The 72,089-nt window shown below is 33.9% G+C and overlaps 3 protein-coding genes across 5 annotated transcripts; all 3 read right to left on the bottom strand.

Moving 5' to 3' along the window:
* Positions 1-24,985: 24,985 nt before the first annotated feature.
* On the bottom strand, positions 24,986-27,037 carry LOC145157758 (PRLI-interacting factor). Its single transcript, XM_079076756.1, has one exon. The coding sequence runs from the start codon at positions 26,595-26,597 to the stop codon at positions 25,248-25,250; it is 1,350 nt and encodes a 449-aa protein (XP_078932882.1). The 5' UTR covers positions 26,598-27,037; the 3' UTR covers positions 24,986-25,247.
* A 13,161-nt stretch (positions 27,038-40,198) lies between these two features.
* Positions 40,199-45,346, bottom strand: LOC145157741 (uncharacterized). Of its 3 annotated transcripts, none has more exons than XM_079076745.1 (7): positions 45,106-45,346; positions 44,773-44,948; positions 44,394-44,680; positions 43,917-44,056; positions 43,417-43,824; positions 40,844-41,556; positions 40,199-40,767 (listed from the first exon to the last, which is right to left on the bottom strand). In XM_079076745.1, exons 6-7 carry the CDS (start codon positions 41,547-41,549, stop codon positions 40,304-40,306), a joined length of 1,170 nt encoding a protein of 389 aa, XP_078932871.1. In that variant the 5' UTR covers positions 41,550-41,556; positions 43,417-43,824; positions 43,917-44,056; positions 44,394-44,680; positions 44,773-44,948; positions 45,106-45,346; the 3' UTR covers positions 40,199-40,303. The 3 variants fall into 3 exon arrangements, with proteins under 3 accessions (XP_078932871.1, XP_078932864.1, XP_078932876.1); XM_079076738.1 differs by having other exon boundaries at positions 43,917-44,193; positions 45,106-45,345; XM_079076750.1 differs by lacking the exons at positions 40,199-40,767; positions 40,844-41,556 and adding exons at positions 41,615-42,438; positions 42,546-42,853 and having other exon boundaries at positions 43,917-44,193; positions 45,106-45,343.
* A 1,775-nt stretch (positions 45,347-47,121) lies between these two features.
* Positions 47,122-57,896, bottom strand: GSL10 (glucan synthase-like 10). The gene is made up of 49 exons (XM_079076733.1): positions 57,741-57,896; positions 57,112-57,321; positions 56,929-57,026; positions 56,676-56,839; positions 56,355-56,589; positions 56,123-56,248; positions 55,940-56,029; positions 55,746-55,843; positions 55,551-55,665; positions 55,335-55,460; positions 55,177-55,253; positions 54,997-55,075; positions 54,777-54,899; positions 54,598-54,700; positions 54,391-54,514; positions 54,105-54,294; positions 53,966-54,018; positions 53,825-53,885; positions 53,522-53,603; positions 53,396-53,445; positions 53,226-53,312; positions 53,028-53,113; positions 52,826-52,945; positions 52,648-52,729; positions 52,413-52,570; positions 52,227-52,347; positions 52,035-52,132; positions 51,865-51,955; positions 51,599-51,759; positions 51,400-51,509; positions 51,176-51,310; positions 51,011-51,079; positions 50,762-50,939; positions 50,570-50,684; positions 50,240-50,475; positions 50,050-50,133; positions 49,850-49,962; positions 49,687-49,739; positions 49,418-49,594; positions 49,298-49,345; positions 49,063-49,221; positions 48,827-48,940; positions 48,660-48,748; positions 48,431-48,589; positions 48,247-48,349; positions 48,026-48,145; positions 47,890-47,940; positions 47,619-47,801; positions 47,122-47,540 (listed from the first exon to the last, which is right to left on the bottom strand). Exons 2-49 carry the CDS (start codon positions 57,311-57,313, stop codon positions 47,304-47,306), a joined length of 5,733 nt encoding a protein of 1,910 aa, XP_078932859.1. The 5' UTR covers positions 57,314-57,321; positions 57,741-57,896; the 3' UTR covers positions 47,122-47,303.
* Between the last annotated feature and the right edge of the window lie 14,193 nt (positions 57,897-72,089).

Raw genomic sequence — 72,089 nt, 5'->3', positions numbered from 1 at the left:
CTTTCAAAGTGATCCCCTTCTATATAAGGTGTTGTCTTTTTCGCAAGTTTCTCATTAGTTTAAAATTTCAACTTCGAAAATCATTATATTTTGTTTTCTTGAAAATTTGGTCGAAAAACAGAAAACATATATTCGAAAACATGTGAAGCGGTTACATTTTTGTAATTGTTTTTCACAAACAAATGTACATTTTATCTTCGAAATAAGTGAACATTTTTGAAACACATGAAGTTAATATTTTCGAGAAAAACACGAACTAGTTCGAAAATCTAGACAACTACTTTTGAAATACTATTTCTAACTTATGGACTGTCTTTTGGCAGAAAAAAGAAAAAAGAGTTCCAGATTATATATACTCAGCACATTATCAAAACAAGATAAATAAAGCAAACTAATCAAATATTCATGTATATGACATGAAACATTTAGGCTCATGGACCAACACTTACAATGAGAGTTAGAGGTACTGGTAGGTCTTATTATCGAAATTCTTTATCAATCTAGGAGTTGGAACTGTTTTTTTGGCAATATATCATCCTATCAGAAGGCTCTAGTATAAGTAGGATCTCGAGAGCTCTAGATAGGATCCATGCTAGAAAATTATTAATATTTTACTATCTATTTTAACAATCTTTCAAGTGAAAGTGTATAAGAGACAAATCTTTCACATGAAGGAATATCAAAAAATATCACAGAAGACCCTATATTGAGTCTTTTTTTCAGATTAAACTCAAACTTTTTTCCTCAAAAAAAACATTGCATTTTCCTTTTTTTTTCAACTTGGCTCCTTTTAGCAAAAGTTACAAGTAATCTTCCAGTTTTAGACATTTTTTTTCGAAAAAAAACCCTTAGACTTTTTTTTAGAAAGAACTCACATATAAAAAAATGAAATCTAGATGTGATTTGATCAATACTGATGTCATTATATTATTATGAGACTTAATTATTATTTCCATTTGAACCAATTTTTTTATTTATAATTCTCATGTTTTTTGTTGTTGTTTATAGTAAATTTTTAATGGTTTTTAGCATTAGGATCGGGAAGAAAACGTTTAATTTGCTCGAAACAATGAGAAAGACTAATGTGTCCAATTCTTGTTGGAAAAATGCATATCATAATCTATTTTATATACAAGATGCTCAGAGAATATAACATGTGACAATGAAGAAGAGTCATCTAAGTTGGCTTGATATATTACATTGTTTTAAGGACCAAATTGAAAGACAACTTCCGAACACCCCAAATATGTTTAGAATATAATCTAAGCTTTCATATTTTCCCGTTAGAAACATTGTCAAGCTAAACTAGACAACAGCCACGCTATCTCCTCAACCATCAGTCAGATTCAGCCATGTTAAGCAGTTAGTTTTTTTTTTTTTTTTTTTTTTTTTTGGCCTTTATGCCATATTCCAACTTGTGGCAAATTTATAATTCTGGATGACCATTTCATTCCACTCAAAGTGTATATTATATACAAAGTAATTGCAATTAAGCTAAGAAACTAAGGTGGAACCGGACCGGAACCGGAACCGGTATTGCGAAATCATAAGAATCGGGAACCGAACCTCTTGTTTCGGTGCCGGTTCCGATTCCGGTTCTGGTTTTTCGGTTATTTTTTCAAACAAGAATCGGTTGTAACGCCCCAAATTTCAAATATAAATGTAACTTAACATAGTCCCAAAATTTCCAAAAATCAAGATTCAAATACAAATGTAATTATTAATAATAATAGCGGAAGCAAATAGAAATTTAATTAAACACTTGATGCGCTACGTCTTCCTCAAAACTTGTCGCCTTCTTCAAGTCCGAACTTTATCATTTCCATTCCCGCTGCCACTTGCTACGTTATTTCCTGGGTTGCGTGCATTTAAAGATTCTAATTGGTAAGCCTAGGGCCTAGTGAGTTCGTGGTTTTCATGCATACTGACATCAATAAAATAAAAATAATGCAACAATTTATCAATATAATTCTTTTCATTTCTTTCCACCCTTGATGACACATTAGGGAACTACTGTCATTTTCAGGGAACAAGTCCATCCGCCGGGCACAACAAATATGCTTACGGCTATATAAACAGGGCGTAAGCTCTCCGTCGCGTACTAACACCCTGTACGACGACTAATAATAAGACCGTGTAAATACACCTGTTCCCTACATGTCACCCACCATTTCCACCCTTTTATATGAAATAAATCACAAAATTTCACACAAATATTCATAGCAATAACAACAGTAACATATAATTGCAAATAATTTAGAATCAACTTTTCATGCAAGCAACCACAAAATTCACACGAAACTCACCTTGTTGGCGTTTAGGTCTTAACCAAAGCTTGACACGCTACAAGCACCCTACATTCCACCAACAAATTTTCCTAAGGCAACAATCCTAGAAAAACATCCTATGCGATCATTTTGGTTCCGATATCCACGTGTTTCGTTCGACCAAAATAGTGATTGTTATTTAAATATGTTGAATACGATGTTTATAATAACCTTCTCGAAATATATATATAATTAAATAACAAGGTTTCACCTTTAATCGTTAATATTGGAAAATACTTAATATAACAATAAATAATGTATTTCTTCGAAAAAATTGTATTTCCATAATCTTAACGCATTTGAACAAAAGAAAAGAAAACATATGGTAAACATCTTTTGTACGTTCCAAATTAACCATTTGTAAGTTGGAAATAAAGAAATGACAAGTCTTATGAAAACAAAGGACCACATATGTAATATGTAGTTTCGAAGAATGAGTCAGGTGAGAGACTTTGACCAACTAACGTTTGACACTCTTTATGCATTTTTTATTATTATTTCTTTTTTTTTCTTAATGTTATACCAACAAGCAGCCCGATGTCTTCTTCTTCTTAACCCGTTCACTGTTTCTTTTCCACCATTTTTACAGAAAAACTGAAGCTTTTGATTTAACCCAATATAATGGCAAATAAATATATAAAATCACTTCTAATTATCTCCATATCGTATAAACATATACCCATAAACAATTTTCAGTAATTCACCCAGGTAAGGCATTATTCATTTTTTTTCAAGAACTTAACATTCTATTTTTTTTTATCAATTGAATCACTATTGGCCCCAACAGAAACGTGATATGGAACCAAAACACATAATAGAATCAGACAAACCTAATCAAACAACTTAATCAAGCTTAAATCGAGTGGTCATACCTTAATTTCAAGAAGAACTCCGAAAATCTTTAACAACTTCCACACCCGATTTCTCCTTCGAATCTCAGTCGTTTCTTGCAATTCCAGTGGGGTTTCCACTCTACTTTTCGAGCTATATATAATGCCTAAGTCTAAAACCGACGAAACCCTTTCATTTGCTCGTATTTAACTGGCCCAATCAAGGTGACGGTTTTGATCATTAAGCCTCATAATTTGTATATAATTAACCCATTAATTGTGAACTAATCCTCTTTCTTTTAAATTGATATAATCAGATTATATATATTACATATATTTTTTGACACAAGTTATTACAAACTTCCCCCCTTAGAAAAATTCCGTCCTCGGAATTTTGAATTAAGCAAATAACTGAGGGTATTTAGTCTTCATATCTCGCTCGGTTTCCCATGTCGCATCCGAACCTTTATGATACTTCCACTGAACTTTCACCAATGGTATCTCAACATTTCTTAACTTTCTGACCTTTCGATCTATAATTGTGACATGTTCTTCTGTATATTGCAGCTTCTCATCAACCTTAATTTCTTGAAGTGGCACTTCCATGGCGGCATCCGCCAGACACTTCTTTAGATTAGAGACATGGAACGTGCTATGAATGCCCTGCATTTCCCTTGGTAGCTCCAATCGATAGGCTACTTCTCCAACTCATTCCTTTATTATAAAGGGTCCAACGTAGCGAGGACTTAACTTCCCCCGCTTACCAAAACGAACAACGCCCTTCCATGGGGACACCTTTAACATAACTTTATCACCAACCTAAAACACTATTGGCTTTCTCCGCTTATCTGCATAACTTTTCTGCCGATCCTGAGCAACCTTAATGTTATACCTAATCACCTGGATTTTGTCGGTAGTTTGCTGAACAAGTTCAGGTCCAGCCAACTGTTTCTCCCCCACCTCATTCCAACATAATGGAGTTCTACACTTCCTGCCATATAGAGCCTCATATGGTGCGACTTTTATACTTGTATGATAGCTATTGTTGTAGGCAAACTCAATTAACGGCAAATGAGTTTCCCACGACCCTCCAAAATCAATAACACAAGACCTTAACATGTCTTCCAAGGTCTGTATTGTCCGTTCACTTTGCCCATCTGTTTGCGGGTGGTATGCCGTGCTCAATTTTACTCGAGTACCCATTTCTCGTTGGAAGCTACCCCAAAATGTCGACGTAAAACGACTATCCCGATCCGAAATAATAGACAGTGGAACTCCATGCAGTTTCACTATCTCGTCAACGTACAATTTAGCTAACCTTTCCAACGGGTATGTCTCCTTAATCGGAAGGAAGTGCGCCGATTTAGTTAATCTATCCACAACTACCCAAATCGCGTCATAACCTTTCGGTGTCCTTGGTAACTTAGTTACAAAGTCCATCGTGATGTGATCCTATTTCCACACTGGAATCTCCATCGACTGTAACTGTCCATAAGGCCTTTGGTGCTCAGCCTTCACCTTCAAGCACGTCAAACACCTTTCAACAAAATGGGCTATATCCTTTTTCATCCCTGGCCACCAGTAAGATTTTCGTAGGTCTTGATACATCTTGTTTGTTCCCGGATGGATTGAGTACTTCGACAGGTGCGCTTCCTTGAGAAGTAGGTTACGCACTTCACCCACTCGTGGTACCCAAACCCTTCCTTGGAAACACTTCAAGCCACGACTATCCTTTTCCAATGACTGTATTACTCCCACCACTCCTTCACTTTTCCACTTCTCTTCCCTTGATGCCTCCTCCTGACTCTTCCTCAAATCATCTAGTAAGCTGGTAGTTACGTTCATCTTCATCATTCGAATCTTAGGTGGTTCTCTTCTTTCCTTATGACTTAATGCATTAGCTACCACATTTGCCTTCCCTGGATGGTACAATATCTCACAATCATAATCTTTTAATAGCTCCATCCACCGTTGTTGTCTCATGTTCAAATCTTTCTGATCAAACAAGTATTTCAGACTCTTATGATCAGTGAAGATCTGACACCTTGTCCCATACAAATAGTGTCTCCAAATCTTTAAAGCGAACACTACTGCAGCCAACTCCATATCATGCGTTGGGTATTTACGCTCGTGAGCCTTTAACTGTCGTGAGGCATAAGCAATCACCTTACCGTTTTGCATCAAAACACACCCCAAGCCTAACTTTGATGCATCACTATAAACAACAAAGCCATCATTGCCTTCTGGTAAAGATAATACTGGTGCACTGCTAAGCTTTTCCTTTAAGACGTTAAAGGCATTATCTTGCTCTGGCTTCCATTCGAACTTCACATTTTTCCTTGTCAGAGTAGTTAGCGGTGCAGCTATGCGCGAGAAGTCTTGTATAAACCTTCGATAGTATCCTGCCAACCCAAGAAAACTTCGAACTTCTGATGGGGTTCTTGGTGGTTCCCACTTCTCAATCGCCTCAATCTTTACTGGGTCCACCTTGATACCATGTTCGTTTACAACATGTCCCAAAAACTGGACTTCCCGAAGCCAAAAATCACACTTCGAAAATTTGGCAAATAATTTTTCTTTCCTCAATAAACTAAGTGTTAGCCGCAGATGTTGCTCATGGTCTGCCTTACTTTTAGAGTATATCAATACGTCATCGATAAATACATTTACAAACTTGTCTAGGTATGGCTTGCACCCCTGGTTCATCAGATCCATGAATGCAGCTGGTGCATTGGTCAAACCAAATAGCATTACTAAAAACTCGTAATGACCATACCTAGTTCGAAAGGCTGTCTGCGACACATCTTCTTCTCTGACTTTCAGCTGGTGATACCTCGACCGCAAATCGATCTTTGAGAAGTAACTTGCCCCCTGGAGTTGATCGAATAGGTCATCAATTCTCGGTAATGGATACCGGTTCTTTATAGTCACCTTGTTTAACTCCCTGTAGTCAATGCACATTCACATTGTCCCATCCTTCTTCTTGACGAATAGTACTGGTGCACCCCACGGTGAGGTACTGGGCCGAATAAAACCCTTGTCGAGCAAATCTTGCAACTGAGCCATCAACTTCTTCATTTCGGTTGGTGCTAACTGATAGGGCGTACGAGCTATCGGTGCTACTCCTGGGGTAAGATCGATTCGAAACTCCACTTGCCTATCCGGTGGCAAGCTAGTTAGGTCATCAGGGAACACATCTTGGAACTCGCGTACAACTGGTATATGTGTTATTTCAGGCTTGTCCTGCTTGGCATCGAGAACATATGCCCAATAACTTTGACATCCTTTCTTTAGATAACGAGTTGCCTTAGTCACTGATATCAAAATAGAGTCCTTAACTCGCCGATCACCGTAAATCTTTACCATTCCTTTTTCTGGCACCCAAACTTGAACAATCCTATTTTCACAATCTATAATCGCTTGGTTTTTCGACAACCAATCCATCCCTATAACAATATCAAAATCACCTAAGGCTATAGGTAATAATTTTAACGGTAGCACACTACCTTCTATTTCGATAGAGCAATCATCATATTCCTCTCTTACTACTACCCAATGATCGTCAGCAGTTTCAATTTCTAAGGTATGTTCTAGAGTCTTTGCATTTCTACCCAGGTTCTTGCAAAAAGTAGTAGACACAAAAGATCTATTTGCACCAGAATCAAATAACACCCTAGCATGAATTGAGTTTACTAGGAAAGTACCTGTCACCACATCCGGGGTCTCCTGAGCCTCCTGAGCCATCATGCGAAAAGCTCTAGCTTTTGGTCTACCGGTGTCAGCCTTTTTATCCGCCGGCCGATTGTCTGTTATTCTGCCTTGATTGTTGTTACCTTTACTCTGGGGACATTCCGACTTAATGTGGTTAGGGGATCCACACCCGTAACATACCCTTCCTGTCTTACATTCTGTGGCTATGTGCCCTGGCTTCCCACACTTGTAGCAAACTTTCTGATTCATGTTACACTCCCCCTTATGATAACGGTTGCATTTCGGACATTGCTTTACTCCAGAGCTTTGATCAACCTTACGTTCTTGCCCTGAAGTCTTGCCTTTCTTCGAATCATTATTCGTACCATCCCATTTTCTTTTCCCCAAAGCCCTGTCTTCACCTTGATGATTCTTCTCACGTTCGCGACCTTCTGCAGCATCAACTGCAGACTGGAAAGTACCCAGTTTTTGAATTTGCACAAATTCATGGATAACTGTTCTCAATCCCCATATATAGCGTTCCACCCTTCTTTCTTCTGTAGAAACGTAAAATTCGGCAAACCTAGCTTTCTCTGTGAACTTAGTGGTGTACTCTCGCACAGTCATATTCCCCTGTTCCAACCTCAAGAATTCTTCCTCCAACTGTTTAACCGCTGTAAGAGGGCAAAACTTTTCTTTAAAAATTCTTAGGAACTCATCCCATGACATATTCTTGGCCGCCTCACGCCCCCTAACCTCCTTCACCATGCCCCACCAATGTATTGCCTCCCCCTTTAGCGTTGTCGCAGCATAAATCACCTTGTCCTCATCCGCACACTTGCTAATATCGAACGTTCCCTCAATCTCCATGATCCATGTTGATGACAAAACGGGATCAATTTCTCCGTTAAAAATGGGTGGCTTGCAGTTCATGAACGTCTTATAACTACAACCCCGCCGATCGTGGTTGCCATGATGCCTTGTAGGTTGTGCAATACTTGGTTCACGACTCATATTTGGTGTAATGTACTCGTAGTCCTCTTCACCTCCACCCAAGTTACCTTCATACTCACCCATTATTGCTTCTCGTGCCTGAGCAATTACATCTGGTAAGGTGTCTCGAATTGCTCGAGCAATCTCATCAGCCAACTCCTCTCTAGTGATCGTGTTTGCCGCACGACCCCTTCCACGACCTCGACCTCGACCGCGGTGGGATCCAGAGCTACCATGGGCCGATTGTACAGGTATCGGTGCTGTAACAGCCCCTCGGCCTCTTCCTCTACCCCTACCTCTTCCTTGGCCCCGTCCACGACTAGCGTTTGGGTTCAGTGGGGTTTCTGGAACATCTCCTGGTGCTCTAACATAAGCTCCAATTGGGATGCGTTCTTCCTCCGAAGTGATCCTAGTGAACCTCCCAGATCTTCGTGAAGACATATCAACTACATATTTATGTTTATAACACAATAAGTATAACAAACATAAATTTTATTCCAAATTATTAAAACTTCAAAAATAGACATATGTCTTGTTCACATCAAGTCACTCAAGCCAACAACCAAGAGAAATAATAAAAAAAAAGACAAATCATTGCACTCCTACTTTCTAATTTTTAAAAACGATGTCATCATATTTCAATATCCTCTTTCCCTCCTTCAAGTACCTCCTTATCTTTTTAGCTTTTCGATCTCCGGGACCACTTTGAATGACCAGCACCTCGGCTTGAGGTGGTTCTCTTCCAACCACCTTATCTAGGAATCCGTAAGTCGCGGCCTTGGCTTGTTTTTCCCGAGCCACAAACCCTTCCCACAACTTAGTGATAGTGGGTTTCCTTAGCTCCAACACCTCCTGTTCCAACCTTCGTATCTTGCGTTTACTTTTCTCAGCAGCATCAACCCTTATTTGGTTCTCCTGTACAAGCCTTGACCTATGTTCATCTATCTCTTCAATCTTTCTTTTCAAACTGTGAATCTCGAGTTGTGCCTGTGGCATTTCATCTTTATAAAGTCGCTCCCAATAGGTACCAGGACTAGTTGGCGTGTACTCCACATAGGGCATATGGAACGTTTCGTATCTTTGTTCCACATGGTACTCCACGTGATTTCCCTCGGGTTCCTCTTCGGGGTCTTCTTCGGGTTCCTCATCAGGGTCTTCTTCGGGCTCCTCCTCAGGATCTTCTTCGGGCTCCACCTCGGATTCCACATCCTCGTCTTCTTCATCCCGTTCAGAGAGGCTGAGTGGAGTCGTTGGTTCCAGACTGCCTTCCGAATCAGAGAGCTCTAACTCGGCCTTCAACTTCTCGTGGGGAAGTAACCCACTAGTACCCTCAACTGACACCCCACCATCGACGATTGCCTTTCCACGATCCATAGTACCTACAAACGAGATGCATTCCAGATTAGGCGATGTACCGCTCCTCCCGTTTAAGCTTAGGCGTCAATTCAACGACTAATCTGCTTAAACAACGCTCTGATACCAACTTGTAACGCCCCAAATTTCAAATATAAATGTAACTTAACATAGTCCCAAAATTTCCAAAAATCAAGATTCAAATACAAATGTAATTATTAATAATAATAGCGGAAGCAAATAGAAATTTAATTAAACACTTGGTGCGCTACGTCTTCCTCAAAACTTGTCGCCTTCTTCAAGTCCGAACTTTATCCTTTCCATTCCCGCTGCCACTTGCTACGTTATTTCCTGGGTTGCGTGCATTTAAAGATTCTAATGGGTAAGCCTAGGACCTAGTGAGTTCGTGGTTTTCATGCATACTGACGTCAATAAAATAAAAATAATGCAACAATTTATCAATATAATTCTTTTCATTTCTTTCCACCCTTGATGACACATTAGGGAACTACTGTCATTTTCAGGGAACAAGTCCCTCCGCCGGGCACAACAAATATGCTTACGGCTAGATAAACAGAGCGTAAGCTCTCCGCCGCGTACTAACACCCTGTACGACGACTAATAATAAGACCGTGTAAATACACCTGTTCCCTATATGTCACCCACCATTTCCACCCTTTTATATGAAATAAATCACAAAATTTCACACAAATATTCATAGCAATAACAACAGTAACATATAATTGCAAATAATTTAGAATCAACTTTTCATGCAAGCAACCACAAAATTCACACGAAACTCACCTTGTTGGCGTTTAGGTCTTAACCAAAGCTTGACACGCTACAAGCACCCTACATTCCACCAACAAATTTTCCTAAGGCAACAATCCTAGAAAAACATCCTATGCGATCATTTTGGTTCCGATATCCACGTGTTTCGTTCGACCAAAATAGTGATTGTTATTTAAATATGTTGAATACGATGTTTATAATAACCTTCTCGAAATATATATATAATTAAATAACAAGGTTTCACCTTTAATCGTTAATATTGGAAAATACTTAATATAACAATAAATAATGTATTTCTTCGAAAAAATTGTATTTCCATAATCTTAACGCATTTGAACAAAAGAAAAGAAAACATATGGTAAACATCTTTTGTACGTTCCAAATTAACCATTTGTAAGTTGGAAATAAAGAAATGGCAAGTCATAAGAAAACAAAGGACCACATATGTAATATGTAGTTTCGAAGAATGAGTCAGGTGAGAGACTTTGACCAACTAACGTTTGACACTCTTTATTTATTTTTTATTATTATTTCTTTTTTTTTCTTAATATTATACCAACAAGCAGCCCGATGTCTTCTTCTTCTTAACCCGTTCACTGTTTCTTTTCCACCATTTTTACAGAAAAACTGAAGCTTTTGATTTAACCCAATATAATGGCAAATAAATATGTAAAATCACTTCTAATTATCTCCATATCGTATAAACATATACCCATAAACAATTTTCAGTAATTCACCCAGGTAAGGCATTATTCATTTTTTTTCAAGAACTTAACATTCTAATTTTTTTTTATCAATTGAATCACTATTGGCCCCAATAGAAACGTGATATGGAACCAAAACACATAATAGAATCAGACAAACCTAATCAAGCAACTTAATCAAGCTTAAATCGAGTGGTCATACCTTAATTTCAAGAAGAACTCCGAAAATCTTTAACAACTTCCACGCCCGATTTATCCTTCGAATCTCAGTCGTTTCTTGCAATTCCAGTGGGGTTTCCACTCTACTTTTCGAGCTATATATAATGCCTAAGTCTAAAACCGAGGAAACCCTTTCATTTGCTCGTATTTAACTGGCCCAATCAAGGTGACGGTTTTGATCATTAAGCCTCATAATTTGTATATAATTAACCCATTAATTGTGAACTAATCCTCTTTCTTTTAAATTGATATAATCAGATTATATATATTACATATATTTTTTGACACAAGCTATTACACCGGTTATACATAAGGTGGAACTAATGATGATGCAATTCATAATACATACACGTAGTTTAGTTGGCTTCGAAAAAATAAAAGACAATTAAACTTTCATATTAAAAAAATGAAAAAACGCTACATTAATATGTTGTCTTTCCGGACTGGTATCAGATTCAGTATTTAACTAAACTACGACTTTTTACATTTTAAAATGAAGTACAAACACTAAATTACATGTTGGGAAAAAAATCAAATAATTTTGACTTCATATAAGTGAGTTACAATATTTTAAAAACCGGGACAAAAAAACATGTTGAAACAAAAAAATAAAAAAACGCAACATTGATATGCTGTCTTCCGGGGCTTGTGTATGATTCAATATTTAACCAAAATATGTTCTTTTATAGTCTAAAATGAAGTACAAACACTAAATTAAATGTTGAAAAAAAATCAAGAAATTTCAGCTTCATATGAGTGAGTTACGGTATTTTAAAAACCGGGACAGAATAAAAAACGTGCTGAAACCGGATTCTAGTTTTTACGAAATTTCAGCTTCATCAAGTAATTCCGACTTCATATGAGTGAGTTACGAAATTTTAAAACCCGATTCTAGTTTTTTAACCGGTTTTTTGTGGAACCAAACCGGTTTTGAAACCGGGACCGGTTTTGCTACAAGTAGAGAACCGCTAACCGAACCGTTTTATTAAATATGGTTCCGAGCCGGTTCCAGTTCCAATGGTTCTAATGCTCATCCCTAGTGTAGTCCTAAATCACTCAACAAAAATAAATATCATCCCTAAATTAAACTAACTACCTTAATAATATATTATTCTTTTTAATAAGTATTAGTGATTACTTTTTTCTTGATCGTTAATATTAATTATTAATGATTACTATGTAGTGTAACGTGGTTAACTATGATGTAATTTATAATCAAGGTAGTTTTACGAAACTGATTCGTATACAACAAATTTTTTCATATAGAACAATTTATGCATTAAAGTATTGTATTGTACAACTTCACAAAACATTAATTGTTGTGTATGGAGAAAAATTATTTGATATATTTGTATATGATAATTAAAAAAAATACATCATTTGGCCATGATATAACAGTAATTGTGTGTGCTTTTTATTTATAGATAGTTAAATGTATATTCTAAACAAAAGTTCTGATTCTTAAAAAAATAATAATCAAAATCCGACCCTAACATCCTCTATGTCCTATATATAACGTATAAGATAACCAAAACTTTGTTCTCCTCAAAAACGAGATAAAAGAAAACATTAAATACAATACTATTTAAAAACATTAGGCCAAATATATGTTTACAAAGTTGGTTCAAGAACATTAAGTGCAATATAGATCTCCAACCAGTACCAATGTACCATAACTTCACCTAAAAGGCTAAAACCCACTTCATGCTCCCTCCACCCACTTTTCAAACCTAAAAACAAAGGAAATTTAAAGCAAAATAAGTCCTACAAGGTTTGTACTTCTGTCGGGAGACATTTATAAGCGATTCTCATATTTAGATAATAACTTGGCTTCATCATGAAATCTGAACGTTTGGTCCGTATATAAACACAAGAATTTGGATTTTAAGATTTCTTACCTCATACCACGTCCTCCTATTACTTCAATGTTGTCATTGCTTTCCTTCTTTGACTCAGTGTTACCTATATTGTTTATTGCCTTCCCCATTGTATCTTGTGAGAATTAACTTATTTCATTTATGTTGTTCATGATTTTAATGGCACATATCATTTTGGTGTAATTGGAATCTACATGAGTGCCAAATGGGATCAAACTGTGATCTAATTCAAAATCAATGGTGCAGAATGCACACTTTAATAAGATGAGTTGAATCTCGAGCACGATGAAATATTTCGGTCAAGGGGATCGCTTTGTTAGGATTAAAGATCGATAAATACAGAAACAAGGTAAATTAAAGATGCGTCAAAAAATAAAGAACACAAGGAAATTACTCGATCAGATGAATAAAGTTGCATCCACGGGCGTTCTAGTGAGAGATTTTATTAATAACCATTGGCACGTGTTTTCTGTATAGAGTTACTTTCATATAAAAATATCTATTTATAATGACAAATTAACACGTTTCCCCATGCAGGGTCAAGGGTTAAGGGTCAGGGTCAGAGTTCTCTAAGTCTTAAAAACACTTGCCCTTGGCAACTTTTTCTTCTTTTGTTTATATTATTTATTTTTGTTTATTTTTTGAACCTGTAAATTATCTAATCTACTTTTAAACTAACACTTAATTTTATCTATATCCATGACGAGATTTGAATCCTCGACCTCAAAGAGAAAAAACAGCATCTGATATTGTTGGGCTAGAAGCTACGTGATTAGATGATGATGTGATTAATAAGCATAAGTGGTTAGACGTCTATCTTTGAACTTTTGAACTTTAATTATTGGATGCATTTCTATATGCTAATTGGAAAATTAGTAATATATGGTCATGAATGGATAGGAATAGTCTGTACTTTTTGAACATACCTAGTTAGATATATATTTTCTTTGGCCAATCAAAAAACATATTTTATTTGTAAATTTAAATATACAAAATCAAAATCTGAGGCTAACCAACCTAGGGAATTAATTTGATTGCTTTGTTGTTATATTAGACCAAAACCAACCAAATCAAATTATTCAAACGTATAAAATAGCCAAATCTTTGTTTTCAGAACGAGACAATAAGAATTATTAAAGCCAACTTTATTTAAAAACATTAGGTCAAATGTTTACATCAAGTGTGCATAGCTTGTTTGAGAGCATTAAGTGCAAAACTGATCCCCCCAATTAAGTGCATGACTGGTTTTGTGACATTTTAAACAAAATATTCAAGCAAAGAATGTTTAATCATAGTAAATAATCCAAATCTAATCTCATTCCACAAGACAATTATCATTACTAGCTAGAAATAACTTCAAAATGATAGTGCAAAGACATCATATCAAATCAAACAACACAATCTCATATGTATTTTATTAGAAACATATACATTGAAGTTTGAATTTTAACACGTTAATTACCAGCTACACAACAAGAAATGCATGTAGCAAAAGTGACCCCAAAAGCATATACGATGTGATATTAACATAATGTTATTTGGAACATGCACTTTAAAGTAATCATTCAAAAGTTAAATTATTTATTTTCATTTTCTTAAAGTATGAATTGACCAACAATGATTTGATCATTTACCAAATTGTATTTTTTTTTCTTTAATAATAAATGGTAATGTGTGTAACAGCAAATTGCATATTTGAAGAGAGACATGTTTTGCCTGCCACTAAAGACATTGCATAATGCATATTTTATACCAAAAATAACCATTGTTTACTAAATATAAAATAATCAGTACAACCATCATGAGATCATGTAAAAGCCCACAAAACAGACAATTAGGCCAATATTGAACCATGTGGATGAGGGTTAGGGTCAAATAAGTCAGCAGAAAAATTTGACTAGTTTAATTGGATTAAATATTCCTTAATTAATTAGTTGATTTGAAAGTTAAAAAAAGTTACCCCTCAATCTGATGTTTCTAATGTAAGTTATAATATATTCATTTTTCTAAAGAAAATTATTATTGATTGATGACATACATGTAACTTGTAAATACTATTATTCATTTTTGAAAATTTTAAAAATTAATGGATATTTTTATCAAAAATAGTTGATAGCCGATGGCTAGAATTTAGGTTGGAGGCTGTAAGTTTTATTTGAGTAGAATGTTTGGATAAAATAACTGTAAGTTTTTTTTAAATATGTAAACATTTTGAAATATACAAAATTATATAAAAATCCATCTTAATAAAAGATATGTAATTTTTACAAAAACAATCAAATAATTTGTTATAATAGACACAAAACACTATTTGAAACAGAATTCATGTTAGAAACTTTTTATTCTAAAATAAAAGTTTTAAATTTTTACCTTCAAACAAAATATTTTTGAAAGACCCTAACTTTCGTACTAAAGACATTATCATTCCAAAACATGCTACATGTATATTTATAAAACAATATCTTACATTGATAAAGTGATTACAAAAGATTGGATACAAACCGACTATGTTTTAATATTTTACATAATTACCCAGGATATTGTAATTTTATACAAACATAAACCAAAATACAAAAGTAATAGTAAATACTATTCTACATCTTCCGATAGTATATAACCATACTGGTTACTTATATCATGCAATTGTTAAACACTGAGAGGGGTAAGCAGTGACGCTTAGTGAGTTCAATAATAAATACAATATAAAGTTATGTCATATATATACTTCAACATGACAGAAGCAAAGAGGAACAAGGAACAACAAAGGCATATGTGAATCATGTAACCAACTTTCCATATCAATCAATGATTTGATTCAAAGATATACAATCAACGAGACATAACAATTTCCATACTTGATAATCATTAATAACACTTTGGCCCAAATGGCACAGAAGACATACACTTTCTGATTTAAACATTTCGGTAGATTACAGGTTTTCACGCCCTGTCTAACCTTATGCCAATGCCATAGAATAGTGTCATTCACTTACTGGGGGACATGTTCTACATGGCCAGAGGCTATATACCAGTACCACCGTGAATCTGAGTTCTTAAACTGATCACATGGTCAAAGGTATAGTTTTGCTATCATAAATAGTAGAAATAAAAATAACACGGGAAAATAACCTGGAATAATAACACTAAAAAGCACATAGCACATATAACACATAACATACAATTGTTCATATATATTAAACTCACCTTGAATTAACCGGGGGTCAAAAAAATAATTTGTGCAGCATTTCGGCTCTAAATATGACTTTCGTCGTTGAAAACCGGGAGATTTATTGAAAAGCCGGGCTCTACGAAGGTAGAGCTTCAAACCGAAAAGATAAATTTTTCAGGCTTCTCGGGAACTTCGGGGCGTGTTTCGGGTGCTAAAAATGATATCGGAGCTTCGGGGGATGTCAAAATAATAAAAATATTGATTTGGGGGTCAAAAATGGCAAAAGTCTAAAATTCCTCGGCAAGGCTCGCAGGCCTTGTATTTATAGGGCGAGGATGCGAGGTCGGCCGATCAGAAGGTCGAGTCAGCAGCAGCGAGGGAGTGACACGCGTCAGACACGTTGCAGGCCTCGGACGCGACACCTGTGCGAGCTCGGATGCGACACTGAGCGAGGAGGAGTCGGACGCGCATTGGACCGAAGCTCCGGGCGAACCAGAAGGCGAAGCGTCATCGGCTGGGTCTTCGGCTCGGACACATGGCGCGATGACTCACCGAAATCAGTCTTATCCTTGCGAGGTTTCTCGGAAACTGTGCCAAAATCTTGTAAAATCCATAACTTTCTCATACGGTCTCCGTTTTGGACGTTCTTTATATGCACGCGTATGGAAAATTATGCTCTACAACTTTCGTTTAGACTTTGTCGGCTAATTTTGACTTTATTTTTAATATTATTATTTTTAACAGACCGAGACAGGAAAATCCGTTAAAAATTCATAACTTCTTCATCTGACGTCCGTTTTCGTCAGACTTTTTACCGTTGTACTACTAATGACGAGACCTTCGATTCTCGTTTAGGTTGTGTCGGCTAAAAATCACTCGATCTAAAATTCGAGTTTTTAGCTGTCTACTGCTAAGCTGAAACTTAGAAAAATCATAACTTCCTCATACGAAGTTAGATTTTGGCGTTCTTTTTATCAAAATTATCGGTTTAACGAATACTACGACTTTCATTTAGATCACTAAGGCTAATAAGTAGTTTATCAAAAACTCACTTTTTACGTCATTCGGCGCCGTGCCGGTTTTGTTGTTTTCTCCTACATGTTTCTAACGAGATTATCTACAACTTTCGATAATAAAATTTTACTTATTTCAAATTTTATATTTTCGCTAAATTTCACTATTTGGCATTTGATTGGAATCTCATAAGACTTCCAATACTTTCCGAGTGATTCTAAACATAGTTTTACTTCATTTATAGTAAAAACTATCTGTTAGAACTCAAAACTCGATATCACATAATATTATTTACTTTAAAACACGATTTCAAAACGTGTATGTTACAATTTTTTAGATTGAGTTTCATGTTGACAAACACAGCCCAATCTAAAACAATTACCATTGTTACTTTTTCTACTTTATTTTGTTATTAATTAAACAATAGGTACAATATATAAATCATAAATATAAATGATTAGACGTATACGTCTGAAGATAATTGAAGAAAATTATAAATCTAATGTTCACGAATGGATATGAGTTTGTCAAATCTTATTGGTTTTGTGTCTGAAAATAAAAATATCAAAGGCAAAAAGGAAAAAACTTTACAAACTTTGAGCATTAGTGAATAAAAAATCGTCACATGGATAAAATAGTCATATTTTGACAAACTTAAAACTTTAATATCAAAATCTTTTTTTTAATATAAATAGGTAATTGTATATTATATGTATAAATAAATAAAATAAAAATCCAACTTTGGTGATATATGAAGAACAAAACCAATTACATAAAAAACCACATAAAAAAGAGTAAATTACATGGGTAGTCCCTATAGTTTAATTTGTATATTTGGTCCATAATTTTTTTTAACTCGAATAGTCCTCGTAGTATGTTTTTTGTTGCGTCTATGGTGGTTGCTAGATATAAAATAACTATTTTGCCCTAAGACTATTTTTATTTTGTTAATTCTTTTATTATTATTCCGATTATTTTTAAATAAATTAAAAAAATATAAAAAAATCAAATCAAAATTCAAATACACTTATAAAAAACATCAAGAGACTTGTGTTTCATTTGTTTTGTTGCCTTCATCCCCCCACTTCCCTAATCTTGTCGTCGCCGAACCACAAAGTATTACCACCAGCGACTACTTCTTGTAATGCGCCACCGACGATGTTTCTTCACCACAACCACAATCGACAACCGTTTTAGAAATCGCATTAATATGGTGCCTTTCTATGATTTCAACGACCTGTTCGAAAATCATTTCACCCACTGCATTGACCTGTGGAAATCGATTTTCAAAAACTGATCTTGTATATAAGGTTTAGAGTGCAGATTGATTTTCAGAAATCGAACCACAACTCAAACAAGGCGTCGGCTAGGGTTCCGGTAAGAGAAGAGATAGATAAGATAAGAGGAAACCGATGAGTTTTCTAGAGATGTTTTCGGTGAGAAAAGAGAGGAATGATAGGCTAGGGTTAGGTTACTTGTGAGTTTTCCAGCAACAAACTGATAAACTAGCAGAGGGGTCAAGGTTTCGATTTCCGACGAGATTAGAGAGTTCCTTCAGTCATGTGTGACAGTGAAGCATCGACGTCGGAAACCATTCAACCCCTCGCCATCATAGGGTTGTTCGTCTTCTACCTACGAAAGGGGGATGTTTTAGGGATGCGGGAGTTGACTGGATTTTAGTTTCAATTGCATCTTTTGATTTTGGATTTTTGGATTTGTGTCGTAGATTCCATTTTTTATTTTAGATTTGATTTTCAGGTTTTATTTTGGTTTTGGATTTAAGTTACGACTTTGTTGAACATTAGGTAGCTTTGTCTTGAGTTTTGATTGATTTATGTGGTATTGGATCTATAGTTGGAGATGATGAGCGGAGCAGGTGCTGGGAACTGATTCGTTACCGGAGATGGTGACCAAAGGTGGTGACAAGAACCGTAAGAGGATTGAGGTGGGGTGGGTCATTTTTCCAACACTATATTAATAATTTAATTTATTTAATAATAATTGAAATAATAAAACAAAAATAATTATTAAGGGTAAAATTTTGGTAAGAATCATAGAGGTAAGAAAACCTTACCATAGAAATTGGCCAAATAATAATAATAATAATAATAATAAAAGGTTAAGAATCAAACACTAAACACGCAAATTACCCTTAATCATAAGAACTAACCGTGTAATTTACTTTGAAAAAAATAAGTTTTCCTAAAAGAAATCATGAAAGACATTATTTAAAAATATCAGGCCAAATGTTTACATCAAGTCTTGTAATTGGTTGAAGAACATACCTGATAGTTTATTTTATTTTCTTATTTTTATTAGTTTATTTTAGATTTTTATATCTTTTTATCATTATTGCATTGTATTTTATTTATTTTTCTTTAGTATAGATCGTACCGGGTGCTTTTTATGTTGCATGAGGTATTTTGCAGGGTTTTGGAGCTTATCGTGATTGTGGATTAGAGTGAAGACGGACTTGTGGGCTTTCGATGCATTATTGGGCTTGGCGGATCCAACAAAGAAGAATTGGGCCTTAAAGAGTTGAAGACTTGGATATTTTGGGCTTGTGAAGATGGATCATGGATAATTAATTTGGGTTTGGAGCATCCACATTTAAAGCTAAAAGATGATTGGTTGATTTGAATCACATGGATATGGAGGGGACCAAAGGAATCTTTGGTAGTGGAAGGGTGGAGTGGTGGAATGAAGGACCAATAGCATTACAGCAACATTTGCGCGGGTGAAATTTTCGTCGCGCGGGTACCCGTGCAACTACCCAGTTTGGGCATTTTGGTCATTTGGCTTGCCATTACCTTGGGGAATCAGATCTAGTAGCCATAACTTCGATTTTACACCATTGGAGACCTGGATGAGGCGATTTTGGAGCTAGAAACCCATTTCCTTTCATCTTTCCAAGTCTTAGGTAGTTTCTTTATGCAATTAGACTTTTGTGATTGTTGTTCTATTGCCATGAGTGGCTAATTTCTCTATATTGGTTAACTTTGGTTAAAACCTTTGAATGTTTGTGGGTTTTTGAAGGATTCATGCTAGATTATCAATTATCTTATGTTTATGGTTCTAGATCATATTTCTTATGCTTGTTTAATGCTTTGATCATGAGCTTGGCACTTGAATGAGCTATTGTTAGTTTATTTCTTTGGTTTTGCATTGAATCATTGAATTAACTTAGAACAAGGGCTTTATGATGGTAAAAATCATCTCTAGTTTATGAATCATAGCTCCTTTATGGATGTGTAAGCATTGACATCCTCTAGGAATTGGGGATTCCTTCTCTCTTAAGGCTAATTAACTTCTTGGGTTCAATTGCTTCAATTAAACCCTTGATCTTGATTAAGAAGGTGTGTTGTGGGCTTCCCCAACCTCCATACTACCTAAGAGGAATCTTGGCATATCATGCTTCATGATTGCTATAACCAATTTGGGATGAATGATAAGCTTCATGTTGGATCCTAATGATAAGCACACAAATGTTCATTGTGTTGAATTGCCTTGGTTAACCAATTGTTCCCAACATTTGAGCATCTCACTATCTTGCTTCATTGCAAGTTTTTAGTTATTCAAGTCTTTTAGTTTTAAAGCAATCATAACATCCCCCTTTTTTTAGTTTAATTGTAGTTAGTTAGTTTATTTACAATAGTTCTTTTAGATTGCATTGGTGATTGAATACAACCATTTCCCCGAGGATCGTTACCCCTTTTTACCATTATATTATGTTTTATTTGCAAACAAATGGTGTAATTTGCTTGGTGGACTTGACAACCCACCAATACCATAACTTCACCTACTTTTCAAACTTTATTAAAAAAAACTCCAAAGTTGTGTTGGGAGCTATGTTCAAGTACGTGTCAAGGGACAACGTCCTTTTTTTCTTTAAACAGCTTAATTTTATTAAACTAGGAGGGAGCTAACAAATAAAAAAATTATAGAGAAATAGCAAGTAAAGAATTTTGCAGTCAATCTCCTTTATAGTAGATACTATTTTGTATATATTTACTAAAATTGAAGATAGATTATATTATTAGCTAACTAATTGACCAACAACTACTAATCAGTAGTAGATCAACAGCTACAAATTGTTAGTATATCCTACATTAATGCTATATAGTTTTATATGTCTTTATATATTTTGACGTATTTAATACTCTTTTGGAGAACAAACAAAAACTCTATGTGTATCTTACATTGATGGGAGCAACAACTACTCTATTGATGTTGTAATGCTTAAATTTGTTGGTAATTGTTTGTTACCTATTGCAATCGCCATGAAACGTCGCGATGCCTCCTTAGGTAAGTTAATTGATGCAAAATAATATTAAGAAAAAAAAATTACAAAGCTGCAAAGTATGCATGTAAGGGTATATGCATTATATATAGATGCCAATTGAGGGATGTTTATGTGCCCAATGAGGAATTGAGAATAACATTTACAGCTTGAAACGTGTATACTCAACATTCATATGATGGAGATTTTATATTGGGATTATTTTGTGCAATGATACATTTACAGATTAACTTATTATTATTTCCTCTTGTTATTACATATGTTATCTCATCTACCTTGCAGTATTTGCATTAATTGCATATATTATCTCATCTACCTCGTAGTTTACGTTATGCCATATGAAAATACTATATTAATACAATTCCCCTTTGTCATAGCATGCTTCCATTATTGATGTACATAAAGCACAACTCTCTGAATCATATGTACAATTTCTCTAAACATGTACCTTAAGACCCTTATTTCCTTCGATCCAAAATGGATCCTAAGTGGGTTATTACCGAAGATCATATTTTAAAGAATGTTATTAACCAAATTCGACTTGGAAGTGTTGTAAGGGTTCCCAACTTGGCCCCATTTTTTGTTGTTGTGTATGATGAACTTTGTGAAACATCATGTCACATTAGATAGTACTATGCTATAAGTTAATTTAACAAAATGTGATTTGAAATATCTAGGTACAACATTCAACGTTCGAATAACAATTTGAAAAAAATATAATAAAAATATTATCTTTTTAATATTATTTTTTCTATTATAATTAATTTAAAAGAAAATAACAATAACCATAAAAAATTATAAGGTTTTTTCCACAAAATATCAAAAAATGACCAAAATAGTCGTGATTTTCTCAGGTAACATTGAGATTTTCATATACAAACTTCATAACAATCATCAAATTATCTTCGTTCTCCCAATTATAAGGGTGTCCTGCAAAAATCTCAAAAAATAAAACTGCATGACATCTAGATTTTCGCAGGTGTTGAACTGAAAAAGTTATTTATTTATTTTCTAATTTGGAAAAAATCATAGGCCATCTACATTTTCACAAATGGCGACCTGCAAAAATATCAACAAAAAAAAGTCGTAGGCCAATTAGATTTTTGCAAATAATGACCTGCAAAAATTGTGGTTTTATGGTCATTATTCACTATTTTGTTGAAAAACTATAGAAAAATGTTTATTATTGTCATTTTCCTCTTAATTTAAGTCATTTATTCGGATTTTCAATCGTAATTTTTATTATATTACAGGCGGTAATGACCTAGGAGGGTAATAAGGTTTTAATTTTGTCTACATTAGGTCTCTAAGATCTTTTTTGTACATATTACATTAACATGGTTGTTATAACCGTTTAAAGAGGGTAATAAGGTTTTAATTTTGTCCACATTAGGTCCCTATTTTTAATATTTTTATCATTTCATCCAATTCTTTTACAATTTATATTAGTAGTATCTGGTTAGATGGTTTCATCATTTCGTCTTTCCATTTTAGTCGTCCATTCACCGCAACCAGTAGTTTCAATTGAAAGATTACATAACAATTTTTTTTATCGTTTTAACAAAAAAAAAAAAATTCGAAGTCGTAATGATTAAGGATATGTTTGGCGCGCCTCAGCTAACTGATAAACTAGCTTATTTTTCGATTTTTTTTAAGTTGTCATGTTTGACAAACCAAAAAGTAGCGTTTTAAAATGCTACTTTGACAAACTTTTTAAAAGTTTTTTTTTATTATTTTTCAAGTATAGCCTTAATTAATTATAGAAAACATATTTTTTAAATGTCCTTTTATGTCATTATATAAATTTCAGATAGTTTATCAGCTAATGGCGGAACCAAGATCAAAGTAAATAAGTATCCCCGACACGTAAAGGGGTATCCCCAGCAAGTAAAGGGGTATCCCCGACAAATCTTGTATCTCTAATCTCTTTTAGAAGGGTTAATGACCTAGGAGAGTAATAAGGTTTCAAATTTGTCCACATTAAGTCCTTAAGGTCTTATTTTTTACATATTACACCAACATGGTTGTTATAACCGTTTAAATGTTGCCCCGTTAATGTTTAAAGTGATGACATTTAAACGGTTGTAACAACTATGTTGGTATAATATGTACAAATAAATACCTTAAGGACCTAACGTCGACAAATTTGAAACCTTATTACCCTCCTAGGTCATTAACCCTATTATAGTTGATTCATCAGCAATAAGCTTGGACATCCCATATGAAATATTTCAAGTTTAAACATTAAGGGTTTCAAATATTACGGGTTTTAATTAAAAGATGACAAAAAAAAAGTATGTGACAATTCTAAAAGGGCTCCTTATTATCATTGCAAATGTTAGTCTCCTCCCAAAATCTTGCCAATTCGGTATAAATTCAATATTTTTTGAGACTGTTTTATTTTATTTACATAATGTTAAAAAAATTTGTCTCGGTCTGTTGTATTAAACAATTTGGCAAGGATTAACAGTAAATATATTTTCATTTTCTTAGTATTAATTTTTTATTATTAAAATTAATTTAAACTGTTTGTTCAGATTTTATATCATTCTTTTATTTTTTATGCAATACCAATGTTTTAAAAACCGGTTTTTTAGTTGTATCAGTATGATGACCGGTTTCGGGTTTAACCGGTTCGACCGCCGGGTAAACCAGTTTATATAATTTTCTTCTTTTTTCCTATTTCCTACACATGTATACATATATAAATCATTAATTTGACGTTTAAAAGTTCAAACATTAAAAATAAAAATAAAAATAAGTTGTAGATCAATCCAAAAACATTAAAATAACACATAATCATAAGTTTTAGTGTTTTACATCAATCTGTATACATCAAAAATAATATAAAGTATAATAGCGAAACAAAATATAGTTTTAGATGAATACAAACACATCAAAAAATTTTATAACATTTAACATATGTTTTTATTTAGAGAAAACTAAATAAATTTGAAAAAAGTCACCAAAGTTTATTATGCAAATGGTTTTTTCATGTGTTTTTATTCGATTTAACCGGTTCAACCGGTTTATCTTGACCAGTTCAACCGGGTTTTTCTAAAAACCGGCCGGTTCAATCCGATTCAGAAATCGATGATAGCTGAACCGTTCCCTCCCGCGGTTTCCGGTCCAACCGGCCAGTTCAAACCGGTTTTTAAAACATTGTGCAATACATGATATAAATTTAGATATATAATTGAGACGTTATAATTTTATCTATATAAGTATAAATTTGTCATAATCTTATATATATTAGATATAAAAATATTTTAGGTGGAAATTTTTGTTTTTCTTTAAATCGTTATAGAGTACCTTTTTCTCTTTTATATTTGTTATAAAGTACGTTTTTCTTAAAACCTAATACTTCGAATATATTACTGGTATCATTTTATTTTTATTTTACCTTTACAACTAGTTTAAGCAGTTTAGGCTTATTTTCTATCATAATATCCAAAATATCCTCGGGTTTCCATGCGTCGGCATGAATCCTTAGTGTTATCACATTTCACTATCAAAATGTTATTCGGAATATTTTCATACAACATTCAAAAATTCAAATATTTTATCACTTTCAGAATTGGAAACAAGATTTTTGAGATCTCAAAAACTTGCGTTACATACCATTTTCTCGATGCCATTTTTCCCAAAACTAACCAAATCAAACTATCGAGTATAGACATCACTAAAAAAAACATTACTTTCCTTTAATAAAAGAAATCATGAACGACAATATTATTTAACATTTAAAAACATCAGGCCAAATGTTTACATCAACTGCTTCAACAACATCAAGTACCCTAATTTCACCTAAAACTAAAAAAATAACAAGGAAAATCAACAAAAAATAATAAAGAAAAAAAAACTTAAAGCTTCTGTCATGTTTTGTAAATTTGGATAAAAACTTTGATTGATCAAGAAACCTGACAGAAAAACAGATTCCATATTAACACAGGAATTTATATTTCTATGATTTCTTACCTCATAACACCATATCTGCAACTCTTTCTTCCTCCTTTACAACTTCATCTTTACCATTTTCTTCCAACACTTCATTCTTCTTGTCATCGTTTTCCTTTACATCTTCGATTGTCTGAACACCCTTTTCAATGCTATCTGATTGCTTTAATTCAGTATTATTATTATCTCCATTGTTATTATCCTCTGAACATTGACTTCTTTCATTGTTATCCTCCATTGATCTTCCATACCCTCTGCTTTCACTTTCATTTTCAGAATCATTCTCCACAACCTCTTCAATCAGTCTTTCTGCTCCCCTTCCTTGTCTCTCCAAACACTGCAATCTCATCCTCAAATCATCAAACTCCCTTTCCATCAAGAACAATCTTTCCTTCAGTATCAGATTCTCTTCTTCCAGTTGAGCTATATGTGTATCTTGATCATCAACTCTGTTTTCCAAAAGATAACTACTATGATCAGCGCCATTGTAGTTTGGGTAAATCATTTCGAACCTGCTCAAGTCATGATCCAGTCTCCTTTCTACCTCAACATGTTCTTCAACGTCACTCTCACTTGACCCACCTTCATCTTCTTCATCTTCTTCAGGTGCTTCGGCTTCATTTGATCTAAGTCTGATTAACCCTTTCATTGATCCATACCCATCAACACCCCACTCTTCTTTCGCCATGTCTACTAAAACTTCTCTGGATGGAGAGAAAATCGGGGTGGGTAGAACAGCAGGTGTTACCGGACATGGTGATACTAGAGATGTAATGCCGCCGGCTTTTTTGGCGCGGATTAGAAACGATGTGGTGTTTCTAGGAGCAAAAGGAGCGGATCTGCCGTTATGATTGAACTTCTTCTTCGGGAAGTATCTTCTAGCTTTCAAACGATTCTGTTGTTGTAGTTCGTTAAGCGTAGGGGGGTTATATCCAGCCCCACCGCCGCCGGTGTTGTTGATAAGACTACCACCTCCGCCCATCACCGGTAATTCCTTCCGGTTGTTGTTGTTATTCATCCATTTGTCATTTCCTTTCTTCCCTTTCCAATTCTTGTTGTTTCTTGGTCCCATAGACTTCAATGAAGACGAAGGAAGTCCAGAAGGCTTCATGTTAAGGTTTTGGAACTTGAGTTGATCCACTTGTGGCGGAGGCCACATGCCATAGCCACCACCACCACCACGGTGGTTCAACGATTGATTCACCATCATTTGCGAAGGATTCATCAACTGGTTCACAAACATCTGAGGGTTCTGGTTATTCATTACCTGCTGTGGCTGACTCATCACAGGCGGCAACGGCTGTCCGATACTCATCATCTGCGACTGATTCGCCATTTTCGATTGATTCATCATCTGAGACTGATCGTTCATCAGGACTGCTAACTGAAATCAGTCTATAAGCCTCCGAGAACAAGTCGGTATCAACAAATCGAAAACCTCTTTCAAATTCAAACGATGATTCCAAACAGATCGAAAAGAAAACTACAACAAATTCAAAACCCTAAGGCTCCTAATTTCGAGATCGTTAAACAATAAAATAAGTAAATGAAAAATAATCGCGATTCAAACACAATTGTAGCTAAATTACTGATCAAACATCACATACCAGACCAAATTGAAAAACAACAAACCCTAAACCTATCAGAAAACAAGATTGATTCTCGATATTCACGATTATCTGTCCGATCTAACACAAACAAGGTTAAGATTAACGGTTTTCAGCCACAGAATAGACGATTTGATTTTATGAATATCAAGAATTTTGTTTTGCGATGTTTAGTTCTCGTTTTGGGAATCGCGAAAGGTAGCGTTTATGTGGAGGCGAAGAATGCCCGTGGTTGATTTATATAGGCAGATAGATGATGATATGGACGGTTTTGATTTATTTGTTTGATCGGACGGCTGCAATCGGTTCTTACAAATCTGAGTCAGTTAAGGTTATATTTACAATTAGGAAAAAGAAACTTGATGACATCACTTTCAACAATCACGACCATTCATTGTATTTTCTTTATTAATTTCAACCTTTAGATCGTTTTGCATTATTCTGATGATGTCATCTTAAAGAAAAACAAATCACTGTTGATTAAACGCATTCCAAATTCGCTTGATTACAAAACGTCCGTGTGTAATAAACACTTTCCATGTTGAATTCGATAAATCAGCCACCTAATTAGCAATTTTTGATAAGTTAATGAGGATGATTGCAACATATTTGATTGAAATCCTTTCTGAATCGCTTCCTCAAGCTCAGCTATTACGCGATTACATCGTCTCTAGATTAGGGTTCTATATTGTTATTCATCTTTTCATTCTGATTAATCTTAACCAACAGAGCTATCGGATGATTCTAATCGTCTTCTCTCTCAAACACTAGAACTTAATAAACATTTGTTATATGTAGGTGCTTGAAGACGATTACAAAGATAGAATTCTGATTACTCAATCTACAAAAGAAAATAAGAAATTGAAGTTTTTATCCCCTTGCAACTCTATCATTTATCGATTGAAGAATCAATATTGATCTTACAGGTAACATCTTTAGATTATGGATTGATCAAGCCACTCAATGCATATTGACGACAGGTGTGTTTTTGTAAAAAGAATTGTGACGCTGTCTTTGTTTTTTCATTTGTAAGTTCAACATTTATGAACATATTCTTGATTTCTTTTTGCGATTTTTGTACGATTTTGAGACAATTGCTGAAGATTGCATTGAAAAGTGGTGCTTTACGTCATGACATCCTTACTTTAGGGTTTTGGTCCCCTGTTTGTGGTGGAGTGTGGGTGTATTTCAAATCATATGGTATTAACTCAGAAAGCACTCGTACCAGTTGCACCATTGTGAAAGGTTTTCATTTTTCTTTTATTCTTCAACTTCAAACTGTTAATTTGTTCCCATTCTTCCCCTGATCATTAACTAATCCATCACCAATTTTTTCTGAAACACAGATTTGTTGAGGATTCTTTGACCCGTTTGAAGAACTGGAAAACCTAAAAATCAATAACGTATGGCAATTGATTAAAAATTAGGAATAAGATGAACCCAATTTGGCGATAAAAATGAAGACGAAAAATAGGATCTTTGATGGAAAGGGAAATTGTACCGGGTGGGTTGTTTGATGACGATAGAAATCGTTCGTCATTTATTCACTGATTTCTAATTTCCTTTATTTTTTCAATCTGTTATGTGTATTTTTAAATACCCTTTGTTAATATTCTCAAATTTGATGGAACTTTAACTTATTTTAAATTTGTTTTCTAGGTGATGATTACAGAAAAGTCTCAAAGTTGAGTCACAATGCTATCGCTGCTTCAAAATCCCTCATCATACCCAATTTCTGTCACCGAAATTCTTTACCCAGTTGATACATAATGAAATTTGTACAATATGGGCATAACGATTCATACTACAGTGAGACCCCATAGAGTTATATACAACATATATTGGTGAGTATTGGGAATCTTTATCACAAAAACATTTGGTATATAAGGTCTGTAATTGTTCAATGATTTTACGATTTTTTTTTATTTCCCAGGTTCAAATTTGGATGCTTTCATGATTGCAGGTGAAATCCTTAATTTCACTATGACATGTAACTCGACAACTGATTACAAGCCATTTTTAAAAGAGGCTAATAGGTGGATCTGGTAGGGTGGGTTGGAAGGTAATACAACAAAACAAGTTTGCAATTACCTATTGTTGTGTTTCAAAGGAAGTAGTAACTATTTTCTTTTTCTCTTACAAAATGGCTAATAACATAATGAAAAGCTCATGCATATAATCTTTTTATGTCACTGGATAAACGTTTTGCTGGGATTAGTTGGGTTTGGAATCCACTGCTCTTCCTGTTCTTGTGATTAGTGTGGCTGTTGTTTCTGATTTTTGGTTAGGGAATACTTCAAGGTTGGTTGATGAGACCGGGAATCCAACTGGTGGATTGTTTGGGACAGTTGTTGCCACAATGGGGATGCTTAGTACTGTAGCTTACGTTTTGACTATATAGTAGTCTGATGTATTGTGTTTTGTTCTGTTGTTTGTTTTTGGTTGTTGTCAACACATATGATGAAGGGAATATCTCGGATCAAGCTTCACTACCGCCTATGTTTGGTTTGATGAATCCATCTTCTTCATTCTCCCTCTAAATTTGCACTCCATTTGTCTTCTTTTTCTATCTTCTGCTTTGTTTTCCTTCTCCCAGTCAGTTTATTCAATTTTTAAGTTGATCGAAGGAAATGGATAAATGAAAGATAAACATATAATTATATATATATATATATATATATATATATATATATATATATATATATATATAATTATATGTTTATTGCTTATTAGTGTTTATTGTTGATATCTGTAGGGTGGGACCTCAATATTTCTTGGATTCGTCGATTGCAACTGGCATCAGAATCGGATTACTTGAACTTTCCGGAGATTGAGATGTAAGATTTATAAACTTCACTTGCATATGTTTTCAGCTTGATTGATACATAAACAAATATAACCTTATGTCATGTTTTTTCATGGATAATATTTTTTTTCATTTGCATTTGGATTTGCAATTTGATTTATTTGGTATTGCCACAATATCCTAAGTTATATATAAAGTTGAATAATATTTGATAAATCCAGTTCAAGTGAAGGTTGGAAAAGTTAGCAGTCCAACAGAGAAATAATTTACAAATGAATTTTTTTAGATAAATATTTTCAAAAGTATAGTAATGAATGCTTTAGCTTTTGTAATTTAATTGACACAGGTCATGCATGACTGTCTCTCTTGTAGCTCTTCAATTTCAGAGTTCCATTGAATGTTATTGTTTTAACAATTCACTCAATTACACACAATCTTATACAGATAACAAAACATTCACCAAAGAGCATGTATTTCTGTTATTGATGTAAAGAAGATGATGCCTTCCTGAAATATGCTTTGTTCAACATCTGATATGGTAGGTTGTAATATTAGGCTAGCAATGATTATAAAATTTACAGGTTTGGGTTCTTATTGAAAGAATGCGTATTTATTTTATTTTGATTTGGGATTTGACCTACTAGATGATGGGGATGGACATTGGAATCACAATTTCTTTGGATTTTCGTTCAAAGCATCTATAAAAGGTATCATAAAATACATTTCAATTTGATATTTTTTTTGGTTTGTTGTTCTTTGAGTATTTTTATGGCCTTTTTTGAAAATCCAAAATATTTTTTGGTAGTTTCTATGGATTTTGAAAAATTAGCATTAATATATTCTTTTGATCCTTGATATTCACCCTAACAAAAATGAAACATACTTTAAGAATTTTTTTTGACCTTTTTTCTAATCGTATTTTAGCGAATTTTTTGATGGGTTTATCGTCACCATCTGCTACCACTGCCATTACAATTTCTTTTTTTATTTAGTTTCAATTTTGATTCGCCATGGGAGCATACCTGTTCTACTTCCTTGAAGCAAAGTGAGTACATAGCAGCCATCAAGATAGATGAATTGAACAAAGGTTGAAGATGTCTTGCATTTGTAGGTTATTTATAATTGTTAAACCTCTGTTCCTATTTATGTTATAATAAATATAATACTTTATGGTTGTTTTTGTTTTTTTTACTGCTAAGCAATTCCTTATAATGAGAGTAAAGGACAAATGGAAGTGGAACCAATCCCACAATAACTACCTTTTTTGTTTTATTGTTATTTTTGTTGTTTAATAGTTAGTTATGAATTAGAATCTATTTTAATTTAGTAAATTAATTAATTTATATATTTTAGTTAAATCATTATCCCCTCCAATTTATCTAATTTTTTTTCTATTTTTTAAGAAAAAAGATTATTTCTTTTTAAGTAAAATTTTTGACTTTTTTCAAACAATTCAACCATGGAATGGAATCTCAGATTCCAATTCTGTCGGAACTTGAGAACCAAACGCAGTTGTGGAACACGAATGGGATCCTTCCACCAATAAAGAATAAGATTTTTATTACTTTTAATTTATCTCGATGGTCGGTTCTAATATTTTGATTATGCATTGTTTTTCCACAGACTATACCTAGCATGGAAGGTTCTATAGATATTGTTTCTTCTGGTCGTGGCTTGCAACAAATGGTAAATCATCTCAAAACATTTTTACTTTTTTGGTTCTTTTCTAGGGTATGATGTTGTTGTTGGAGGAATTACTCCAACACATCTTGGAGAAGGCAAGTCTACTACCAATGTTTGTAAACAATTTCAGTCTTTTTTGAATTCATGACATTTTTGTACTTTTCTAATTGTTTCAATTTCCAAGAGAAAGCAGCCTTAACATCACAAATCATCAGGAATTGATTTCATTTTTAACTGTGAAGAATGATGATGAGACGTAAGATCTAAATTTGTACATTTTCGTTCTTTTATTTTACTCTTTATACCGTATAATTGAAGTTAGTAGACGTGTGCTTGCAATTCAGGTTCTTTCACTTGACATAAATTAAGAAACAACTATCCCACACATGTTTTTTAGTTCAACTCACGCTAAAGTCCAAATATGCCATGCTGCCGATTATATGACGGGTAAATTTGAGGCAATTGTAATTGCTAATAAACATAATTTACTTATTTTGATATGTTTTAGTTTTTAAAATTAGTTTTGGAACATTTTTTAAGATTATTTGACATTTTGATTTATGTTTTATACGATGTGTTAAAAACAAACTTATAACAATTTCATGTTTTTTCAAAATCAGTTTTAACCAAAGATATAACCAGTTTTTTTTTTTTTTTAACCGATTTATCAATACAAAAACATATTAAACTAGTTTTAAGACAATTTAGAAGGATTATCAAGCTCAAGAAGTGTGATGATATTGTTTCTCATGCTATATTAGAAGCAATCCAACTGTTCTTAGCGCAAGGTTTGAACATTGAACTTCCTCTATGGAATTTTGTATCCCAATTATTACGCTCCCATCATGGGGAGCAATGTCTATCACATTAGATGATATGATACTAAAATCATCAGCATTCATGTACTATTTAGTTTGATCATTGACTAACTTAAATGATATAAACTCAAGTATAAATGAAAATGTTTTGAAAATTGAATTTTCCTTTTACGTATTACACATTCAAACACTAGAGAATTTGTGTTATGTATTAAACCATCAACCGATTTTGACTACCTAACGATAAGGCCAAGGGGTGTGGCTACGACAGAGGCCACACCACCCCAACCACATCATCACAAACACCGCCCCTCCACCGCGGTGGGGGTGCGGTGGAGGCCGCACTGTGCTCCCCAACTTCTTTCAATTTTCATTCCAATTGACCGTTGAACGGTCATATTTTAAAAAAAAAATGTTTCTTTTTCTTTCCCTTTTAACCTTTTAACATTCCTATGTAAACCTCAAACCTTTACAATTTTTTTTTTATCTTTCTACTACATTTCCTATCAAAAAAATTAAAAAAATGCCATCGTTCGATTCTTCTAAAGACTTTGGTGTTATTTTTGATGTTGTTGTCGCAACTGCTAAATTGGCGGAGTAAACGTATGAAGCTGCATGGAGTAGCACAGTTGGAAGTGCTGAACGAAGAACCCGAAGATATATTTATATAAATCGTGAAGAAACAAACTAACGCTTGATACAAGACTACTTTCAAAAGAATGCTACTTTTCAAGGGTACTACTTCCGAAGGCGTTTCAGAATGTTCAAACCTTTGTGCGAACGTATAGTCAAAGATCTAATGAGGGTGTGATTTTTTCCAACAACATCCTGATGCTAGAGGTACACTCGGTTTCACTCATTTACAAAAATGCCTGATGCGTTGGACGAGAGTTTTAGGATGTCCGCTAGGATTGCACGAGATAGTCTCCATTATTTTTGCAAAACTATTATTCAGCTTTATGGGCCAAAATATTTACGCAATCCTATAGGTAATGGCATCATCAAATTGCATTCTCATCATGCTAGCGTACATGAATTTCCTAGAATGTTAGGAAGTTTAGATTGTCTACATTGGACACGAGAAAACTGCCTTACCTCACACCATGGTCAATGCAATTTTCCCGAGGTGATCATGGTCATCCAACGATCATACTTGAAGCAGTGACATCATAGGAACTGTGTATTTGACAATTTTTTTTGGTTCTCTTGGTTCGCTTAACAACATTAGCGTTCTTAATCGTTCACATATATTTAATCGTTCTTAATCGTTCCCTTATGGAATATCTGTAGATGTTTCTATGTCTTTTTATGCGTTCCCCCGCGTTTAACGCGGGTCATAATCTAGTTATATTATAAAAAACGTTTTTGTTAAAATATCAAAAAATCTTATAATTAATATTATTTACTTTTTCTTAAAGCCAAATTGAAATTTTATAAAGTACTCTTAAACTTATATTAAACTGATATTGAAGATTTTTTTTTATAGAATTTTAAATATAATTTTCATAAAGCAATTTAATTATCATCGTACAATGAGTGAGATGGCAAACGGGCAACAAGTTGCGCCGCTAAGCCTTTTTGTATGATAAAGCTAATTCTTTTAAATACTACATCCGATGATCTAAGAAATATAATATTACTATGCATGATCCGTAAAATGCGAAAATGTAACGAGGCATATGATCTATTTCTTTTGATTGAGTGTCGATACTTTTTGAGTCTCCCTCCGTAGGCGCGCAAAACAACCTTTACAAAGTCTGAACGATTGTCGACCACCAGATCCCTAAGCTTTCTTTCGATTACGTCTGCTTCCTAAAAACCTTGTATGTCTTTTTATCGTAACAAAAATGAATACATAAAAATTTATTCTAAATTATACAAGTAAAATAATAATTAAATTGTTAAAACGAAACATCTAATTTGTAAGCTCTGTTTGACTTACTATTAAAAGTTGGAAAATATGTTATTCGCATAAAGATTTAGGGATTAAGTCTTGTTTGAGAAATTGATGTTACGAGTTGTTCAAAAATCACTATTAATTGAACTTTTAAATATTTGAGACTATTATTCATTTAGAATAAAATATAAATTTTAATCAACATATTTTAGAATTTGTCACTTTTGACAATACAACAACACAACATACCTTCTGAATCTCATTAGAATATGATAGGAAAGATGGATGTCGACATTTATAACTTTAAGAGTGATTGTGTCATATAGATGACCTCTTGCATAGGCATAATCGAGAACTTGCAAATGATGCAAATAAGGTGAAAGTAAGTCGAAGAGTATTGCCAAGTAAATACATGAGAAATCCATAAAACAAGCATATGAATCTTAGAACATGCAAATAAGACCAATCAATAAAGAAGTAACTATTTGGGTTTGTGGTGACTTGGTAAGACATGTGGAATATATGGTGAGTAACACGTTCACCTGTGTTCAAATCCTGACACTACTTAGAATATAATAGGCTAGGTACTCATCTACTATGATAGTTATCGTCTTCACCCTCATATATAACGTCATGTCATCAGAAGAGTAAACAATTTTATGCCAAGCTTAACGTTATCCTTAACTTCGTGACATGATGCTATCTCCACCTCTTAACTCAAGCATTAATGCCTATAATCTCTTCACTATTGTTAATGATAGACTCATTTGGACATATACATGACAGTTAAGCCATCATTCCCTAAATTTGTTGGTAATGCTCACCACTCTTAATGTATTTCTTAAAAAATGCATTAAGTATCATATATATCTAACAAAGTTCAACCACACATCTACTTCAACATCCTCAATTTTGTTTCTTAATTTTTCTTTTCACGATCCTTTTTTCTTGCTTAATACGTGGATTCATATAACATGTCAAGCCTAATAGCTACTTTATAAAACTTCATTTTCAGTTTCAATGGGACCTTACTAGCAAATTAGACTCTTAAGGTCGCCCTCCAACTTAAGTGACCCCACCTTTAAGCGATGGGTGACATATCCATCTACACATCCTCCGTTGTGGATCATAGACACCAAATATTTAAAACGTTACTTGAGGATAAGAGTTTGATTCCTTATAGTTACGTATACGCTTTCTTCATTCGTTTCCCCCATTAATATTACACCAAAGATACTTCATTTTAACAAAGTTGATATGTAGTCCTTTTTCTTATAACATCGTTCTCCACGTATCCAACTGATCATTTTATTTCAATCATATACATAACCATCGACACAATGTCATGGTCAAAACTATACACGAAGGCACTCTCCCTCGGATCTCACGTGACATATAGTAAAAGATCAAGGCGAAGATATACATATTGAGATCTGAACCCTCGTGGAGCCTAATATCAACCAAAAAGGACGATGTGTTACCAAATAAGGTATGCACATATGTAGAGTAACAACAACACATATAGTGTATATCCATTACATGTTTTGTTGGGACATTTCTTTACTCCAAGGTCCTCCAAATCACCTTTAGCATACATTAACGTGTGTCTTCTCCAAATCAATGCATGAATACAATGCAGAGAATATTAATTTTAAATTATATATGAATGGTCATAGTGTACAACAATTGTTAAAATCTATAGATTTCTTAGTCCATATTCACATTTGGAAGACGAATATGAATTAATAATATCTATGTGAATGATCGCTAATTTAGATATATCAAATTTATATGTGAATTCGAACAAAAGTTCATTTTCACATGTGAATTTTAATTAAATTATATATGAATCTACATAATTTCACTTGATTTTTTTTAAGGATTTCAAGTTTTTGATCATACACAAATAAATTTATTGATAGTCATAGATTAATTTACTAAAATTCACATGTAAATGATCAATAATTGTTGGAAAATCGGATAAATAAGCATTCATGTGCTATTTCTTTATAAAAAAATTGATACAATTAAGTTTCACATGTAAATTTGAACAAGATTTTGAAAAAAAAAGTTGTTTTTTATATATCAATATTATGTCTATTTAAAGAGTACAAAAATTATGAAGTTTTATATATTTATTTATTTATTTATTTTTCATATAAACTAACATCTAACTATTAAAGAGTACAAAAGTTCATTTTCACATGTGGTATTCGTTTTTTATATATCAAGATATATCTCTCATGAAAATTTACGAAAAACAGTGAATTTTGGTATATTTTGTTTTTTTCCAATAAAAAGCGTGACTTAATAATAAAAATAAAAATAAATAAAACATGAAATAAGTTATTTGCTATGATTCGGTGCATGCACGCCCAAAGTCGTTACCAACCCCTATTTTATTTGGTCATTGGATTTCCAACGCTTACTATTGATGTTATTACTCAGACCTTTTTAATCATGAGTTAAAGTGAGCATATATAGTTCAATACATATCGACGGAAGGCAAACGAACAACAAGTTGCGCCGCTAGCCCTTTTTGGATGGCAAAACTAATACTTTGAAAACAACATCTGTGGATCTATAAGATATAACATTAGAATGCATGACCCGTTAGACTCTGTTGAGGAGCTCCAACGCCTCTGGTGCGAGAAAACCAAATGTATCAAATGAAAAGGTACAAACACATGTTGATTTTCTATACATGCATTCTCGTGCTTTGCCACTTTGCACGCAGCGGCTTTCAAAGCGGCATTTCCTGTTGTGAAACCCTCGTTCCTCAAACCGACGAGAGGAAAGACCCCAATAAGATCCACACAAGCGTGTTTCCCTCCTACCCATCTAAAGACCAAAATGTCAGCCGGCCTGAGTGTGGATCTTACGTCCTACGGGTCCGTCAAAAAGTTCACCGACGCTTCTTTCTTCACGGAAATACCAGCATACCAACAAACATCAAATAGAACATCCCTAACCACATCATGTCGATACTTGAAACCAGGGAGCTCTCTATAATGAACCGTATGTTCCCCAAAAATGTCAAAACATGCCTTGCGGCAAACTGGGCATATCTCGTCAACTGGGAATAGAGGAATCATAAGGCAGTAACGAATGATAGTTCGGTACTCCACATGAGACATATGTTGGACGATGCCATCAATAGGGATAGTTAGCAGAAAATCCCGAGCATGAGGTGTACGAAGACATTTAAAAACTGCTTTCTGCCTAACAGTCATGTCGAAATCGACTTCCATATCTTTGAGGATTTTGCTAAAAAGGACACACGTCAATGCTTTTTTGGGATTTAGGGGGACGGTGTCCTTATTAGTGAAACCGCTACAGTCGAATCCCAAAATCGTATCGCAAAGACGAATCAAAGCACATAGGTAACCAGAGTCCATACCACATATGTCACTATCACGTAAGATGTGGTCGTGTAATGTCCAAGATTGGGCCCTCGATGCTACAAATGCATAGGAGGAAACCTCGTACGCTGAGTACAAACCTAAACCACCGAAACGAATAGGTAAGGAAGTCAAACGCCACTGGATGTCTCCAAAGGAGGGGCCTCCACATACCACCATACCCTCGATAGCCCCACACAATCATTTGTCAAATAACAAAGTTGTCTCTTCTATGTGCACCGATTGACATGTCCTTAAACAAAAGAAAAGTTTTGCAATGCCCATACATGATCAAAGGGGACCGTAGGATGGAAATGATGAGAGATGGATTTTTTTAGTCACTATTAAAGGTTTGTTTCTCATAATGGAGGGTTTTTATTATCGTGGCTATAATATTTTAATCAACATAAGTTTACCTTTTTATAGAGTTATATTCAGTTAGAAGTAAACTAAATTAGTCATAAACTATATATATATATATATATATATATATATATATACACACACACACACACACACTAGTGGTGTACCCGTGCAAAGCGGCGGACGACAAATAGTTTATTTTGGCAATTAGTTTTATTCTGAAACATGTTATATTTCAGGAAACAAAATGTAGATACATATTGTTATCCGTCATTGTGGCAACGAATAGTTGTAACACTCGCAATGCAAAGGAAAAAAATGCTTAGTATGCACAAGTTCAGGCCCTTATGGTTTGCGGATAATGGTTTTGGTTTAGGACATAGGGTTAATGCATGTTTAATAAACATATGACCTCGCAAGAGTCATCACCGAAGACTTGGAAGTAAAACCTTCCCTTATCCGGACTTGTCCAGGTGGCAATACCTTTGGTCCCTTGTCTGGACTTATTCACATGCAAATATGGATTAAAGTGGGTCATGAACCAAGGTAAATGGCCCAAAAACAAAATTGTTGTTTTGGGTTACGATCATAACTCTATTTACGTATGGTTTCAAAATATAGTAAACTAACCGTTTTTGTTAAGAAAATTTGCTATCAATGTTTTTGGTTTAATGTAAAAATATGTTGCTATTTTTGTGTTAAAAATAGTTTGTTCTTTTTAAAGTGTTGTTTTATTGTTTAAAACAAAAATACGATTAATAAAATTTATCCATGTTATTTATTTATTATAAAAATAAGTGTAAATAACTTTAAGTTTTGTTAATGCTTATTAGAATTGAAAATTAGATTGTTAAGAGTTCGTTATGAAAGGGAGGTAACTTTATGTTAGTTTTTTTTTTTTTTTTTTTTTGGAACGGCTTATGTTAGGTTTTGAAAAAAATAAATTTGTTTATTTTTTGTTATTAATCATTATTATTTATATTCCGATAACTTTTGTTGTGATCAAATATTTTCGCTTACGTATATTAATTGCAACAATGTTAAAATGAAAACCATAAATCATCAAATGAAATGAACTATAATTACTTAAAAAGTCAACAGAATTCACTTGCACACGATCCTTGTTTCTTGTATGATATATACTGTAAACTTTTCCAGTTTTCCAATACTTGTTTCTTAAAATCCAGATCTTGTGGTAGAAAACACGCATATAGTACAATTAGAAGAGCTTTACCATCTATAAAAAAAGCACCGATCACTTTCTTTTTCTTTCCCTTCCTTTTTCCTGAATTTCCAATTCTCAATTAAATCAATACAACAAAAGACACAACTCCAATGCATTACATCTTGCTATGTGTACTCACCAATTTTCAACTTATCCACATCTCGAAAAAAAATGATAAAAGCAAAAAGAAGAATTTTTAGAGATTTTACAAAAACATTCAATTCCCCTTTCTTTTCCACCGGATCATATAATCCTAAAACAATATTCCAAAAATACCATTCGTTTATTTTTCCATTCCAATCTTGCAACATCACAGAAGAACAATGCTTTTGATAATAGTCTTAATACTCTGACCATGTTGTTCACCCCTGACATTATCCATCTTCACTTAATGGTATAAGGACCAAATTACCCTTTACCCCATCATCACGCCATCTCCTGCAAACAAACTACACACATTCTTTTGATCTTATTAAGACCATTACACTCTATTTTATTTTTATTTTTATTGACACATGTAAACAAACTATAAAACTCACACTATAAAAAAAATAGGATATTGCGCAAGTAGTACTTTCCCATAGTGTTTTATTGGATTTTTGTATTAAGATCCATCACCCCATGGTTATGTTTATTTGATCTTAAATAAGCGTTCCATCTTAATAGCTTTGTCCACCTAAAAAAAAGTGAATTCCATGATTACATCATCATAAATTCAAATTCGTAAACCTAAAAGACGGGAATAGAAGAAACACAAATAACAAGAATTACTATGATCCAACAAAAGTTTCACCTTGTTTACCAAAAAATATTAAGTTTGCCAAATGTTTTACCTGTTGCAATTATACTCTCATGAGGAGCAAGAATGTCATCATGGAATAGCTCTTTGGTACCATTATAATTATAGAAAAAGCCAAAATTAATATAGTTTGTATGTATCTGAAATTGAATCATGTAGAATGATTTAGGTGCTGTTTGTTTTTCCGAAGTGAAACTGTCTGAAGTCTGCGGACCACCTCTGCAACCCTCTGCAGCAGAAGAGGTGGACCAAAGTGCTGCAGACTGTAATGAAAAGCATGTTTGTTTTTTTAATGGCTGCAGACTGCTGCAGATATTAAAAAATTTAAAATAAAATAATTTAATAAACCGAAAATAGTTTTTTAATACCAAAAATTTAATAATTGTAGTCTTAAAACATTGAAATAAAATTCAAACAACCAAATTAGTCTTACAATAATATTTTTAAATAAAATTCATACAACCAAACTTTAATAATTTTCATTCCATATTTTGCATCAATTGTTCGGCAATTTCATCTTTTAACTGGGTCATATATTCACGGTCCGCTGCAGTACCATGTGTTGGAATCTCATCTTCATCATTATCAACGACTGCATTGTTATTCCGAACTGAGACATTTGGTTCGTCATATCGTGCAAAAAACTCATCACGTAGTCTCTCTCTTCTTATAAAATTATGAAGCGCAAAGCATGCTAGGGTAATGTTTCGTTGTGTAACCAATGAGAATGGTGCCATCCTCTTCAATATAGGGAATCGTGCTTTCAAGACACCAAAAGCACGCTCAATGACATTCCGAAGTTTTGCGTGTGCATGGTTAAATTTTTCTTTATTCGTTAATGCACGTCTTTGACGGAAATCTCCAAGCCAATATCTCACATTACGGTACGGTGCCATAAAATCTCGAATGTTTGCATAAGCGGCATCACAAAGATAATATTTATCTGTAAAAAAATCAAAAAAAAAAGTCATTTATTTTTTCAAGCTAAGATAAAACTATTTAAATAACAATAAATTTACCTGGTGGTGGAAGCGGGAATGGTGCATGTGGATTTGCTAATGCTTCTGATAAAATTCTAGAATCGTGTGCTATCCCTTCCCAACCGGCCACAACAAACGTAAACATCATGTTGAAGTCACATATTGCCAATACATTTTGGTAACAATCGCCTTTTCCCCTACTTCTATATAAATCCCGTTTGTTTGCAGGGACAACAGCATGTATCAAAGTGCCATCAAGTGCACCAACTGCTCCCTTGAACACCCGTCGTAGCCTCCTATTATGTCCCGGAATGTTTGGATTCGGATTAAAAGAAGTTGGCACTATAATGTCATGTGCGAAAAGCAGCATTTTGTCCAACACTTCATGAAAAAACTTATGAATTGTTTGCTTTGAGTGTTGAAATCTCCGCTTGATAATCACATAACGTTGGTTATGACCGATCATCATCAAAAACATAGTCATCTTCTCCTCAACCGACACATGTTTGCTATCCTTTAACGCGTAGTTTACTCTAAAATGAGCACATAGCCGGACAAATGATTCACGGGACATGTGTAACACTTCAACACATTGTAGAGGATTACGGTGAAGTAATTCTAACGTAAATTCATGTCCCGTCATTTCCGAATCGTTGTCCCGCACTCGTTTTACACCCCTTTTCCAAAAGTAGCGGACGTACAAGTACATTAGAATTATGAGTAGTATCTTTTTGTCGTGATCCATTAGGAACCTATTAATCAACACAAGTTACCAAATATAAAACTCAAGTACCAAATAACATAACCAAATAACCAAAATACATAATCACATAGTTCAAGTTCCAAATACTACAAATAACATTCAAATACCAAATAGCCACATACTACAAATAACATTCAAGTACCAAATAACCACATACTACAAATAACATCCAAGTACCAAATAACCAAAAAACATAACCACATAGTTCTAACACATGCAATTAAAACCTAAACAATTCAAATATGTAAACTTAATGGACAATCTTTCCATCCTTCAATACTCCTAAACTTGTAGCTGTCATCTCGATCCATCCTCTTAATATTTGTGGATCATTAGGCAAATTTACCCACATCTCTCTCATATTCCTGGTCCCTCCAAAAATATGATAAGCAGCAAATCGTAAAGGGTCTACTGGGCCTAACTCGAGTAACTCTAGCTTCTCTAAACATTGGGGAATTGTTGGCCCTTGAGTCAAATGTCGTAGAGCTTTCTGCATCTCCAATGCTAAATCATCAGCAGTAATAGAAGCTTTAGGGGAGGCACTAGAAGGTGGCTCAGGTGAGGCACTAGCAGCTCGAGGTCTAGGAGTTGAGGGTTTAGCTCTTTTGTTGGGGTTACCAAAAGGTGAAGCAGCAGAAGATGGTGGCTGAGTGGTATGATTGGAAAAGATATCATCCTCATCTATGTTAACAGAAGGGGTGTCCATAAGTTGTAGTAGTGCGACATGGAAAGAAGATGATCCATGTCCCGATGGTGTTTGGGATGTGGCATAGCTGAGATTACCAGAGGCACTATTTCCATCAAAGAGTTCTGCACAAAGCTCTGGAAACAACAATGGGACAGTTTTCAAAGAAGCGGCTTTCGGATGTCCCTAAACCCAATCAATGTAACAAAAGTAGTATAAGAATAAATGACAACTATATAAACAAAATACATATTAATATATATATATATATATATATATATATATATATATACCTTTTTAAAGTCCTCCCACTCCTCATTTGTTAAGTTAAAAGTGTTTGTTTGAGGATTGTAAAGGTTGCCAGTTTTGTTTTTCAAGTATAACCATCCAGTGTATTTGGCTTTAAGGTTGTCATAGGCGTTTTTCAATTGTCTTTGACTCAAATCCACACCAAACTTTTCCTTAATGGCTGTTCCTAATTTGTTCCATGAATGTTTGTGCAAACTCAAACCTTTTCTACCCACATTTTGTACTTCTTCAATGCAAGTGTTCAATAAGAATTTTGTTTGCTCATTGTTCCATGTATGTTTATCTGCCATTGCTAATAAAAAAAAACCATATGGAATACATACTTTAGCACACATAACCATATACCAACAACTTTCAGCATAATTACAACTTGTAATGATGAAAATAATCAATTTCAACAAAGATTATTCATATTTCAGCAACAATTATGACACTTCAGCAACATTTTATGACATTTGAACAATATTTCATGACGTTTCAGCAACAATTTGTGACATTTCAGCAACAATTTGTGACAATTCAGCAATAATTAGTGACAATTCAGCAATAATTCAGCAATATTTCATTACAATTAAGCAACAACATATGACATTTTAAGCACAAATTGAAGAAATTGGGGCAAGAACAAAGATTCAAGAACAACTATTTGATATAAGGCATGAACTATTTGATAAGATTAGCACCAACAAGCAAATTCAAAGATTCAACAACAAAAATCAAACAATTAGTATGAAGCATGAACAATGAAGTAAAACACCAACAAAATCGAATTGTTGAAATATTCAAGACAATCGCTGCCTTCAGCAGCGAAAAACGAAAAAAAAAAAAAAAAAAAAAAAGAACAAGAAAACAAACCTGGAAGGACGACCGACGGAAGGGGAGAGGCCGGTGGGGGTTGCGCCGGAGGTGGCTGTGCCGGTGGTCGCGAGGTCGAGAGAAGGTAGGAGAGCTCCGCTCACGATCGACTTGCTGGAAGAATGGAGGTGGCCGCTTTTTTTTTTAGGGTTTAGTTTTGAAGAGGTTAGAAGCAATTTTCAAGTGCTGTCCCAAGCAGAGGACGGGAAGAGGTTTTTAATTTCGAAGGCTGCGAAAAAACAAACAGCTGCGGGAAAGAAAGTGCTGCGCCGCGCTGCACGAAGAGGTTTGAAGAGGTTTTTAATAAAAAACAAACAGCACCTTATATGCATCAGGAATGATGGAGACGTTTCGTGTCCGCCTTCCTCAAGAACACTCCCCATTTCATGTTCGCCTTCCTCAGCCTCCCTATTGTAGAGATCAAACCAACAAGGTGAAACAATAGATGATTTTCTTTTTTCATTAAAAACTTTAAAAATACCATGAAATTATATTATTACCCAATAACTTTTAACTTTAAGCCGTTAGAAAGTCTCCGAACACATGGACACCTTCCGGCTTCTTCAATGCTACAAATGTTGACCAGGTGTATCATGTGGCAGCAATTTCCATGGTTTGGTTTCCACTTCAACAATTATTACTATGCAAACATAGTGAGTGTCGAAAACAACATAAAGATCATCGTTGAATAGAAACTTTGTCACAACATCAGCACCAAAAGTGTAAAAAAAATCAAACGATCATTCATGGCCCACCCTTTGACATCTCTATGAAGATCTGACCATAAAATATCACAATTGAAATGATGATTCAACACATGCTTGTAGTGACAAAACGATTATTTTTATTCATGTTGAAATAAAAGGACACAATCTTGATGTAAGGGAGCCAAAAACCACAAAAAGCTAGAAGAAGAAATGGAGTTCAGACTAACATGTATTTTACCAAGAAAGGAGAAAGGGAAAACTTAAACTTACAAAGTTAAGAGACAGGATATAGATCCAAATGGTAAGCATCATAAGAAAATCTTTCACCCATTCCTGCCAAATAGTCTTAAAATCTTCTGGTTGAGCCCTAACAATAGTAGCAACAATAACAACGAATAGTTCAGACATTTCTTTTACTTCCTCCAACTTTATCCTACATAAAAAGACTCATAAAATCGATAGATCTGAGGTTGGTTAGAAAAAAAGGCCTTAGCTTTTGTGGCACAGGAACAGAGGGTGGTGGTTGATAGAGGTTTGTGACGTTACGACTTCCATATCTGTAAAGATAAACATAAAAAACCAAAGATATGCAAAGAAAATACGAAATAGTTCGTGTTTTTCTTAGAAAAACGAAAATAGTGCTGGCTACCAGATAAGTTCATGTCGTTGTTGAAATAACCACAATCGATTCATCTTGAATGAATGGAAGAAGGGAACCGCAGTTTGGTGGTGCGATGGAGTCGTGATGGTTGATCCATGGGGTTGATCCATGGGTTTGAATCAAGATCTGCCTAAATCGTGTATTTACCAAGTTCAACCAAAAACCTAAAATCAAATTAAACTTAAACAAATTCAAGATTCAAATAAAACCCCCATCGTTCATCAAAACCCTAAAAATATCCTTCAAACAAACAAGTTTTCAAATTAGAAAAAGGAAAAACGAAGAAGAGAGAAGCAGGCAGTGAGTTGTGATATACTTAACCTTGCTGGTAAAGATCAATGGTCAAAAGGTCGACAAAAGCTCTGGGAGAAGTTAGTGAAGCCGGAAAACGATTTTTACAAAGGGGATTGCGTATCGTAGCATACCGACTCCAAAGGTAACACAGTCGAACGATGATGACGGTGGTTTCAGGGAGATTTATGTTTAGAGAGAGAAATGTAATGTATAGTTTCTCTTGTTAGCGAAATACTATCCTAGCAGCCAAATAGAGATACGTTTGCCTTTATTTTAGGAATTAATCAGGTATTAGAGCGCTCGATTAAAGACTACTGGGTCAAAATTCCTATATGTATTGGTCGATAGTACGTTTAGCTTAGATGTTTGAACTATGCAGATTAATATCATTTTATTGGTCGTTAATTGTACTATTAGCTAAATTGTTTGGACGTCTTAAAAAAATAATATTATTATATTGAAGCTATTTTTAGAAATATTTTTAGAAATAGTGAGATTTCTTTTATAAGATAGTAAACTTATGTTTATTATGTTGTTATTTTATGTTAAAATAGTCCAAATATTTATTTTTATTTTTTAAAATGATTTCTGAAAAAAAAATAGATAAAGCAATGGTTTTAAATAAAAAGCTAAAAATATATCCGATTTTGTGAAATTTCCTTTAAAAAAAACAAAAATAACAAAATTGCTAAAATTTCAGTAAAAAATAAAATTTTAACTTAATATGTTTGGTATGATGAAATGAAATGACTAATATGGACATCATAATTGAATGAACATGGTAATGAAATGGATCGTTATATTTCATTGTCATGCTAGGTTGATTTGAAATAATAGAATGAATCATTCAAACACCCTTTTTTTATCAATAAATATAAGCCTTGGAAATGTAAAATTGATAAATAAAGAAAAAACCATATTATTTTATAATAATAAACTTTAACTTTTAAAAAAATTAGGGTGAGCTCGTTATCAGTAACAAAGTGAAATGACATAAAAGTAGGAACCGAACATCAATCCAAAGTATAGGGTACGGTACTAGTTCAATTCGGGAAAGTTAGTTTAGTTTGAACTTATAATTGAGAAAAGTATCGGAACTGACTAAACACATACCAAAATCGAAATGGCACAAAAATAAAAAATCGAATGCAGTAGTATAGAGTAAGGTACCAGTTCGATATTGTCAATATTTTTAATCACTTAACTAAATTATATATAAATATATTTTATTTGGTTCAAAGTATATGTTATATGTTTTACAAGTTATTTAGAAAGAATTATATGTCATCTACAAAAATATTAAATAAAATGAACTAGATGAAATGAAATCTTGAAATATAATTATAAATAGAAATAAAAAAAATTTATTTAAAGTTTTGATTTTTTTTTAAATGATTAATACTATTGAAAACTATATAATAAAAATAATTTATAAGTATAAATATACATTACATGATTAAAAATAATAATAATAAAAAAAATAAACTTCCTCATGAGTGAAAATCAACAAAGAGAATGAATCACATTCTTTGAGTGCTCCATTCCATTCTTTACATAACCAAACAATATGTTTTTCATCGGCAAAATACCCATTCCACTACCTTACTGTTAATTCAAACACAAGTCCAAACTATTTAAAATATTTAAGGTTCCATAATCCATACATTAACTGATGGTACCTAAAAATAGATGTGCACATCCAAACCGTTTCTTTAAAACCACTTAAAAATAAACCGAACCGGTTTAGGCTAACTTACCCTTGGGTTTTATAGCGGTTTTTCTTATAGCAATGGATTGTTTTCTAACCAGCGTTTTAGAAGTTACCGTTGTTGAATGGGTAGAATGGGCTCAAACGATTCTTTCAGCCATTTTTGGCCCTTTTTTATACCCCCCCAAGTGTCGCTATAAATATGTTTTGATATATTTGGTTTCAACAAATTTCAAAAAACAATAACACAAAACCCAAAGATTTGATCCAATTACGATTTTTGTATTATGACAAGTTTGCAAGATATGATGATGGATTGATTATAAATTAGAAGATACCACAAAAACTTTCCACTTTCCATATTCAAGATTCCCAAAATCCTACAAAATTTACACCCTCATAATTTACAAACACTTCTAGTACTTTTACTAAATCTTCGAATCAAAGTCATCTTAAACACCAACACACATCCAAAGCCAACCCAGTCTCTTTCTCTCTCTACATGTACAAAACACAACTATAACCCAGAATTAGGGTTGTTTCCCGCCAAAATGAGTGAGATTTCAAGCCCTCTACTGAACGCTTGGTTGAACATCAATCTTGTTTGAAACGTTGAGATGAAAGGGAACCATGAACACAAAGCAATTGGGACAAATATCAGCATTCCCATTCCCGCATCATACAATCGAGCAAGCGACCTCACTGATTTCCACAACCCGATCTTTTTCAACACCGGCTTCCACGCCACACATATCTACCAACAACAACAAAAAGTAAATGACCATTTTACCCTTGCATTTGAAAGTGAAAAAGAAGAGAAAAAAGAAAATACCGATAGTAACCCCCAACCGGTGGGAACGAAAGCTAAGATGGAGGCAAAGACATCAGTGACAGTGAGGGGAGAGAGGGCGATGGCCACGGATATTCCCGCGATTGCTAGCATGAAAGCAACGCCTTGTACAAACCGTAAGATTAGTTGAAAGTTCACTGAGATTTTCTGGGAGAATGTGAATATCTGTAAAAAAAAAAAAAAAAAAAAAAAAAAAAAAAGGTAAGAATTTGGAGAGTGATATTAAATATTATTAACTTTTTTTATTGTGTACCTTGAAAAGGATAGTGAGGGCTACAAGCACAAGCCATGAAAATCCATAGATCTGTAGGAATGAAGGAATATTAGGATATACCATTTTGATTCTTGAGAATTAAAATTTGTGTAGATTATGAAATTCAAATTCTTACAGATAATGATGTATTTGTATCTTGCACATCCAATTTGTAAACAACACCATATTGGAATATGAAAAATCTTAGGCTCAAAATCGTCTCCATAACCCTTCCCCCAAATGTTCGAATATGAGACTACAAAAAAAACACATTTCATTATAATTAAGAATTAAGAATTGTATATAAATATATGGTAACAGAAAAAAGAAGGGTATTTTTGTAAAACTGTAGTGTACCAATTCTTCATCCCACCAAGCTTCCCAGCTTTCTTCTCCTTTGACACCAATTCCACCTCTATAGAAGAGCCAATTTGTCCAGTCTCTGAAGTCCTCTACTGTCCTAAAATTGGAAAACAAAAAATATATATAAAATATAAAGATGATGTAATAAATAAATAAATAAAGAAAAAAGAAAACTCACTTTTGCCATTCGAAACCGGATGGATTGAACAAATAAGGAGCAAAAAGCCATGAAATGGCCATAAACCAACTGCTAACACTTAAAAGAATGTAGCCTACTAAACCACTTGAATTGTACCCATATGCAATGTACACCACCAACAATAAAACCACTTCCATTCTGTTTCAATAAATAAATAAACAAAATATTAAAACCATGAGAGAGAGAGAGAGAGAGAGAGAAAGAGTACCCTTTGACAAAATGACTACGTGAATAAAGTCTGTAGTTTTCTGAAAATTTTATATGGCGTACAACGAAGCCTCGTCCAGTTGCATGATACTGTTTTTTGGAATAAAATTTAATTAGATATTAAAAAATAATAAAATGATAAAAAAAAAAGAAAAAAGAAAAACAAACCTTTGCACCACCATGAAGAATTGTTCTACCAAAGTAATGTGTTCTTGTGCCCAAAGAAAATGTAAAGAACACAGTGCAAAGCTGAAATTGCATTGTGATAAAACTGACAACAGCCTGCATTGCATTGCAACAACAAAGATTTTATATATATATATATATATATATATATATATATATATATATATATATATATTTATGTAAACAATAATCTATACATGGAAAAAAGACCAACGTACCCTTAAGAATCCTTGTTCTAAGATGAAACCCAAAACCATGGGTATAGCTGTAAATACACCAATCTGGAATAAGAACTGTGTGTTCAAGGCTGCATTTAGAGCAGTGTTTTCGAGTACTTCAGATCTTGATTGAATATCTTCACCAACTCCAGATAATGCCTAAGAATATATATACACATGAAGATTATATAAAACAGTAACGAGAAGTTTTATATAAAATAAAATTAAAACTTACCAGATATGTTTTTCCATAGAGAAATATGTACACTGTGATCACTGTTAACTGCATATCAAAACAGAAAAGTTGTTGGCCGTTTTTTTTTTAAATTAATAAAAAAAAAAGTGTGTAGCGTACCATGGTGCAGAAGTAAAATCCAACAGTTGTAAAGTAGAATGAAAGCATCCGGAAGAAGTCAAAGAGTTGACCAAGTCTGTATATATCTCTACTAAGAACCTGCTCTCCATTTCCTCCAGCTACTTTTCCTTCAAACAGAGCAATCTGATTCAGCCCCACATCTCTCCCCTTTCCAACCTTCACAACATTTAAAAAAAAAAAATTAAAAACAATCTTTTTTTTTTTACTTTTAGAAGGGAAGAAGTATTTTAAAAAAAAATAACAAATACCTGAATGTATTCATGATGTGTGATATTTCCTTGACGCAAAGTTGAATTAAAACCTGCATTTCAAAGGTGACATTAGATATATTAGTAAAAAATTTAAAAAATAATAATAAGAAAGAAAGGAGAGAATATATTATTGTTATTATTGTTATTATTAAATATATACCTGCGTAAATATCTTCACTAATGTTGATGACACGAGAGGCTTTGCTAATACCACCTCGTGTTATATGGAAGACTCTATCAAACACATCTGGATGACCATAATGCATACGAACCCTGAAAAATAATTTAAAATCACCAAAATGACAAAAATACCCCTGGGAACAAGAACATATATCGCTTGAATAGAAAAGTCAAACTTACTTTAGAGGACTTGCAAGAACACGTTGCCCAAGAGTTACAAAACTCGTTTCTTGATTGGACATGAAGGATGCTAAAGAAGAAACACTGTACAAATAATTCAAAACAAAACATTAAACTGTCTGTATGAGTGTGTGTGTGTGTGTGTGTTAAATAGTAAATACATTATTATTATTTATTTATAATTTTATACCTTCCTGTAAAAACATGTTCCCTGACACCAAGAATGGTAGCAGGGCGTATACCATGATATTCATGGAATTCTTCTAGAAGATTCCTCATCTTTAAAGCTTCTTCAAAATAATTATCTTGATTCATGTCAATTGTTTGAAGAGCATTTCCACGTGTAAACACAATTGCATGATTTTGATTTTCAGGTTTTCCTTCTCCAAGTTTGGGATTCCCAGGTAGTTTTATAGAATAAACTTCCTGCATCATATTTAGCAATTTACTTCAAAATTAAGTATGATATAAGTATATAACAAAAAATATAAATATTTAATAATCATAGAAAGATATGAACCTTATCTTTCCCATTTATGTCACCCTTCACAAGTTTAGAGTAAAACTCTTTCTGCACTTTCCCACCAGTCAAAGTCTCCACCTCATCAATGAAAGCAACTCGAAGTGCTTCATTTCTAGAAAAATATCAAAGAATTAGTATTATTAGAAAAAGAATATAGAATCATAAGAGGAAAATTTATATATATCTGACTTTTGTAATAACAATGCAATATCAGCAGCCTCTGGTTTTTGTTCTTCTTTTTGCTTTCCATAAATTTGACATGTGACAACGTATATGAATTTAAGGTCAGCTTGTGCTCTTGCTTCAGGAGAAAACTCAAAGCCTTTTGTTTCTGTTGCTTCATTAGTTGGAACAGCAGCTTCCACATCTAGTGTAAAATAAGTATTATAAAATAAATTAAAATAAAAATTAAAAAAAATATATTTTTAAAACACAAACCTCCAACTGTCATCCTCTCCAGATAGGCTTGAAGCATTAAAGCTTTTCTGTAATACATCATTCCTCGCACTGTATATGGTTTAACCAAAATGTAAACAATACAACATACAAAAATTAACAAAGTTTGAATTTAAGAAAAAAAAAAGATTAAAAAAAAAAAAATACCGGTTCTTGATAATGTTTGTCCTCGATAAGATGCCCAGAATCGGAGTTCAAGATTATCTTCTTCATTCTCAATAAGAACCGATTCAGGGGTATTTTCGTCATGTCCAAGACGTGCAAGGAAGTTTTTCCATTCATCTGCAAAACCCAAAAAGAAAATGACCAAAATGCCCCTACTATACCAATCTTATTGGAGTTTGAAAATTGAAATTTGAAAGACATAATACCTGGATAAATCTTTTGAAGGTAAAACAGAATAGAAATCCCATCTTCATTTTTCTTTAGAAGCTCACGCATGCTATAAATAACAGTCTCTGAATAATACGGAGTGAAAACACTGGAAAATTCAAAATTTCAAAACTTTATTAGTACCCAAGTGGTTTAATTGGTTAAAAATATTCAAATGAGGGGCAAATTAGTAATTACCTGAAAGATAACATTTCGCGAACAGGCCTGGTGATGGGCATTGACATGAAAAGTGAATTTGTAAAAAACTCTAATCTTCTTCTAGCCTCAAGATTTCTAGGAACATTTACTGCTGAATCCTTGATTGTTAAAAGCGAGTGTAGCCTCTTAATTTGTGACCTCTTTAAATGAAGAAAAAAAAATTATAAAAATTAAAAACCAATATGAGAAAAATAGAAAAAGGAAAAGTCAAATAACATGAGTTTAACTATTAGTCTAAAACATACCAATTCAGGATCTTTTGGCCACTTCAGCTTTGAAAACAGACGACCTTCTTTTCTTGCTTTTATAACATTATTCCATGTGGTATAATTTTGTCTGAAAAAAAGATCAAAAAATATATGTTAGACAAAATAATTTAAAAATTTTAAACTATTATTGTTGTACACACACACACCTCATATTGCCACTAAAAAAATCAAGCTGGACAACATCATAAAGATCTAGAGCAGCATTAACAGCTCCAATCTCCAATTCAGGGCTTCCACCTTCTTTCTGTAAATATACAATTAAAATTTAAAACCACATTATTATAGTAGAAAGAGAAAGAGAAAGTAGATAAATTGATTTAAAAAAAACAAATACAGACCAGAATTCCAGTAAGGGCAGTGACTTTTTGCATAACAAGCGAGAGTTTTTTCAGTTGAAAGTCAAAGTGGATTGTTCTTTGCACTATACTTGCTCTAATGTCATCGTATATTCTTTCAACCCTGTGGGAGATGAGTATGTTAACAAAGTAGTGAAATGACATAATTGCCCCTGAATAAACACGTACCATTCATTCCCTTCTTTGTCGAAGATTGAAGTCAAAATTAGCTTGATGGTGTAAAAACATTCCTCAACTGCATATTGCATATAATCATCTCTTGAAATTCTATCCCATAGTTCGTCTTGTGTGTCACTCTCTCCAGCTATATCTTTTGCAAGGAATAACTAAATATAAAAAAGAAAAATAATAAATATTTATAAAGAAAATGTAAAAATTCAAAATTTGAAGGATTTTTAGTAACCTTGCTGGCTAGTAGAAAAAGAGGCCATTGCACCATGGGAACAGTTCCAGTATTCTTAGGCATTTGAAGCAATTCCATTTCACTGAAAAGAAGACAACACATCAAAAGTCAAAACCTGAGGGCAAAAATGTAATATTTTTACCTAAATAAGTCATGTTAATAGAAGTTGAAAACTCACAGATTAGTAATGTAATCTTCTTCTCTTAGATTTTTTACAATCTCATTCCAGAAAGGTGAAAATCTAGCAGCATCAAACTTATCTTTCACAAGAATCTGACCAGTTACCTTAAGGGAATTCCTGAAAAAAATATAATTAAACATTAATATATGACAGAAAATGGAATTCAACAAATTATGTTACAGAAAGAAATGAAGAACACCTGTTTGAAAGAGGAATGTGGAGATTATCCATAAATTCTGCAGGGAACCTCTCAAAGTTTTTGTGCACAGAACTCAAAGACCTAATCTGAAAGCATTAAGAAAAAACAAATTAGTTTTTAGTAAGTATGAAAAATATAGATTATGAATTAGTTTTTTAATAATTATGTGAGTAGACAAGGGCAAAAAGGTAAATTTACCTCACCAAGACGATCTCTAGCTCCAAGCAAGAAACCCACAACAGCAGATATAATAGTGTAAAATATGTGAATGTCTAAAAGATAGATCTGCAGTTCAAAGTTGAAACATAAACATTAGTATGAAGAGAAAGAAAGTAGAAAAGAAAACAGAATAAAGAATGTTAGCTTACGCAAACCACAGGGGCCCACAAGCTAGCAATAGTCAAGGCATTATGATTGTCTGCATATAAAATCATTAAAATAAATATCAAGCAAATATATTTTTATTTTTCAATATCACCAAATTTACAGCTTACTTTTCGATACAAAATCATGCCAAGAATATCGCACATCTTCTATTTTAATTACTTGCCTTGTTGGTTCCACCAATGGCCTTATCTGTATAAATAAGAAAATCAAAAAGATTAGTAATATTGAAGTTTGAAAGTTGAAACACATGTTCCTTTTTTCCCATCATGTCATGTAAAGTAAAACTGTTGTCTATTTCTTTTTCTAGACTGAAAAAAACCGTTTGAATGAGAGTAAATGACAATTTTACCCTTACATTCCAGAAAACAAATTTCATAATATCCATCCAACCTAAAACATGTGTTATTTACCTGGAGAAAATAGGCAAACGAGAACTTTCCCCCCAATACAACAAGCCAGAAAAGCATATACCTGTTCTACCAATATACCCTCAGTATAATAAAAAAGAACAAGAATTATTAAAAAGAAGTAAAGGGTAGAAAAGTCATTACAGTATATAATCAGTTGTTGCTTCATACATGCCACGTCCAACATAATAATGTTCCTTCATAAAAAGAATAAGAAAATCTTGTTATTATTGTAATAAAGTAAAGGATTATAAATAGAAAAATATGAAACTATAAAAAAAACCTGATGAATCCACTTGATTAAACGAACAACAGGCGAGTTATCACACCGATTGAAAAGGCGATGACAGGCTGGCAACCTTGCTAATGAGCTCCAAAACAAATGACTTCCAGCATAGATGCATAAAACTATTATATATATTTTATAAATAATCGACTCTGAATTTGAACTAGTCTTCTCCTGCAGACCTTTCCTGGAATAAATACAATCATATCATTTTAAAAAAAGTTGCCATGTAGGAAGTTGATTAAATTGTAAGAAGTTAAATTTAAATTTTTAAATTACATACACGTAAAGGAAGCATATGAAAATGGTAGCAAATGTAAACCAAATGAAACGAACAAAAATCCGTGAAACAGCTAAAGTCTTTGTTGTAGAATAGGCTCCATACATCACCACAATATCCAATGCACCTGAATAAAGAAACAATAAGTTTAAAGAAATATAAAAACTATAAATTATTATTAAATGAAATGAAAAAAAAAAAGACACCTACTTTGGAAAAGCTTCATAACAAAAAAAGTTGGGCCTAGACTAAGAACTTCACGTATTGTCTTGTCATTCAGCTTTCCATTATTGAATGCAATGATTGTAAGTCCCTATGGAGAGGAAAATACATAGTATTGGAAAATGTACAAAGTATAAGAAATCAAGGAAAAAGTCAAAAAGTCAAACCTGAAACATCATGAAAAGGAAGATCCACAAGCGATCAAAGCTATGGTAAAGATGGAAAAATGTTCGGTGTTCAACAAAAGAGGTTTTCCCACGACGTTTTGTGATGCTTGCATTCAATATATTCTGTTATAAAAAAAAGTCAAAGGTGGTCAAAGAAAGATATATAGAAAAGTCAATGTGTTGACTAATGACTACACAAAAAAGATCATAAGATGAATACGTTTGACTTTCGTGTTGGTTTCAAGAGGAAAGATGAATTTGTGTCAAATGGCCAACCGAGTTTAAGGCAACTTTGGGACCTGAAAAAACAAAGATTTAGAAGGTATGTTAGAAGGGCAAATTGGTAATAATAACCGAATGAAAGAGGAAGTATGTTGCTATTTCCTACAACAAAGCTTACCAGAAGTACTCATTGAAGTCATCATAGTTTCTCCATGAAGAATGAGGAGCTTTCCCATTTTCATTATTATCAGCTTCCTGAAAAAATCAAGACTTTTCATAAAAAAAAACAAATTCTTGAAATGGGAAAGGGCAAAGTTGTAAATACACAAAACATACAGCAGCTATAACGTCATAGAGAGGAGTTATGACTTGTTCAAGAAATGAAACACCGTTTTCTGCAACACAACTAGTGGCTGGCTTTGCAATCTGCTCACTCAATAATCCACACAATTCGTCTCCCATCTGTTTATTAAACTTTGAGTTAAACCTTCTAGAACATATGAATGTCTTTTTATACATATTAAATTGTAGATATCAAAGAAAATATCTTACACGATGAAATATGTAGCATAAACATTCCGGAAGGAATCGAACATTAGCAGCTTCACCCCATATCAAAAAGTACAAAGAGAGAAAAAGTATCTTCTTTTCTTTATTGATATCTGAACTGCAAAAGCAAAAGAAAGAAGCTAAGGGATTTGTGCTCTAACTAACTCTAGAAAGATCATAGGGGTAGAAATGTCATACTTGCTCCACATTAGAGGGATGTTTAAGTAAGTGCACCACTTGATGTAGTTATCAAGAGACTTCAAGAATACTCTCTCCACAGCAGTCTCATCCAGTTTCTAAAACAAATTAGTGAATTACATTCCACTTTATTACAAAAATAACCTTTATTGAACAGGGGTAACTTGTTCATGAATATAAAGTTATAAACATACCGGTTCATGTTCATCAGGAGTACCAAGTCGACTTTGCTCATTTGAAAGTAGATTTACTATATTCTCCCTTTGATTTGCAACATTACCTTTCTGCAATCACCAAAGATTAAAAAAATACATTTTTTTAAGTCCCAATCTACCCTTTATGTTTCCACATTATCATAAACTAGTAAACTAGAAAACCTGAAATCCAAAAACATAGTGCAGAAAATCGAGCATATCAGCACTCCTAGTAGCAGGTATTGGAAAATTTGCAGGTAGCTTTGGGAGACCTCTGAAATACTTCAATGATGATACTGCAGCACGTACCTAAGTAAAAAAAATCATGGAATCTTGAATAAGAATATAAATAATATAAAAGTAATTGGACAGCTAGGATAAAGAAAACAAAATGGTATTCAGTATTACTATTCACCTCAGGGAAAGAAGTGATAACATTTGTTACAACAGGGGCATCCAGAGGAATAATATTATAAGCAATCAAGTCTTCTGTCATAGCTGCATCAGATTCCATCATCCGTTTTAACTCTTCAGAAATCAATCCTTGTGCTTCCTCAGGTGAAACTTCTTTAGCAAGTTGCTCTAAAACAGTTCCTATAACTTTAAGAGTTGCAAAAACCCTTTTCCTCTTCACTGTTTTGCGTTCTAACCTGTTTTTGTAACATGAAAGCAATTCATATATGAAAGATAATAGAAAATGTCACAATAGATAGAAAAATGGAAAAAAGTTTCATACTCTTGAAAGTTTCCACTAAAAGTGCCTGATTCCCTCATTTCCATTTCCTCCTCACGTAACTTATCTACATCATTCTTCTCTCTGTAAAGTTTATAAAACTCTTGTAAGCGAGCTATGTCTCGACTTCTATCAATACTTCCACCCTCCCTCTTTGCTAGTTTTTGCTGCCATATGAACATTTGGCACAATTAGTTTATGAAGAAAGTCAAGACACTTGTCACAAACTCACAATCTCATTGACTCAAAATCGTACCTTGATTACAGACATCAAACCTGTTTTGAACTGTAGTACACCCCTCCCTTCACTGTTGGGGTCCAAATTTTGAGCCAGTGTATAAGCATATTCACACACTGCAATGAAGTAACAGAATTACAGAAACACTAGCTTTAGCAATGTTTAGCAGAAATGGAAAAGAAACTGAGATGAAATACATACAAATCCTAGAAATGTTGGGGTCTTCATCTTGAATTTCATCAGCTGCTCTTAAGATAGGGTCTATGTCCCTACTGTTGGAAAGTGAAGATGGGACATTTCCAGCAATGCCACCAGCAGGTCGCCCATAAGCATCAATCCCTGTCCTCTCTCTTCTTAGTGCAGCACGCACCAAACGCTCCCATAGATTCCCCACATTCGACATTTATAACCCTGTATGTGTAAGCAATAAGATCTTACAAGTTCCAATTTCATATCAATTAGCAGACAGTGATAAGTATTAGCCTTTCAGATATGATATATCTCCTCAAAAGTTTTAGCACCTGTCCTAGGTCTGCCGGGAAGATAAACCCTAAAAGGTTAAATACTGAACAAGAGGTTGAATCAAAAACATAATCATATCAAAAACTTAAATTTTTGCCCCTCTACACCCCACCGAGAGACATGTAGGTGTGACTTTAAAGCATGCCCTAAAATTGCACTAATTACTTATCTAAATCAACAAAAAAACTCAGCCAACAGACTAAAACCCCAACTTGAGCGCATGAGGCATCTAACCTCCAGCAATGCTAGCAAGAATGCTCAAATTCACAAACACGAATCTAGAAAAAGAGCTAGACTTGAAAGCTTACGGATTGGAGATCGTAGCTGAGCCGAAGATCCAAGTATACAAATTAATCTCTTCAAAGAAAGCGTATACTAAGTAAACCATACGAAATTATAAACCAATTGTTGAGTCGCATAGAGAGAGATGGAGTTGAATCTGTAAAGAAAGAGTTCAGATTTTGAAACTAGGAACCAGGGAGGTAGATTGGGGAAAGGTGGTGTAGTGGTTTACCGGCTATAGCCGGTTTACACGGGGTTGATTTCTCTCAAATAGTCTCTATCTGAGGAGACTAAAAAGTAAAACCCTCTTATGAGTCTAATCGGTGACCTTTTGTGCCGGTTAATAGCAAAAGCTTGCAATTTTTAAACACTTCTTCCCGGTTTTTACCTTTTTAGTCCTCTCTCTCTTTTTTGCTTTCTTTTTGGTCCTACCTTTTTTTCTTTTTTTGCTGACCAAATTTGGAACCTTCGTGAGGAAGAAAAAATGACAATATGGTAAGATTCAAATTTTCATATTATAATAGCGTGTTTAAAAGTCGACTACGTAGCAAATGGACTTTGATTTATTCAAAAAATAATTTATTTTTTATTTTAACAACTTATGAATCATAAGAGATCGTGATATTTTATTATTCACTTTGTATTTTATTTTATTTTTACATTTTATTGTTTGTTTTTAGAAGTGGATTCTAAAAAAAAAAAAAAAAACTGCTTATCAAGTGTGTTTGTGTTTTATATATTAGTTATTGCGCTCCTCATAAAAAATATTAAAATATTAGGTTATAACCCGTGGAAACACGGTTAACAAATTAAAAAACAATATTTGATATTGCATGGCTTATTAACTATCAAGCAAATGTCAGCATTTTCATAACGGGTATTAGGAAATTTCAATGATATATAAATATATAGTAAAAAATACAGAATGAATTTCAATTATAATTAAAGGAGGCATAATCAAACCATTAGTTATTTAAATGATAATATTAAACGTGAATATCAACAACAAACTTTTTAATTACAGACTAAAATAGTAATAGTATTTATGTTGGTATATTACAATTAAAAATATTTTTTATTTCAAATGTCGATATACTATAGGTAACGATTCCAAAAAATGAGAAACGAAACTATCCCCCTATCGGTTCTAAACTTTAGGAAATAGAACCAGTAACATCAATTTCGGTTCCGAAGCAGTCCCGGTTGCAGGAACGGGTACCCGCTTCCATTGCATCCTATTTTTGTTTCTTCCATTATTCCATTTATAAAATTAACAATCCAACTATTGTTTCTTACTTTTGTTTTTCAATTAAAGCATCCTACTTTTGTTTCACATACATTATTTCATGTAGGATAGCATTGTACTTTAAAAGTACAATGCTTAAATAAGAAAAATAGTTAATTAAGAAAGTTTGAATAAACATAATTTAAAGTAAGATACTACATTAGACAAACAAAAGAAAGTGCATTGCTATTTCTTGCATTTAGCCCCTATACTCTTGAAAGTACAATGTTATGATGAAAAGTATAATGCTATAATAAATTATATTTTCACAGTTCTAGAATTTTTTTAATAATATAATACTAAATGTAGAAAATGGTGGTGCAATGCTATAATTAGTAAATAAAATCAAGAACGTTAAGATTTTCATTGTACAATCTTAAGAGGGAAAATAGAATGCCTTAATAATTTGGATTTTTTTTAAATTAATTTTGCAATTGAAATATAATACTATCATCATTTGTTTAGTCAAAGTAAAACTTATTAGTCATAAAAAAATTACAATGTTTTATTTTTATAATTGAAACATAATACTTTCAGATTTCCAACTACTGTTTCTTTTATAACTGACTGAAATATACCATCAAACATGATCAACAAAATCTCTTATAGAAACAAAACCAAGAGATTCAGTACCCAATGGCTATAAGATATAAACCCATGAATGAAGATTGTTATTTCTTGCATTTGATCATAATCCAATTTTTTTTCAATTACGTATAAATCTGATACCCTCGTAACGGAAAACTCAAAATATATTTCACTTACATTCACAATTGAGATAGCTAACCACCAAATTACTTAAACGTGTTCACTTCAACTGTTTAAAATATAAAAATTGAATCGTATCTGTAAATTCAACTAACCACAGGGATGAAAAATGTTATTAGCAAACAATCAGATTATCGTAAGAACCTTACCTTCACTATCAATAATAGCATCTCTTTATTGTCTTTATGAGTTACTTCAATGATCTAAGTTTTCACCTTTCTTAGTTACATAAACATTACACCATCTCTTCCATCAAAATAATAGACAGTAAAATTAGCAAAAATATTCCAACAACAGGAAATAAACTACTCCATCTTCTAGTGTACAAATCAAAATAAACGCATTAAAAGAGCATAATATTAAATTGAAAGAAATGTATATGTGTTTGTTGGGTTTTCAAACCTCATTCCTCCAATCAAAATTTTATCTTTAAATTCCGGAACCCGTCTCAGAAGTTCAAATGCATTTTGTTGAATCCTACTAAAACTGCAAATTCACACAAAACCTGTATAAAACTTAATAGATTAAGATATATAAAGTTGTTTTTTTACTCGATGCTAAAAAATATCTTAAGTAGTTAAGTTGTGAAAGTATGTTCAACCATGATTCTATCTTATTTATTCCATAAATGCCCTTAAACAAACTCACGTTCCAACCAAATATAACTCTCTATATTATTTATTCCATATATGAACCCATATCAAACAATAGTCTAGTGCATACTACAAATTAAAGCCCTAGAACCTAGTAAACAAATAATTAAGCTTGAATCAAAATAAAAGGCAAATTGCTATGTCAAAACACAAATTTAGAGAAAATAAAGTCATTGCTAAATTTAAATACAAAATCAAAATTCACAAAACATAAGTTATGCTATCACCCAAAAAAAAAATTCACATAGTTCTAAGGAAATATATACATGAGATAGATACATCACCCTCCCTATCAAACGCCGAGCATTGCAACAATTACCCTAAAAAGTAAACAAAGTGTAGTTAATTAATGTATAATAATCAAGAACAGGTTTGTTAATTATTATCATAGCAATGCAATATATCATTTACCCTGAAATGAAATATATTAATGGTATGTGCCACTATAATGCTATATTTTGTCTCCAATTGGAAGATAAACTCACAAGACTTCTATATACAAAGATAAATAAATGTTCCATAATGAGAGTATATCTCAGGCAACATGTTGAATATATAAATGATAAAGTTCATGGAAAATGGTAAGAAACAATAATTTAAATGAAACATCACTGATACGATAACAATGTGAATAAAAAAGACAACTGACCTGGTAGCTCCACGTCCAACATAGAGACACTTATGTGATTCTTGATTATGTGATTCCAAAGCTAAGGACTAATGAATAATTGATACTTATATCGAGTTATCTAGAGGGGCAAGATCAAGAATTAACGATCGAGTAAATTAAAACATAAAAAAAAAAGATAGAAAGAGCAATAGAAGGAGATGTTAACGCGGCAATGGATTGCCCAACAGAGTATTCCAATCATAAAATTAAAAAAATAAAAAATAAAAATAAAAAAATAAAAACTTTTTTAGCACTCTACACGACGAAAAACAAAGTTTGATAACCAACCAGAAATCAAAAGAGTCGGATAATCTTCAAGTCGGCGATCCTGTTTGGTTGGAGCAGTTTATGACAGATTACAAAATGGGTTAAACCGTTAAAGGTAGCCCTATTCCATCGATTTTGATAGGATTACAACCTGATTTCTTGCCTAGGAACATCAAGTTACTTAAACACGACAAATTAATTGTCTTATTTATAGGGATTACCATGGAAACTAATAAATGTTACCATTTTGTACGTTTTTTTCAATTTTTTTCAAATGTCAATGATAAAAACAATGAGCGGGAAAACCATTAGCTAAGTGTCTAAAAAGTTGACACGTGGCAGGATAGTGGCCTAAAAAAATGACAAATGACATATTTAGTAGGCTTTTATTATAAGAGAAGATAAGATATGTTTTATCGTCTTATATTTTGGATATATATCATAATATTAATAATGTTATATTTGTCTGATAGACTGAGTATTTCAATATGTAGAATTATTAATGTAATCAGTTTCTACTTTTAATTTCTTACGGTTATTTAATTTGTTAGTTCAAGCGTGTACCATAGGTTTGGAAAATAACATGTTGGTTGGGTGTTTTAATATACTAAATGTCAACTCGACATCCCTACAAAATAACATAACGGACAAAGCAACATACATATTTTTGTGACCTGATGCATAAAATTCAACTTAGCTTTTTCGTGCTAAATAACTACATGCTTTTCTTTTTTATTTTTTGTGACCTAACACAAAAAAGGCAAGTTTTTTTTGTCTAAACAACAACGTACTTTCATTTATCTATTTTTTGTGAGCTAATGTAAAAAAAAAGTTATTATAATTTTTCTGGCTAAATAGCAACATACTTTTCTAATTTCTACTTTTTTATGACATGATGCATAAAAGGTTGTTAGGGAAATATAACATGAAAATTGCATGAAAGAACAAAACAGTAAATTGTTGTTAATGTTTGTGTTTAACACGATACCCTTAAACAAGTTTGTCACATGTAACAGCCCAAAACCAGATAAAATTATTCATTTTTGAAAATAAACATACAGTCATAATTTGTTCCTAAAATCCATTACATCATATCGTATCAAATATCAGAGTAACAAAATAGATAAATGCGAAAAATGCTAGAGAGTGAATGTTACGCCATCAAGTCAGCCCCTTTCCCTTAGTACCCGAAGTACCTAAAAACACCAAAAAAACTGTAATCAAGAGCTTAGTGAGTTCCCAAAATACCACATAACATGCAGCCACAAAATACATAAAGTTGTCATGGGCTACCCTCATGGTCTTTACCTGGAATGCCATGAACTACCCTCATGGTCTGATATCCAAGTGTCATGGGCTTCCCCCATGGTCTTTACCTGAAATACCATGGTCTACCCCCATGGTCTAACATTCAGGTGTTATGGGTTACCCTCATGGTCTTCACATAAGTGTCACGGGCTACCCCCTGGGTCTTCATATAGTCAATGCATAACAATTAACAATCCATAAATCAGATAATGGGCCGGCATTGGTGCCTTCGACCCATTTACATATTGAGAAGACTCGCCTCGGTCTGCTAAAAACAATAGTTGCTCGACTACCAATCTAAAAAGTCTCACACTGTATAGATATACAAATTACCCTAATTAGGATTATGACACAACCTAGCCAATGGCCCAAAATCCTAAGTCCAAATTCCTCCAATATGGCCCAAAAGCCTTTCTTCCTAAATGGGCCTAACATCCAAGGTCCAAAACAATAATGGGCCACAAAGCCCAATAGGCCTAACCATGCCACCTATTGTAACGCCCCGTTTCTGGTACGTATTTAATTCTTTAATTGTCATTTTATAAGACCTACTCGACGATTTGTAGCCCTAACTCGTCGAGTAGATGCCAGGTTTGGACGCGGGTTTTAAGTGATCTACTCGGCGAGTCCGCGCCTTGACTCGACGAGTAGGCCAGTCTGGGGGAAACCCTAATATTTAGGGTTTGCACCCTATTTAAGCAACATTATGGGCCTCTTCTCCAGCCTCCATCACCTCCAGAGCAGCAATCCTGAAACCCTAATCCTCCATAAGTGATCTTGAGCTTTCTTTGTGATTTTGAGAGTTATTGGGTGTATTTGAAGCTTGTGAGAAGAGGAAGAAAGAGGACTTCAAGAGAAGATTGTAGATCCAAGAACAACATCAGCTTCTCTTCACTTTCTGGTAATCAAGCCTCATACTTGACTTGTAGTTTCTTAGATCTCCTTGTGGTCATCTTTATGAGGTTTTGGGTCCAAGGAGCTTGACCTTTGAGACTTGGACGTCCCAAGTCGATTTGCACTCAGATCTGCAACCTTAGAGGGTCCTCATGGCATAAAGGTGCCATCTTTATGGCCATGAGAACCCCAAGTATGAAATAAACCTCATTTGTGGTCTTTTGAGCATAAAAGTCCCATGCATGAACGTAAAGTTCCTGGCTTTACGTGTTATACCGATCTTAGGAGCCTAGATCTACCTTCTGGATGAGTTTTGCCCATCAGAAATCGAATTATTAGACTTGGACATGCATGGACTCGGCGAGTCGTTCTTGGGACTCGGCGAGTCGTGAGTTGGTTCCCAAAACTGTTATGACTCAGGGGAACCCATTTTAGTTCAGAAGAGATTTGGATGAGTCCGAGGAGGGGACTCAATGAAATGGACAAAGCCATGGATCTGGAAACCATGGGACTCGGCGAGTGCAGGAACGTACTCGGCGAGTGCAGGAACGTACTCGGCGAGTGCAGGAACGTACTCGGCGAGTCCAAGGGCATCTCCCAACTCATGAAGACGGACTCGACGAGTTGTTCATACAACTCGACGAGTTGTTCATACAACTCGGCGAGTCACAGACTTGACACGTTCATAAGATGAAGATAAACTCGACGAGTTCAGGAAGAACTCGGTGAGTTAGATGAAGGTTTTGTCTCAATGTTATGATTGAGGGTGAACTCGTCGAGTTTTTGCTAAACTCGATGAGTAGAGTCGGGTTGGGGGTAATTGAGAAGATTGGGACTCGGCGAGTTGTCGAGCCAACTCGGCGAGTCCGGTCAACTGGGAAGTTGACTTTGACTTTGACTATGATGTGGACTTTAGCCAGGGGTAAAAGGGTCATTTCACCCTAAGGATAGCTATTAGTTTCTGACTAAGTGTCATTGTGGAATTTATAGCCGGAGAGTCGCCGGAGCAGCAACCAGATATCTTTCCGCTCAGTGTTCAGCAGCCAGTTACACGAGGTGAGTTTCCTTCCAGTAGTAGAGCATGTCGGGGTGAGCCCGATGTCGGGGTTAGCCCGATGCAGATATATGTTCCGGACTTCGGTCTGATGCCGGGGCGGTCCCGATAAGTAGTTATGTATGTCTGATGTCTTTGTGATTCATGCATGTTTATGTGTTATGTGTCATGTGTTCCGGGGTAAGACCGATGTATGCTAGTTTACATGTTATGATTAGGTGTTCCGGGCTTCGGTCCGATGTCGGGGCAATCCTGATGCAGATTGTATGTGTTTATGATATATGTTATGCTGTGTATGTGTCGGGATAAGCCCGATGCCGGGGCAAGCCTGATGCCGGGGTGAGCCCGATGCCCGATGCGGTCGGATGCCGGGGTGAGCCCGATGCCGGACAGGAGTTCGATGTCGGGTAAGCCGATGCCGGGATTCGTCCCGATGCAGTTGGGAGTAGTCCTAAAGTTATGTTATTTGTGATATGTGTTATGTATGATATGTGGTAGTTTGGGGGATCTCACTAAGCTTCGTGCTTACAGTTTCAGTTTTGGTTTCAGGTACTTCCGGTAGCAAAGGGAAGAGCTCGGGATGATCGCATGGCACACACCACCTTCTTCAGCCTAGGAGTTACTCTGATATGTTATATGAGATTGTGATATGATGACAAATTTTATGAGACTCTGAGATACATGTTTTAAGATTTTATACTATGACGATGATATTATGTTTGTTAAATGATTTTGAAAACGAAATTTTTGGCTAGTATTTTTAGGATGTTTCACCTATGGTCCAAAACAAGTACAAAGGCCCAATAACTCTTAACAGGTCTAGGCCCAATACTAAATAGGGCCCAAGTAGCTCAAAAGCCTAAAAAAGCCCAAACTCCACTGGGAAGCGTACGTCTAGCGTACCTCATCAGTACGCTTAGCGTATTGGATCCTTTGGATGTACGTACAACGTATAAATCTTTACACCCAACGTACAAACAACTTTTGCACAAAAAGTCCATTAAGTGCTTAATACTCGAAATCTCAACGTCCAAATCTAGATCTAAGTCTATTAAGATGTTATAGGGCATAAAGTTGGCAACTTTATGCCCTTGCATGCCACATGGGAACCCAACATCTCGTTTTTCCCATTAAGACCCCTTTTAAGACCTTAAACTCATGCATGGTCTCACTACAACCATCAAGTTAGCATTTTTATGCCTTTAGCATGCCTAAAGAGTTTAGATCTAACATTTTCAAACCTCTGGAGTTGCTCAAACCATTAAGTCGCATAAGAGGCATGGATGATCGTTTTATTAGGTGTAACTCAATCAACCATTAAGTCGCTTACTCAATGAAAAGTTTTTGGACCTGTAGTCTGTACACCAAATGGAGTAAAACCAGTAGGACACAAATGAGTATATGTGCTTAAAAGAAACAATAAAAATGAAGTTGTGAGATATAAAGCAAGACGTGTTGCACAAGGTTTTACCCAAAGGCTTGGAATTGATTATGAAGAAACATATTCTCCTGTGGTTGATGCAAATACATTTCGTTATCTAATAAGTCTATCAACACATGCAAAATTGGAGATGCGTCTAATGGATGTATTTACCGCTTATTTATATGGTTCACTTGAGAATGATATTTGTATGAAAATCCCAAAAGGGTTTAAGGTGAAAGAAGCACAAACTTATAATTCTCAAGAAGTATATTCGGTAAAATTAAATAAATCATTGTATGGATTTAAACAATCTGGGCATATGTGGTCTAATTTTTTAAATACATTTTTGTATGACGAATAGCTCAACAATACACTGCTCCGAATACTCCTAAGTGTACATGCAACCCTAAATACCTTGGATCTATGTTTTCTCTATTATACATGCAAATATGATTATCCAAGGTATTATCCTAACTAGCATACCAAAACATTGATACTAGGATACTAAAATAGATAGAATACATACCTTGTTGTTGTTGCTTGACTCCATGAAGCTTGAGAGCCTAGTACCCCAAGTGTGACACCTCAAATGGTTCACACAACATCATGAGCTCTTGGAATAACCATGAGAAGAAGACATACATGTTCAAATCGGCTAGCCCTCAAAATATGTATCACTAGTGCCAATTTCTTGAACTAAAGGGGTTCTTATATAGTGTGGCTATTAGGGTTACACCATGTAACTCATGACTTTACCCATTCCTTATGCTCCATGGGTTTTAACCTCCATGGAGTATCCATGGATCACCATATGGGTTAAACCCAACATAAAGGAATCTTGGATCATAAGCCCACATATATAAGAATGAATGATTTACACAATCAATCCCCATATATTTAATTAGTCTCTTTTTGATCACTAAATTAAGTCCAAATTAATTCTTGATCAATACTAATTAAATAACATGATTTCATATTAATATATTAGAACTTATAATATATTAATATGTCACAAAATGTCTTTTCCTCATAAACGGTCTATCCAAATGTTCCGATGACATGCAACCCAAATGGACCATGCCGAGTCGGGTCAAGTACATATCAATTATAGTTATGGACTTAGACACTAATCCAACAGTCTCCCACTTGGATAAGTCTAAAACTATTATTGCGTATGACTTCAGGAACCAACTGGCAATCGTAGCTCTCAAAAGCCGCTGTCGAATTCTGACCTTGTAGATGAACTCTGACCTTTGTCAATGACTTGTCCATTAGATAAGGGATCATATATTCCCCCATTCTAGATATCATACGGACTGAGACATGGATTATAATCATTCTCTCTGTCCATTTGTTGTTTCCCGATTTCCGATTTATGACTATTGACTAATTGAACAAATCAAATCAGTCCAGGCCCGGCCGAGCACTTACATTTGTCATCACCAAATCATCGAGGGGCCCACATATATCGCTTTTATCCCGAAGGTAAAAGGAATGGATAAACTTCGACTCATATGGCTTGTTCTACTACTTGTTGAATCATACACAAAGGCACGTTTTATAACACCGAGTTACCGAATGCGTTTTCGTGCAATCAATGTACAACCAACTCATAGTAACAACTCATATCTCTAGGTTTGAAGAATATAAGATATTATCGTCTCATGATCACTCGTGATAAAATCCATGAAGTGATTCCAATGAGCGCGGGTTGAATCCAATACTCAGAACTTATGAGCACTCATGAGTGTTGTAGCCCCTTGTCCAACATCTTAGACCTCTACAAGCCAACCCATGACAGTCTTGATTCATATCTACTTCCAACATATGACCGACTGTGGATAGTTTAAATAACTTAGTCAATCAGGAAGAACGACCTAGTTATTCTGGAAGTCAAAACATGCAAAATGAAACACAATAATAATAGAATCTAATATGGTATCAAAACCTATGAACATAAATAAAACACCTTTTATTTATCACCATATGATTACACATTATTCATTGTATACTGTTTCAGCTATCAACTTTATTCTTGAATTTAAAACAATAGTTGTCCCATGCTCCAAGCATGTACACTATGTTTTCTAAACACTAGTCATGCCATACACCAAGTATGCATACTATGTTTGTCTATGATCTTCACTTTGTGAATTAGATCTATTGAACATAACTCCAATGATTCTCTTTTCACAGCCCCAAATCCTTACTGCAAATGCAAGAATTCCAAATTCATGTCATTTACTGAAATCTGTTAGATTCTAAACTTATATGCATTGATCCTCTTGTAATGATTATGCACAAAGTCACAAGGACTTGACAACAAACATTACAGAACATTCCAAGGAGATCAACTCCTTGGAAACATCCTTCTTGCATTAAGTTTCCTAATCTTACACAGATTGAATAATTTCCAACTTTGAAACATTTCCATATTCCACTTTGACTATCACTTCTGAACAAGAGTTGCCTCCTTACAGATTATGTCAATATGGTCCTTCCAGAATTAACACTATACTTCCAACTGTCCTTGAGCAACCAATCTTTGGTAAACCTTAGATTGTCCTCGACAATTGCTTAATCCTTTTAGTCATATCCAGTTCTAGACCTTTTCCCTTCTTAATGCCCCAGGCATTTGGAAAATTTTAGAAAGGATAAATATAGCACATGTAATCGATCCTATATCCGAAGCATATGGGACTCGAGTCATGATGTCTCACATAAAGACTAAACCAGTCTTTTGCTATAACATTTCCATTTCTATTTGCCAAGTTCTCATAATTCAGATTATGAAAAGGGATGCCGTAATCATAATCGAATTTTAGAACGCAAATAATGGACCCATATATAGAATTTCCTTATGTTGAGTCATTCCAACATGAAATTCATATATATATCCTTGATTAAATACGACTTAAAACCTCAATCTAAGCTTTTAGAATTGAAATGAAGTATAATTTTCTCTCCCTTAATTATAGCAAAACAACTTTTTCAACCCCTGCAGCCTCACGAATTGAAACTTTTGTTTTCTATAATTAACATTGCTAACTTGCAACCTTTATCATAATTATCATGCTCCCACTAACATGATGATTATTAGCATAACACTTATGCTCCCACTAGCTTTGACATGTAATCAGAAATCAGCTGGACTTCTAGAAATCAATACTTTATTGACTTTCTTACCAAAGTTCAGATTTCTGATACTAGATTGCTTTGATAAAACTTTATCAATATCATACACCTTATCTTAGATAGCTCACAGGTGTGTCTAAACAATTTTAAGAACTATGAAAAGGGATGCCGTAATCATAGTCTCAATTGTTTAGACCTTTACCACTTCTCACAAGTCCATGTTAGTGTGCTGGTTAACCACACACGCTCCACTAACGACTTTGAGAATGCACATATGACAATTGCTATCTAGCTAAAATCTACTTAGTGAAAGTGTTTCCTCACCATCATTTTCATGAATCGGAGAGAAACCTTATGACACTTAGATTTTATGGTGTATGAGTTCCTATCCATATGAATTTTGTCAAAACCATAATCACAAGACAAGGTCACTAACAAATCCACACTTATATGGATTAAACTTGTGCAATCTTAAATTCTTGCCATTTGGCAGCTCAAGGGCCTGCCATTGCTTCCAAGTAGTTGTGCAACCAATTGAGAACTCTCAGAACTCCTATGCAAAGCCAACTTGAATAGGCACAGACATGTCGACACGATAGGTTATAAACCTCAAGTCGTGTGCTAGTGAAGAACTTCAGGTTTTATTCTTGATTAGTTCTTGATACTTTCAAGACCTTTAAGACTCTCACTGTTCTCTTGACATATAAGACTTTCTTGTCAGATATTCAAGAGATAGTGTAGATTCTAATCAAGACAAACACTTCACACAATTGGCCTTAGTTGGTCTTTGTTTTATCCAAAACATCACAACTTACCAATTTCAAATGTACAAGAGTAGAAAACTTTTACTCTTACATTTGACAAGTGTTTTAAACCTTCTTTAAGACATGTCACTCAAGTTACAATCTTGGAGTATGACTCTAAGAATTGTTTTGGAATGAAATATGACTCATCTTCTTGATTTAACCACTTCAACAATTCATAACTCCTCTTCTTAGCTACCAGAATGCACTTAGAGGATGAATTGTGATAAGGTCTCTTAATCATTAAGATGATTATATAACATGATACTCAAGTACTCTACCATCTTTTCAGATTTGAGAAACTTTTATCCTTCTGCCTAATTTGATTCTTCTCATTCGTTCCGCCATACACTGAAACTTTTTCCAATGCTTCATAATTATACTTAAGCCTGTAAGTATAACCATATTTACTAAACTTTAGTAAATCATGACGAATAGTCTTATCGATCTTTTGTGGTGGACTTAATCAGTGCACAAGAATGTGTACTCGATCCCTTAGTCCGTTACTTGACACACACATCCATGTGAACAAGTAGTTAGTCTTAATTTTTCCAATGCTTGAAGGTTCTCATTCATCATGCTCTACAAATTGCATGATTCCAAGTTTCGGTCCAATTGAAACTTGGGTGATGAGAATATTTCCTTATTTGGTAAATTTAGACACTACCACAAATGAAATAATCAAATTCATATTTCCACTCTTGCTCTTAATGGAATCTTATAAGCAACACAGTTTTTCACAAATGCCATTGTAAGGATATTTTAAAATAAATAAAATCAAAAGATTTACCTTTTATTTTAAAACTTTGCGGAAAAACTCATCCTTACAATCCATATGAAAACTTGTTGTTATCTATTCCTAAGCAAAATATCATAACTGCTAAGAAGTAGCTCAAGAATCCGATCTTCAAACTATGTGATAGAAATCCATCTACGCGATCAGATTCAGCATATTCTTTCTTTAAGTTTCTTCACTTTTTCTTTTATTCTTAAAACATCACCATGTGACCCAGTCACATCATGTATCAAGAATCTCATAATAGAAACTTAGCAGAGTTAGATAGTGGACTTTACCTGAAGTAGAGTCAAACTTATTGACTTCAACATCCTTAGGTAAATTTGGCAGCTTCGCAACTAATGCCCCTTTCTTTGGCAATGGACCATTGATAATGGGACCATCTCAGACTTAGCCTTTCTCTTTACCATTTGGTAAACCAAGTTGACTATGGCCGATTCCCTTCCATTGGAAGAGAGAGCTTTACTGGATATTCAATGTCACCATTGTCAATGTCCATAAAGTTTTAGGAAGTTGACCTTAGCAAATAGATAAGATCATTAAGGGTCTTGTCATAGTCTGTTTCATAGAATTTCCAAAGGAACTCACTATGTGACTTAGAAAATAGTTGAGTCACCAACTTTCTCAAGACTTTGACACCCAACTCTCCCGGCTTGTCAATATCTGACTACATCTCCAAGATGTGATCACATATAGACCTTTGCTTGCCAATAGGGCTTGAGTGACCTTAAACCTTTCAGGAACTTGTGGGTTAGGGAGAATAATTAGAGGAGGTGAAAGAAGTATGATTTCCATGGGACATCATCTTCATTTAGGAAAGCTTGTTTCAAGAGATTTGGGAAGATCATCTTTTGGGAGATATTCAAGAGAGTTGATTTAAAGTCCTTAATATAACACCCAATATGAAATATTAAGGCTAGGACCCAACAACCTATTTATAACTGGAAGAGGGATGCCGTAATCCAAGTTATAAAATAGTTGAAGGTAGGTAAATTACGATTTACCAATTTCCACCATGAAAAACGAAATATAATTAAGTTTTAATTGGATTTGAAACTCCTAGATCTTTTGAGATACATTGAACTTTCAATGGCATGTTTGAATCTCGATTGTACCCTCTCAAGTTTGTGACTGGGATGCCGAGGATCACAAACAAGGTGTGAATAACCATGCAAATTGACTTGGTACCCTTAACTTTATCACCTAATCGATGTGCCGGTTAACCACACACGCTCCACCGATCTATAATAGAGTCAAGTTACCCTTTGTCACTCTTACTAGTCCTTATTAGTGTGCCGGTTAACCACACATGCTCCACT

Source organism: Lactuca virosa, chromosome 1 (assembly GCF_052849685.1).
Source record: "Lactuca virosa cultivar CGN04683 chromosome 1, Lactuca_virosa_CGN04683_v6, whole genome shotgun sequence".
In the NCBI taxonomy this organism is placed as follows: domain Eukaryota; kingdom Viridiplantae; phylum Streptophyta; class Magnoliopsida; order Asterales; family Asteraceae; genus Lactuca; species Lactuca virosa.
Note: the sequence above shows the minus strand (reverse complement) of the source record. Positions and strands in the feature narration are given on the sequence as shown.

What these genes read in the sequence shown, in the direction of transcription:
- GSL10 (XM_079076733.1), bottom strand. Translation starts at nt 57,313, where the DNA reads ATGTCGAATGTGGGGAATCTATGGGAGCGTTTGGTGCGTGCTGCACTA. An exon ending in TTATCACTTCTTTCCCTGAG is followed by an intron (nt 56,249 to 56,354) that starts GTGAATAGTAAT and finishes TTTTTTACTTAG; the next exon opens with GTACGTGCTGCAGTATCATC. An exon ending in TCCTTTTCATGATGTTTCAG is followed by an intron (nt 54,701 to 54,776) that starts GTTTGACTTTTT and finishes TCCTCTCCATAG; the next exon opens with GGACTTACAATCATTGCATT.
- LOC145157741 (XM_079076745.1), bottom strand. Translation starts at nt 41,549, where the DNA reads ATGGATCACGACAAAAAGATACTACTCATAATTCTAATGTACTTGTAC. An exon ending in ATTCCCGCTTCCACCACCAG is followed by an intron (nt 40,768 to 40,843) that starts GTAAATTTATTG and finishes ATTTTTTTACAG; the next exon opens with ATAAATATTATCTTTGTGAT.
- LOC145157758 (XM_079076756.1), bottom strand. Translation starts at nt 26,597, where the DNA reads ATGAACGATCAGTCTCAGATGATGAATCAATCGAAAATGGCGAATCAG.